This window comes from Benincasa hispida, chromosome 5 (genome assembly GCF_027475165.1).
Source record: "Benincasa hispida cultivar pf3 chromosome 5, pf3_genome.v1.1, whole genome shotgun sequence".
NCBI lineage: Eukaryota > Viridiplantae > Streptophyta > Magnoliopsida > Cucurbitales > Cucurbitaceae > Benincasa > Benincasa hispida.
This window is the reverse complement of record NC_143482.1, coordinates 59,830,977-59,903,065: the sequence shown is the minus strand read 5'-3', so window position 1 is coordinate 59,903,065 and position 72,089 is coordinate 59,830,977. Positions and strand designations below refer to the sequence as shown.

General features: G+C 33.2%; 1 pseudogene; it reads left to right on the top strand.

Moving 5' to 3' along the window:
• The first annotated feature begins 24,371 nt into the window (after positions 1 to 24,371).
• On the top strand, positions 24,372 to 65,256 carry LOC150036293 (uncharacterized; annotated as a pseudogene).
• Positions 65,257 to 72,089: the final 6,833 nt, after the last annotated feature.

The following is a 72,089-nucleotide window of genomic DNA, read 5'->3' as shown; positions in this document are numbered from 1 at the left end:
ACGACAAATGAAGAGTAATATCTACATACACACAAATATATAAGAAAAATGGACAAAAGAGTAAATTGGGGATGCCTTCAACTCGGGAATCTGAAAAATCTATATTTCAAGAGGGCTCCAAAACTCTCGAGATGCTCTCTGTAAGTGCATACCTAGGATGTCTGGGAATCTCTAAATGCCCGGACATCTTACAAATATTGTAAAACAAACGTCGTAATCTAGATATCCACTACATGGAAATTTAAGATGCCCAAAAAAAAAAACAACCCCTTAATATTATACAACTTTGAATATAAAAAGTTTCTTAATTTATTTTAATATTCTAATTATAAAATTTATATCTTTATAGGAATGTACAACTTATTTTGGAATGCCTAAAGTTTTAGAATTCTAAGAGTTGCATGCTATGAAGTATAGATGCTTCATGTGAGGCAAAGAATCAGTATCAGACACGTATCGGATACCGATACTTCCAGATATTTCCTAGATACGTATCTGACACGCAAATTGACGTATCTATACTTTATATATATATATATATAGAGAGAGAGAGAGAGAGAGAGATGATAAATGGGTCAATAAGCATATCAGAGAATCCTAATTAGATTGACACTCTCGTAGCACCCTCATCATACCCCAATTTGATTGGTAGGTACATAATAAAGTACAAAGGAGACTGTCAAATACAAAAGATGTTACAAAGATCATGAGCATCAAAAGCAGGATCAGAGAGAAGCCACAAATGTTGATTGAAATCATGATAGAGCTATAGTTCAAGATCTATGACACCAACTACCAACTAAGGAGAGAGCAACATTTTACACAGCTTTATCATTGAAAATACAGTTGATTCCTCTTTTTCCAAATAACCTAGCTAATAGCCACTACAGTGTTAAAAGTGATCACCTTCATTTGAGTGTTATGTTTATAAAAACAGATCCTCTGGAAAACATAGGTGCCATAAAGAGTATTCGTTGGAGGAATGTCTAGAGTCCTAAGCTTGAATTTCATTTTATATGGCCACAAATCCACGAGACATTATAGTGAATGAAAATATGGTTCGAAGTGTCATTTTTCTTGTTACGAAATCGACAATTAAAGAATACAAAAAGGAACGTAGAGATAGAGAAGATCGATACACAGATATACATGGTTCACTAACGGTGTGTTAGCTACGTCCACAGTCAGAGGGAGAACAGTATTATTAGGGAGAATGTTTTCAGAGAATTACATCAAAACAATGCCTCTAAGGTTAGAGAGTTTATATAGCGCACTACTCTAAACCCTAGGGTCATAATAGTAAATAACTACAAATGAATAAATATGCTAAATACGAATTCTGAATAGGTTTCCCCCGAACTCCACCAGGGTGCACCGCCCCTGGATCCCCGTACTTGGTTGTTCGAAGCGACAACAAACAAATTCAATACATTCCAATATTTCTTTTTGCAAAGAGAGAGCACCATTTCAGCTTTGTAAGTTAGACTTAAATTTGGGTTTGTGCAATTTATTAATTTTACTTTTCTTCGTATAGTTTCCGGTATGGCTCAATTTTGCAATGAAAATTAACAAGGTTCAAGGACAAAGAATACTACATGTTGGAATTTATGTTTCACAATATATGTCTCACTTGGACAACTACTATATGTTGCAATTTCAAGAGGGATCTCAATGAAAATTACAAATTTTTGTTGAATTGAAATGTTGGAAATTTAACAAAAAAATTATGTATAAAGAGATAATGTATTCTTCAAAAGAAAAAAACTTGCATATGCAATGCACGTTTATGTATTCTAGTATTAAAAAAGTAGTTCATCCAATTCAGTTTCTAGTTATCTCTATGCATTTTTCACTCATCACTCACATAAAAAAGAAATTAAAATATTTTAAAGAAGAAATAAGAAGAATTTTTCATCCGAAAAATTATGATTGGACAATTTAGTTGGATGCACAAAGATGGACGTTGTCCTACTCTGATATACCTAAGTATTATTCTTTCAAAAAATCATTTTCCAAAAAGCTGTTTCTGTCTCTCTCTAAAGTCCAAGAACTTTGGTTCGAATCTTAGATGAGACAATTTATATATCAATCATTTATTTCTTTACAAAACACTGTCATATTTATATATGCATATATTTTTGTAATTTTAAATTTTGCAATGTGTATACCATATTATTTAATTTATTTCTTAATTATATGATATGTAAAATATATATTGGTTGAATGATAAATGTTAAATGTATATATATGTATGTGTCATTTAAATTTTTAATTTTATTTGACAATAAGTGAGGTGGAGAAGATTCAATTATTTGACCAGTTGAACTAGCTCATTTTGACATTACTTTTGAATTTAAATTTCGCAATATGTATACTTTGATATTTTCTACACCAAAACATTTACATTGCAATACAATCACAAACAACATCAAAATATACCAACATGACCATCCCAGCCTGGTAACTAAGATAACACTAACATGATCATGTGTTTTTCGAGTAATCCAGCCCAACCCTAAATGCAAGTTCGAGGAAACTATCCCAATATCCAATATAGTCCGACGAATGTACACATTGTTGGGGTTGATGCCCTAAATCCTGTAGGGTCTTATAGTTTGTAATTGTAATGTACAAACATTTTATTTATGTAATAAAATATGTGATGTTTTATTTCATTTATTTAGTTGCATTAACCACAAACCAATAAACTAACATCCAAGGTTATCTTGTAGCTTAAAATATATGTAGAGACATACTGATCATGTTTAAGTGATAAGCTAAATGGTTTGTAGTAAATGGATAAGTCTGGATGTCACACCCCACCCCAGACCACCATTCGCGCCTGAGAAAGGACGTGACTGGCAACAGTTATCAACCCTTTGGTTGACACTTACTGCCTAATAATTCTTGTGGAAATAACTTTGATACCAATGTACAAATTGAATAATCGATTAATTAAGTAGGCCCATTTCATTACAACAATGTGATGTTCTTACAACTCCAGGACTCAAATATAAGTTTACAACAACAACCAACTGTAAAACCCTCCGAAAGTGTAACTGTGGCACGTGGCAGACCTTGACCTTAGCAGCACTCTGAAACTCCTCACCTTCCGCTATCTAGGGAGGGGGGGGAGGGGGGAAGGGAAGGTAAGAAAATATTTGGAAGAGTGTGAGCTACTAAGCCCAGTGAGTGATTCTTTTAGACTAATAATCACTTTGCAAATCATATTTTTGGAAAATGAATCACATAATCACAATTTCAGTATTACTTATGCATGATCATATGTACATTCATTCAATTATCAACCTCCAGTTCCATGCTATACGTGGCATGCTCATATCATGGACACATTATCAATCATAACAACTTTTTATGGAAACTTTCCTATAACCCACTTCTCCCACCAATGTGCACACCAATAATTCTTTATCCCACTAGTCATGCTTAGGTACTTGACTATATTCTCCAGCAGTCGTCACCGACTATTATTTCCCGCCGACCGAGGCCGACTATATTTTTCCCGCCAAGCACTTTTTGTTAAGCATGCTAATTATGTAATCTGGGTATAATCTCAGTTTCCATAGCAATTTCAAAAACAATATCATGACAATCATCATAACATCATAAGCATGTATTTTGTACTTACATATGAATTTATTCACATATCAAAGCATAAAGCTAAGTAAACACTCACATTGATTGCTTAGGAGCTTTTCTAGTAGCTCCCTTTTCTACCTCGGGCTCCCTTTTCACCCTTAGAATCCAAATTCAATTTACAGCTTAGATTAATCATAGTTCTAAACCTTAGTTTGAGATACTTTCTTCTTCAAACATGTTTTAAAATTTCTCGCGAATCTTACTATAAAATCTTAGCTCATAACTTCCCGTGGTTTTTCCGGAATCATCAAAAAATTAAGACTGGCCTAGCTTACCCAACAGCTCGACCCTTCTGTCGTTTCCTCATTCTCCAGCCCGATTCCTCAGAGCTTATTCTCTGGAAGCCCCACCATGAATACTAGACTCTTTTAGCTTTCAGATGGCTTTAGAATCACATCAAACACACGAGTATTCTGGGAGAACTCCTTGTTCTAAATTGATACTACTTTCCAGACTTCACTGTCCAATGCGTCCTCTTTGAACTTCTATGTCCAACGCATGGATTTTGCTCTAACGCAAGGTTTCCTCTACCTTCCCACTCTTCTTAAATGTATTTTGAGTTGTGATCTAAAGAATGAAGTCTTTGGTCCTATTTATAGGCATCCAAGATTGCTCCATGGCCGACACCTTCTATTTGGCCGTATGACCAAGTGTCTCTTCCTTGCACCATCACTGCAGTCTTTGCATCAGCACAACCCAATGTGTCTTCTTCTCCTTTTACCAACGCATGGCCTTTAACTTTGTATGTCTTCTTACGCTGCCACCTTTTTTACTTAAGGCTTAAGAATTCTTCCTAACAAGCCACATGTCCGGATGACATCCTCCATGAGTTCATCATTCATATGCGTCCACAAACTCTTGAATGTTCAACGCATCACTTCCATTTTCCTTCCTTCAGCTACATGCCATCACCAACAACCCTTCCAACGCATCAACACAACTTCTTCCAACGAATTGGTCCCTTCCAACGCATCAACACAACTTCTTCCAATGCTTTGGTCCCTTCCAACGCATCAACACAACCTCTTCCAATGCATTGGTCCCTTCCAACGCATCAACACAACTTTCATACTTAGCCAAATTTCCAAATTTTCCCTCCTTCCAATGCATCCCACACACATTCTATACTTAGCCAAATTTCCAAATTTTCCCTTTGACCAAGTACTCTTTCCAAGATCTTGTGGCCAATGCATAGCAATGCCTAGTCCAACACTTAGTCAATTTTCTGGGATTTAAGCTTAACTCAAAGCTACTCACATAGTAATGCCTAGTCCAACACTTAGTCAATTTTCAGGGATTTAAGCTTAACTCAAAGCTGCTCACATAGCAATGCCTAATCCAACACTTAGACAATTTTCAGGGATTTAAACTTAACTCAAAGCTACTCAAGGAAAATCTATTCAACACTTAGAAATTTCCTTTTCTTTAACATAGGATTTAACTTTCTCCTAGTTAATCCCTTAATCACCTGCTTAAGTAGGAAAAATGGAAATCTGAGTTTCACACTGAATACCTTATCCTGGTGACACTAGGAGGGTGACCCACTTTGTAGATATTACAATTGTTGTAAGGTACTACAAATGATCTGATCCTGATTATTCATGTGAACATATGTGAGCGGGGATATTCTATACAAAGGAGTTTGTATAAGACCGTACCCCGAAATATTTAATCCAATTATATAACGTCGTTCATAATAGAGACTTAAATTTTACTAGGATGACCATATATAACATGACCTAATTCCTTATTGAGTTGTGAACTCCTACCTATGAAGGCGATCCTTTGATTTATATGGGTGACAGAGATCAAATCGTCGACTCAATGAGTCTACCATTTTGGGGTTTTGTCTGATTGAGAAGTTGGGAGCACAGCTACACAAGAAGAAATTTACTCATTCCCCAACGTCAGGACAAGTAGATAAATTGCTCCCTTAAGAGCTCATTCTAGGGCTTGAACAATGTGGTGCCATACCTTCTCTAGGACCAAGAGAGGTTTAGTCATAGTTGGACTATGATTTATGGTTTATTACAGGAATCAGTGATACCTAAGGAGTTAAATTTAACTATAGGGGCAAAACGATAATTTTGGCCTAGCTGTACTTACGATCAATTTGTGAAGGGTCATCGTACTATTGACTGGTTATATTAAATGGACACAGAAATATATATGTAGTACGAAGAGTGCAGTTGTCGGTCTTTGGTGGAGTGCTCAATAGTTAATGAATGGTGAATAATTTAATTAAAGAGTTGAATTAATTATTCACGTACCGTTAGAGCTTCAAGTTACAGGTCCATGAGGTCCCCTCTGAAGCTCAACGAGAATTAATGAGAATCAATTTTTGGATTAATTTGAATTGTTCAAATTAATTGAGAAAATTAATTTTGTGCGATATAATTAAGCTAATATATATATGTTATATAATTATTATAATGCATTCGATACATTATAATATAAAGTTTATTTGAGAGAAAGTAAATATTTGAATATGATTCAAATATTTATTATGTGAATTGGATTCATATAGTTAAATTTAATGTAAATGTGATTTATGTTAAAAGCCTTTGGTGAAAGAGAATTGAAACTGTAGGATATATTGTATATGATACAATATAGAAACTATAGGTTATATGTTATATGTAATATAACATATAGTTATGTATATAAATGTATAATAAATTAGTTATTATATATATTAATTAATCTAAAGTAATTGTTATTTTTCAGTTATTTTAAATTAATTTGGAGGAAAATAACATCTCTCCCCAATTTTCTCTCAACCCACATTTTGTGTGGGTGGTTGACAGAAGGGTAAATTTTCATCGTCTTCTTCCTTGATGCCAGAGAGGAGTGTGTTCTCATTTTTTTATCACTCTCTGATCTCTTCCTCTCTCTCAAGTTTTTCCTCAACCAAAAAAATCACATAGCGCACAACTTCTGTGATTCTCATCCTAGATAATATAGAGGTTTCTTTTGTGGTGGTGCCCATTTAGGTTTTGATTTGTTCATGATTTTACAGAGAAGATGATACCGTGAGGATTTCGTCCATCAAGGGTAAGTCTCCTCTTCCCTTTTCTCTTCTTAATTTCAGGTATGCTGTATATTAATTTAAATGCATAATATTGTGTATATTTGTTGTAAAATTTATATTTTGTAAATTTTGGTTTTGGGTTCTATTCCGTCTTTCACTCAAAGACCGTCATTGGATATTTCAATTGGTATCAAAGCGGAGTTTTGGCCTAATTCTTCCAAATTTCATAATCTTTTTACAGTGCACTGGTGAGATTTAAGCATGCTATCAATTTTTCCATGTGATGATTGTTCTTGATGGATGTTTAAAATTGTTGGATAATTTCAGGATTGACACTGTTTATTTATTGTTTTTATTTACGGTTTGGTATGTAAAGGCCCATTTCATGGGGCATAATATTGCAATAGAGTATGTAAATTAAAGTCCCCAAGTCATTCTTGGGTTTTCTAGTGTCGATTTGGAGAAAACGAGACCAAATTCGACGGAGAAACTATGGAGAATGCGACTGTACAGTAGGGACTGTACCACATCATTGCAACGTTGTGCCCTAGCGTTGCAATTAGGGTTTTCTCATTATATCCTAATTAAATAGGAATAGGCTTCTACCCATTTAATCCATACTCAATTAGAAATCTAAGGTCTTGATTAATTAGATCACATAATAGAGTCCAATCTAATAAAATAATCCAGTGTGATAAATTATTAATCCACATAGCTCATACTTTAATTAAATATATTATTATTTAAATATGTCTAACATGACACGCACAAAGATTTTGGTTTCTCAATAAGGTTGGAAATGTACCCAATTGGTTTTGTTCGAGTTGTTTCAATCTTGCATTTACCTGAAAAAGAGTAAGTATAAGAAAAAAAAAACACAACCATGTAAAAAAAAACTAAATGTGCTATCTTCGTTAACAATATCATACTAAATCTAGAAATTTCTTTAACAAATGAGCACAAATGGGGGTATATAATTAGAGAACACAAACCTATAATTTATTGTAGGAAATAATTTAGACGAGAGCTTTTTATATAGTGCCAGGAGTGGAGATGGCTACATGCAACTCTTAGAATTCTAAAACTTTAGGCATTCCAAAATAAGTTGTACATTAATATAAAGATATAAATTTTATAATTAGATTATTAAAATAAATTAAGAAACTTTTTATATTCAAAGTTGTATAATATAAAGGGGCAGTTTTTTTAGACATCTTAGATTTCTATATGGTGGGCATCTAGATTACGACGTTTGTTTTACAGTATTTGTAAGATGTCCGGGCATCTATAGATTCCCAGACATCCTAGGTATGCACTTACGGAGTGCATCTCGAGAGTTTTGGATCCCTTTTGAAATATGGATTTTTTAGATTTTCGAGTTGAAGACATCCTCAATTTACTCTTTTGTCCTTCCTTTTTTCTTATTTATTTATGTGTAGATATCACTCTCCATTTGTCGTTATATAATTAAAGTAAATACTATCAACCATATATATCACTTTTTTGTTATATCGCAGTTCTTATAATTTTTAAACAAGATATTAAAATTTAATTTTAAATTAATATTTGTTTTATAAAAAAAATCTTAAATTATGATATATTATTTTGTTGAACAAATAAGATTTAAAAATAATGTAAATTGTATTAATTTAGAAATAAATTCAAATAGATAAAAAAAAATATCGTATATGAGTTCAAATTATACTAAGTTGATTATAAATTAATAAATAGCCATAAGGGAATTCTTGAAGTATTATGTAAATTTAAGACATTTTCGAGCATAAATTTTATGAAACAAATATAATTATCAAAAAATTTTTAGATATCTATAAAATATTCCTATAAAATAAATCTAGTAATTTAGAGATGTTAGATTACACATCTATAATTCCATATATCTATAATTTTGAGTATCTAAATATTACCGTTATCTACCTTTCCAACAAGTAAACAACCCCGAAAGAGTTTATTTGGTTAAAGTTGAGTGACAATGAAAAGTTAATATGTGAGATTAAAATTTATGGATGAGTGGAAGAGTGGAAGAGTGGAAGAGATAAATGTGGAATTGAGAGAGATACAAAAATAGTAGAGATCGATTAAGAGACAGAAAATGCTGGAATGCAATAGAATGTGATCAAGAAACTTCTAGTTAGGAAAAATATACCAAATTTAATAAGGGCGTGATGAAGGATAAATTGGATATCTATAAAATGATTATAATTAAAAATTAAAAAAAAAATATTTCATTTTTTTTACTCAATTCTTTGTTAATGTAGAGACAAAGAGTTTTTTTTTTATTTATTTTTCATTTTTATTTTTATTTTTTTAAGAAAGAGAGAGAAAGGAGTTATTGTGATGGTGAGCGTTTTAATGACTTTATTATGTACATTTTTTTTCAAAGGTATTATATAACTCTAAAACATCAATCAATTGGTAAAATTTTAAAATGAGTGAAAATAGTAGAGATAGATTAAGGTGACTAAAACATCAATTAATTGATAAAATTTTAAAATTAGTCTCAAATCCCAATCCTTTTAAAATAGTTGTTCAAACCAATTTAACACTCGTAGCTTAAAAGGAATATGATAATCAAAGTAGAGTGATAGTCATATAGGTTTATAATAATTTTTGAAATAAATGGACAAAACATTCCCGAAATAAATTTTGAAGTGGATAATTTTGAATTTTCTTTTTTAGCGAATAGTAATTTGGTTGTGGAGAAATAATCAAAGGTAAAATATTGAATTAAATGTATAGTTAGAAAGAGGTGTGGAAATAAGAGGGAAAAATATGCTAAAATGAGCTTAGCTCAACTGGCGTAGTGCTCGTACCAATAATCTCTAATTCAATACCTTTAAAAAAAACAAATAAATAAAAAATAAGCGAAAAATAGAGTTAAAAGATAATATTAATTTATGTTTGATCAACGTTTTTTTTTTTTTTTTTAATTCTTTTGCATGTATTAACTAGTTATTAATTTATCTAACTTGTTCCAAATTCAGAATTTTTTTAACTACGACTTCTAACATTTGTCTAAAATACATACCAATTCATTATATATATGAACAAAATATTTACACGTCAAATTCTTTCAAATAATCTTTTAAAAATAAATATAAGGATTCAAAATAGATTTTGATTGAAATTGTGAAATTTATAAACCAATAATAGTAAAAAAAAAATGGATAGTTCCTCATTCATTAAGATATTTGTTTTTGTTGTGGTAGGAGAAGTATTGAGTTCTATTATGAGTGATTTCAATCTTTGTTCTCCTACTAGAAAATATAAAACAATAAAAATTACACTATAACATCTATAAGAAAAATATATGTTGGACGACAAAGAGAAAGAAAGCGAAAAAAAGATTAATAAATTGCCTCAAATGTTTGAAGCTTTCGAATCATGCATTTTCGCTTCTTTACATCTTTACACAAAACAAAGATGAGAAAAAAAGATCTTATTATGTTTCCACTTTCTTAAATGTATCCAAGATCTCCTTTTTCATGTTCATCTTCCTTGACATTAGCCAACCCACTAGAAAAAGGTTGTAAGAGAATAAGAGATGAAAAATATTGAAGGACAATCCATTTTTATCTCATAACTAGTATAAAAATAGCCTTTAATGTCGTTAAAAACTGACATCATAGAGGTATAATAGACAGGTTATCAATATTGAAGAACATGTTATTGTAGGTGTTTAATAACGGCCACTCTTTAATGACGTGTACTAATTAAAGTGTGACCACATTGTTAACCTATAATCTCTGTCCACCTTTGACAACGAGCTTTTAAATCGCATATATTGTTTCCTGGATATGAATATTAAATATATGATATTTAAATGTATAGGTTTTAATTGTCTGCGATAATTACTGTCGGTATTTGGATATGCTGGATATAATTAATAATTGTGAGTTGAATATTTGTGTTTAATTTACTAATTTTGTATATAGAAACCAAAATTAAATAATTATTTAATTAAATCTAAAAGAATACTTAATATAGTCATAAAATAAATATAATATTATTTAATATATTTTTTATATTAGTTTATTATTTAATCACTTAAAATAAAAATAAAAATACTTTTATATTAAACGTTAATTAATCTTCATTAAACTATAAAGTTAATTATCACATAGAATAATAACTTTTATTTTAAATAGTTAAGATAACATAAAATATTAATTTTAAATGTATTATTTTCAATTTATTATGTTTTTAAATTTTATATTTATATTTATTAATTAATAAAACTTAAGGGTTGTTTTCAAATAAAGGAAAATGAGTCAACTTATTTACAAATATAACAAAATATCACTATCTATCAGTGATAAACTGCGTGTTGAGTAATGTGTGAATAAATACAATAAACTAGGACATTAGGTACCTAGTATTTCTCCCACTAGTCCTAGATTTATCTATCTCGTAGTCCTAGTCCTACTAGGTAACCCTCGTACACTTTAGCCGGGAGAGTCTTTATAAATTGATCAACTAAGTTGTCTGTTGAGGCTATTTGCGTGGCGATCACGCTCCTCGATGTACGATCTCCCTAATGAGATAGTACTTACACTCGATGTGTTATCCGTGCTTATGGCTTCTTGGTTCTTTGAAATTTGCAACTGCTCCACTGTTGTCACAATAGAGGGTGATGATAGATGCATATTTGGAACCACTTCCAAATTGGTCAAGAGCTTTCTAAGCCATACTGCTTCCTTAGTTACCTCGCGTGCAGTTACTGTAGGATTGTATCAATAGCAGTGGAAGCACAAAGATCATCTAAGCACTAAAATTCACTAATTTTGGCATAATATAAAGCGCTTCTGTAGAAAAAATGGGTTTCAAGACATACCTCTTGTAGAACTTCTTCAAAGCTCCATCTCCAGCTGCAATCTTCTCCTTATCTTGTTGTAGATCACCTCAAGATCTTCCCCACTATTCTCTTGGTGTTCTAGATTGAGTTGTGGGACTCAAAATAAGGTTGAATCAAGGGATGAAGGAGAAAAGCTCACTGCAGCAACCTTGTTGAAAAACCATTCTTCAAACCAAATTTTCTCTCAAAATTCAGTAGATTACAAGCCCGATTTTCACTCCAATATTTTCATTATATTGTAGATCAACATGAAAAGAGAAGAGCTGCATGAGTTGCAGCTCATGCTTGGAACAAGGCAAATAGTTGCTTCATGTGTGAGCTATTTCAAAGATGGATAATGGAAAAATCCATTTTTCCATTTTGTGTTTTTGTTTTGTTTTCCTTTTTCAATTTTATCTAAAAATCAAAATTTGATTTTAAAAATGAAAAATTAATTAATTTCATAAATTAATTATTAAATAAAACTTAATTAATTTAATATCAAATATTAAATTAATTTTAACACATATCCATTTTTATATATTCAAATCATGTTTAAATATATAAATTCTCCTATTTCGTTTAATTCTAAAATTAAACATAATTATATCTCATATAATTACTAATATCCTTAATTCTAATTTGAACGTTTAAAATTAACTTATCACGCTATTATAGAGCTAGTTCGTTACGAGCTAGTAGGAGGACCTCGCGGACCTACAGATCATGGGCTCCAACGATTCGAGATTAATTGACTAAACTCATTAGACCAAATTAATCCTTATTCGTTAACTAATAGGTCATTCCACTAAAGCCCATAGTTACACTCCCCTCACTGTAGATATATTATGTCCACATGATTTAACCATAATCAGCAAGTCGACCCTTCATAAGTTGTTCCTAATAACGGCTGGGTCAAATATCTGTTTTACCCCCAAGATTACGTCTTATTCCTCAAGTCCCTACTGATCCTCTAATGAACAACTAGTTCATGATCCAATCACCAAACCAAACTCTTTCAGCTCAGTGAGAGGGTAGGGCCCCTGTTCAAGACCTGGATTTAGTACTTGAGAGAACAACCTTTCTTCAATCCCTAAATCGGGTAGGCATGAACTCCATCTTGCACCCTATGTCCCCAGCTATCTATCCGGTCTTACCCCTAAAATGGGAGTCTTATTGAGCCGGTGCTTATTGAGCCGGTGCTATTGAGCTTACCCTCAACTATGTAAATCTAAGGGCAATCCCGAATAAATAGGAGTTCATAGTTAGCTCAGGATTAAGATCAAGCTACCTAGGTCATCTAGGTGAAATAGTCAGTCTTAAATAGTAAACAACGTTATAAAGTAAGAGTGACTTATTTCTTGGTCCTGATCTTATGCAAACTCATTGCATAGGACGCCCACACTCCTCATGTCATAACATGTACGAATTAGGATCACATTGTATGTAGCACTTTACAACTCTTTGTAACAACTACAGAGTAGGTCGCATCCAATGGTGTTACCAGAATAAGGTACCCAATCTTATTCATGTACCATAGATCATTTTGACTATTTACTCGAACCCGATCCACTCTTATGTCTCCACATAAAGTTCAAGTACTCATACAATAATCATGGGTCTTAGTTTATTGGATTTAGACTTTCATACAATTTATAAGATCAATAACAAGTATATTGATAATAGAAAATGTTTATCATTTTACAAATTGCGAGTTTTAGGACATAAAATCCAACAATTACATACTTTGCTTCCATGGTAAAGTCAGCAATACAACTTTGTTTGATACTCTTTCATACTATAACTCCTCTATTCAGAGTGAATACTTATCCCAAAGTTCATTTTCTAAAATCCACACCGGTCTGAAAATCAGAATCAGCATTAGGATCAGACTCTTAACACCATATACGAGCATATAGTCCCTTGTTCTCTAATGATACTTGAGGATATTATTAATGGAAATCCAATGATTATCTCCAAGATTGGACCGAAATCTGCTGACGATTTCAACTTCATAACATATGTCGAGGCGTGTACACAATATGACATACATCAAACTTTCAACTGTTGATGCATTGGGAATTCGTTTCATAACCTCAACCTCTTAAGGTGTCTTAGGACTCTTTTCATTAGAAAAATGAATTCCATACCTGAAAGGTAACATACCTCTCCTGGAATCTTGCATTGTATATCTAGACAACATCTTGTCTATATAAGATGCCTAAGATAATGCTAGCATTTTGTTCTTGCAGTTCGAAACTATTTGGATTCTAAGAACATACTATGCATCTCCCAAATTCTTCATTTGAAATTGTGATGCTAGCCATCTCTTAATGTTAGCTAAGAATTCTACTTCATTGCCAATGAGTAGAATATCATTACCATATAATACCAGAAAAACTACAGTTTTGTTGTTAATCTTTTTGTAAACACAATGTTCGTCAACATTTTGTTCAAAGCCATAAGATTTGATCGTAGTGTCAAATCTCATATTTCATGATCGAGACACTTGTTTCAGCCCATAAATGGATCTTTTAAGCTTTCAATCCTTTTGCTCTTGACCCTGTTCAATAAACCCCTCTGGTTGAGATATATAGATACTCTCTTCAAGATAGCCATTTAGAAAGGTTGTCTTGACATCCATCTACCAAATTACATACTCTTAAAAAGCAGCAATAGACAAGAGTATTCTAATATACTTGATCATGGAAACAAGAGAGAAGATTTCTTCATAATCCACCCTCTCTTATTTGGGTAAACTCTTTTGCCATGAGTCTAGCTTTGAAGGTATCTTACCAGCTGGGTATTGTTTTCTCTCATAGATTCATTTGCAAACAATAGGTTTTACCTCTTCTGGTTAATCTACAAGTTCCTAGACTGAATTGAAGTAAATTGACTCCATTTCGAGGTCCATGGCTTTTATCCATTGGTTTTTATCCACATCTTCCATTGCTTGTTTAAAAGTCAGTGGATCCTCTAAGCTATCATTAGGTATGACGACTTGAGTTCCCATTAAACCCATGTAACGGTCAGGGCGATGAACAATCTTCCTACTACTGGGGTTGGTGTCGTAAATCTTGTAGGGTCCTGTGATTTGTAATTGTATTGTACAAATATTTTATTTATTTAATAAAATATGAGGTATTTTATTTGACATTTAGTAGCATTAAACCTACAAACCAATAAATTAACACCCAAAGTTATCTTCTATTGCTTAAACATGTATGTAGAGATATACTTGTGGATCATGTTTAAGTGATAACATTAACGGTCTGTAGTAGATGGATAAGACTAGATACCTTATCCTTGTGGCACTATGAGTATGACCCACTTTATAGATGTTACAACTGTTGTAAAGTGTTAAAAATGATATGATCCTGATCATTAATGTGGAGACATGTGAGCGGGAGTTTTCTATATAAAAGAGTTTGTATAAGATGGGACCACGAAATGACTAATCTCATTATATAACATCGTTTATAATAAAGGCTCACATTTCAAGGATGGCCATAGGTAACATGACTTGAATCTTGTGTGACTTATGAACTCCTGCTTATGAGGGCAGTCTTTGATTTGTATGGGTGAGAGTGGTCAGATTGCCGACTCAAAAAGCCTATCATTTTGAGGATTCGTCTGATTGAGGTGTTGGGAACACAATTACCTAGGACGAAATTCACTCTTTCCCTAAGGTCGAGGTAAGTAGATAAATTGCTCTCTTAAAAGTTGATTCCAGGGCTTGAACAATGTAGTGCTATACCCTCTCCTGGCTCGAGAGGCGTTTGGTCATAGTTGGACTATGACTTATTGTTCTTTAAAGAGATAGGTGGTACTTAAGGAGTTAGATGTAACTACAGGGATAAAACAGTAATTTTGGCCTCGCTGTACTTACCAGCAATTTGTGAGGGTTATCGCACTATTATCTAGTTATATCCAATGGACAGAGAACTATATATGTAGTGCGAAGAGTACAGCTGTCGATCTTTAGTGGAGTGTCTGACAATTAATGGATGTTGAATAATATAATTAAAGAAGTTTAATTAATTATGCAAGTACCCTTGGAGCTTCAAACTACAGGTTCATGAAGTCCCCTCTGTAGCTCAACGGGGATTAAATGAGAATCGCTTTAGGATTAATTTGAATTGTTCAAATTAATTGAGGGAACTAATTATATGTGATATAATTAATTTAATTTAATTATATATGTTATAATTACTATATTATATTTGTTACATTATAATATAAAGTTTATTTGAGAGGAAATTAATATTTGAATATGATTCAAATATTAATTATGTGAATTGGATTCATATAATTAAATTTAATAAAAATGAGATTTATATTAAATATCGTGGTTGAGAAAATTAAATCTATAGGTTATATTGTATATTATACAATAAACCATAGGTTATATGTTATATATGACAACATATATTATATACAAATATAGATACATGTATTGTGAGTGGGTGGTTGGAAGGTTTTTCTTTTTGTTCGTTTTGAGAGAGGAGAGGAAACACAGAACAGTTTTGAGAAATTTTTTTCCCAATCTCTTTTCTCCTCTCTCTTTTTCCTTTCCTTCTCGAAAAAAAAAATCATAGAGACCACAAACTCATGTGATTCTCGTCCCAGAGAATCCAGAAGACTCTAATTGATTGTATCTAAATTAGGGTTTTGAGGTCATGGCCTTTTGGAAATCATTTTTTATCGTGATTGTTCTAGATCAAAGAGGATTCATTTGAAGAAAGGTTATTCAAAGGTAAGGATTTTTTAATTCCTTTGTTTTCAATTTTAGTTTTAAAAGGCGTGCTATAAACTTTTTAATTCATATAGTTTATGTATTGTTTCTGTAAAATTCTTGATTCTATAAAATTGGGATTTTGGTCTGATCCTCGCTTTCGCTCATGAATCTTAACCGGTTATTTCATCCATTACGTCGAGGCATTCTTAACTCTTTTGAATGATATAAAGTACTAGTTTCATCAACAACTCTTGTTGAAGGATCAGCTTGATCAACAACTCTTGTTGATGTTGATCTATTTGTAGTTTCTTTGGACAACTCACTTAAAACTAGCTTACTGCAAGGTTTATGATTCTTTATATGGTCCTCCTCAAGGAATAATGCATTTGTCAATACAAATACTTTATCATCTTCAGGATCGTAGAATAACCACCTTTTGTCTCTTTAGGATAGCCTACAAATAGGCATATTTTTTTTTAACGGCGTTTCAATTTCATCAAGTTCTGCATTAGTACATGTGCTGGACAATCCCAGATTTTGAAGTGACGTAAACTACCTTTACGTCTTCTCCATAACTTATATGGTGTTTTTGAAACACATTTCAAGAGAACCATGTTCAAAATACACACTACAGTCTATACTGCATATCCCAAAAAAAAAAAAAAATGGCAATTGAGCATAACTCATCATCGAACAAACCATGTCTAACAGGGTTCTATTTCTCCTTTCCGCTACATCATTCTGTTGAGGTGTATTAAGTATTATGAGTTGAGATTGAATTCCGTGTTCTATCAAATAGTCCTAGAATTTTAAATCCATATACTCACCACTTCAATCTTGTCGAAGTGTTTTAACCTTTTTTAATAATTGGTTCTCAACTTCTTCCTTATACTCCTTGAATTTTTCAAGTGTTTTGGACTTATGACACATTAGGTAATTATAGCCATATCTAAAATAATCATCTATAAAGTTGACAAAATATTCATACCCTCCTCTTGTTTTAACATTCATCGGATCACAAAGGTCTAAATGTACCAACTCTAAGGGTTGTTTTGGCTCTATGACCATTTCTTGTAAAAGATCTTTTGGTCATTTTACCCTTAAGACAAGACTCACATGGTGGTAAAGAGTTATCTTCTAACTGATTGAGAAATCCACTCTTAACCAATCTCCTAATCTTATTGAAATTAATGCGACATAGTCTTAAGTGCCAAAGATAGGCATTTGGAGAAATTTTACGTTTCTTCATTTGAGTTTCAGCTGTTTTAAGCATCTATATATTTAAAACAACATTTACCTCAGTTGGTTTTAACACATACAAGTTATTTTCCAGTTTTGCAGAACATATTTTGATACCTTTTAAAATAATGAACACTTCATTATTTTCAAAAGAGACTTTATAATTTTATTCTAGCAAACATGAGATAGATATTAAATTCCTTTTCATAAAAGGAATGTAATAAATAATTTTCAAGTTAAATGTATCTATCTTCAATAAATAACTTCATGTCTCCCACTGCTTTAGCTGAAACAACCTCCACAATCCCTATCTTAAAAGTTGTTTCACCTTGTGTAAGCTGTCTTAAGGAACTAGTTTCCTAAGCAAAGGCATGGATATGATTAGTGGCACCTGGATCTATTATCCAGGTTATTTTTCACTAAACATGTCTCAATGACAAGTAAATCATATTTATTTATTGTGTTTATTACTTCTAACACATCAAGAACATGTTCATTAAAAGAGGTTCTATCCTTTATGTCATAGTTATAAAATGTTTTGAGAATATCATTCCCGACTGATTGTCCAAACAATGTCTGTAACGAATTCATGATTTCTTTAGCAGAAGTCTTGTTCTCGAATTTCATAGCTAGTATATCAGATATATTTTTTAAGATAAGGATTCAAGCCTTTTCATTTGCTTTAATCCATCTGTCATATGTATTTCAAACCTTTTGGTTTGTTGATGAACTGGGAGACTGAGAACATTCCTCTGTTAAAATAGATTTTAAATCACTGCTAGTATTATATCTATGTTCGTTTTCTATACTGAATAATTAAAACCGTTAAAAATGTCGGAAGTGAATAATTTTAAAGAATTCAATATGTTGAAAATATAAACAAATTCTAATAAGTAAATTGCTTTTAAATCTAATTAAAATTTATCAAACGTAATAATGTAACTAAATTTCATTATTTATTTGCAACGATACTTTAGCGAGTCAGAATAGATGAGACCGAGGGGCAGTTAGATACTTCTTCATTGAAGCAAGACATTCTTGACTAAATACTATATCCAGAATAACTCTCATTCCTATAGTCATTTAGTTACCATTTTTAGTCAAGAATTTACTAACATTTAATAACTCTTGTAAGTGTAACCCTCCATTTTCAAGCATTCGAGGTCTGCCCTAACAATGCTACCAAATTGGAAAGTCAATGTTGGGATTCGATCTAAGAAATTTTATCTATTTCTAGAGTCTAAGTTGTTCCAAATCCCATGTTACAACCCTCCGAGGGGATAGCCACCATAAAACGAATAGCTTATGTCACATAAAAACGACAAACAGACACAACATAGGAATCTCGCTGTAATGACCCAACCCCCTAGGACTTAGGTAAGGTCGTTACTAAAATAAATGCATGCAAAGAATTTAAAACGACGCTTAGTTATTTGAAATAAATGGTAATTAAAACAAGAGAAGTTTAAAAGACATTTATTAAATGCAACAATAATAGGGTACCCATAAATCATAAAGGTCAATAAATACATATGAAAAAAAGATTCTTAATAATAAGTTTCAAACATCAAAACTAAACATTAAGAGAAACATGAAAAGAACTCTAAATCTCATGATGCAGAAGCGTAAAAACTAGTCCCAGTAACACGATCACGAATTCCGCTGCGCCATCGCCGGTACATCTCTACCCTTACCTGAAACATCAACATAAGAAAGAATGAGTATGAAATACTCAGTAAGTAGCCCCACCACTGGGGTCAGACTAGGCATCTATGTCCTCTAGATACCCGCATATGGCACATAAATACATGTAATAGATGAGAGACTGAGTCCTATCCTATTGTAGTTAAGTATGCTCACAGAATCAGTGAATCCCAAAGGAAACACAAAACTAGTGAATCCCGAAGGAAACACAAATTGGTGAATCCTGAAGGAAACACAAACTAGTGAGCATCTAACTAATCAATGAGGATATTCACACAGTCTTAACGTGCTATGATTAAAACATACATAAAAATCCTTGATACCATGGCTTCATCACATACACATAATTCTTAATAACATATTATACATAACTTATATCATAAATCCATGTATAACTTATATCATAAATCCACAACATGCAAGTATGCCTCAACACCAGCAAATCAGACATCAACATATGAAAACACATACTATCACATACTAATGATCAAACATTTAGGTGTGTATGTAAACAAATCAAAATTTGTGCCAGAACATACTTTGATTCAGGTCATACTGTCAATCAACATGCTAACATTTACCATAACACACACTTATCATGCTAGCATACAACTAAAGCCTGGCCCGTGGGCAGTTCCAGTGGTAAGATTACTTACCCAAAATTATGTCTAAGCGACGAGCAAAATAATCTTCCTCCTAGCCTAGATGAATCTTGAATCAGGACCAAAGTATGTTGGTCCGAATGCACCCCATGCTATAAAATCAATACAATCCAACAAATCTAGTCACAAATCCAACCTGAACATAATTTGAATCCAAAATTAATAACTTTATTTTTCACAAGTACTCTTAACCCAAAAGACAACCAACCAAACTACTCACCCAAAAACTTACCAAATCTGAACAATTTCTATCAAAAATATTCTCAAACTCCAAAGAAATGTCTAAAAATCTCCAATCCTTGAATCTATAGTCCAAACCTAAAGAGATTAACAATTTTAACCCAAAACCAAATGGGATAATCAAACCCCTCAAAGAAAAAGCCAAAACTCAACTCTTACCCAAATTATTCAAGAATCCAACGAGACCCAAATGACAGTGGTGGCGACGGTCGTGACTGAAAGAAAGAAAACAACATAACTGAACGGATGAAGCTGGTCGGACCGCTGCAAATAGTGTAGACGTAGGCGGTACCTTGGCTACAGTAGTGGTGAAACAGAGATAGGGCTTGAGTCGACGGTTGTAGCAGTAGCTACGTTTCGATTGACAGCTAGGCGAGCGTGGAGGGGCAACCGAAAGCTAAAGTCAGAAACGACGACTGAAGCGTATATCGGGTCTTGGCAAGAGTGGCGTGCTGCTGAAGGGAAATGACGACTGAGTGGGTTTCGGTTGGGAAAAAATGGCGAGGGACTGAGCTTCTGTGGCGACATGACGAGAGTGGGCTGGGTCAGCTGAAGAGGCGAGGCGGCTGGCTCACAGAGGATGAGTGACGGAGAGTGGTGGCTGGGCGACAGCTCGAATCAGGGAAGAGGGCTTAGGGTTGCTGCACGTGAAAGGAGCGGGGAAGGGAAAGGGAAAGAAAAAGAAAAAGAAAAGAAAAGAAAAGAATTGAATAAAATAAAATAAAAAAATAAAATAGTAGAATTTATTTTATTTTATTTTATTCTTTTCTTAATCCACATTATTTCTTTAAAATTCCTTCCTTTCCAAAATGGAATTAATTCCTGCCATCAATTTCCAACATCAATAATTAAATTCTCGCAATTACACTTAAAGTCCAAAATTCCAAAAATGCCCTCCAACTAAGCAATTATTGAATTACTAAGGATAACGTTACTGAACTCCAAAGTTAAGTGTGCTTAGCTTGGAGCAATCCTATGTTGGATGACCTCCTGAGAATTTTCCCAAGATGCATGTGAGTGAGGACAAAGCATGCTGAAAGGACCCATGTTGGTTTATAGGGACAACTTTCACTTCTAAAGCATTCAAGGCAAGACTCGTGTTGGTTTATGGGGACAACTTTCACTTCTAAAGCATTCAAGGCAAAGGAAGAAGGGAGGATGGCATAGCCAGGTCGTAGAGGATGTAGGGAAATGCCAGGGCCATTAGGGGCCGAATCCGGATTTCAAATCCTGGGTCTGGGGCGTTACACTCGTGGTCCAAACTAATGGAAGAAACCTCGTTCACCTGGTCCACTCGATTTAGTGATTGGATCACGAACCAATTGTTCATTAGAGGATCAGTGGGACTTAAGGAGCAAGATATAATCTCGGGGATAAAACATCATTTGACCCATTCATTATTACAAACAACATGTGAAGGGTCGACTTACGGATTACGGTTAAATCAAGTGGACAAAAATATATCTACAGTGAGGGGAGTACAATTACTAAGCTTTAGTGGAGTAACCCGGTAGTTAAAGAATATTGATTAATTCGGATTAAAGTGTTTAGTCAATTAATCTCGGATCGTTGGAGCCCATGATCTGTAGATCTATTAGGTCCCCTGCTAGCTCACAAACGGATTAAGCCTTAGAATAGAGTGATGAATAAATTTGAAGTGTTCAAGTTGGAATTAAGAGAATTAGTAATTATATATGATATAATTATATGTTTAATTATTGTATTAAACAAAATTGGAGAATTGGATAATATTTAAATTCGATTTAAATATTAATTTTAATTTCATGAATAGAGATTCATGATTGTGAGATTGATGTTTTATTAATTTAATATTAATATTAAATTATATTAATTAATTAAATTATTTAATTCATTAAAAATATTTTATTTAAAATTAAATGTTTGGATTAATTTTATTTAAAATAAAAAATTTGAGTTTTTTTGAAAATTCAAATAATAAAGTCAATTTTATTTTAATTTATGTTTGAGAAATTTAAATTAAATTTGAGAATTTATTTTAAATAAAAAAATTTGATTTTGATAAAATTGATTTTTGAGAAAATTAATTTTTAAAATCAAATTTCAATTGAGTGGGTTTTTCCCACATTGAAGTCACAATTCCACTTAATCTCTTAAGGAGGTGTTGTCACCTTTTGATGCAATCAGATTGCATGAGATAGATGATCAAAACAAGTTCAAGTTGCTAAGATTTCATAGCCATGCAAATTTGATTTTTTGGTTTTTGTGAAGAAATGTTCTTCATCTCTTGCTAAAAAACTAGTAGAATTCTCCTAAAATCTCCCTTGAATTCAAGCTCATTTTAAATACCACAATCCGATCTAAGGTTGAAGAAAATAGTAAAAAAAAATCAAATGGTGGTCTACATCCATTTGGAGTGAAGAATCAAGTTGGAATTTGAAGCTTTTGAAGTCTTCAAAGGTATGGTTTTAGAAACCCTATTACTTGTTCTTAAGCATGTTGTCTTAATTTCTAAAATTTATGAATTGGAGTGCTTAATGATCCTAATTTCTTCCGCTAATTGCATGCTAACTCCATCAATGCGATAGACTTTTATCACTTAGAATTCTATCAATGTGTGATAGAATTCTATCATGGTCTATCGCTTAGTGCAAGAAGTCTATCACGGTCTATCGAAATTTATCATTGATAGACAGTGACGTTTTACTATATTTGAAAATATTTTCAACAGTTTTACCATTTAACATAATTACACTACAATAAATAATATTGGTTAGTTGATATTAATTAAGTTATATTGTTATTGTTAATCCCCATGTCTAAAAATCTCATCTTTACGGTGTTAGACATTTAAATAATAATATGTTTAATTAAAGTATGGGTTAAGGCCCTAAATTCTTAATTGAGTATGGACTTAATGGGTAGAAGCTTATTCCTAGTTAATTAGAGTTTAATGGAAACTCTAATTGAACTAGTATATAAAGAGACCTTTGCTATGGTTCTCAATATACCAAAGCAATAAGCACTCAGTCTTTCATCTAGAGAGAGATCCCACTTAGGGCATTTGGAACTTTGGTTGAGGAAGACAATAGCCGCCACTTAGTCATCATCAATCTTTCAATGGAATCCGGTATGCTGACAGTTTGACATGAATGATTCTAAGATTTATCTATTCAATATAGATATAAAGTATTTATGCTAACAAGTGGTATCAAAGCATGATTTTCATGTTATATCGTTGGTTTACATTCGATTACCATTCATCTTTATCCAATTTTTCGTAAAGAAATTTAAAGAATTTAAGGTTTTTTAAAACAAAGAAGAGTGTACTGCATCGATTTCCCAACCTCCTCCGGTGATACTCATGTGAAAGTTGAATCCACGGTGGTTTTGTGGGTTTCAGCCAAAAAAAGAAAACAATGGAATTCGAATCATCACACAGGAACTTCTAGCTTGTTTTTAATCACGTTGACACTCGAAGGTGCAGTTTCCAAATTTCCACTCACAATTTGACTCGAATCATTTTTTTTTGGAGGGTCTAATGTTCTTGTCGTTGGTTCTTAGTTCTTGATTATTGACAATTGAGTGAATTTAAATCTAGCTTTTAAATTAATAAGTTTTAGTAATTTGAATAAAAAACTTTATTGATGATTCAAGTTTAAATTTGATTAATCATGTTGTGGATTTAAATTTTATTGATGATATTTGGTGATATTCACATGTTTATATTGTTTTAATTGTATTATGTGTATGCAATTATTAAGTGAATATTGGTAAAAATTATTTGGTGTTCTTCCTCTTTTATTTTTGTATAATAATATTATTATATTATTGCGTCTTATATTTTAGATTGAGTTGGTCAAAATAATATGTTACCAAAGTAGTCTTTGTTATCTAGATTAATTTAATTATAAAAATATAAGATGTGCATATTCATGAATTTATGCGGATAATTATCGGCCTAAAAGAAGATAATTATTTAGCCAAATTGTGGGTATACATGTGGTAATGAGTATGTGGCAATTATAAGGATTGCTCATGTGAAAAATAGTCGGTACAAAGAAAGGCTATTTTTTGAATTAATTGTTAGTACTTCGATTACTATATTGAGAGTACCATTTACAGTTGGTGTTTTTGCCCAAAGGCTGGACATCAATATTGTGTTAGGTATCTTGTTAAAGAGGCCCACCATATATGTGAAATTATTTTGTTATATTTTAATTGTGAGCATATGTTTTGTTTATTATTTCAGTTGGTCTTACTTAAATATCTGGAAATTTGAGTTCAATCCCTAAGTTGAATGGATCGAACTTCAAGATTTGGAAGAAAAACCTAGAAATATTTCTTGAGTGTATGGATTTGGAGCTTGCATTAAGAACCGATAAACATACTTCTACTGAGGACCAGTCAAATATGACTAATATAGAGAAGTGGGAATGGTCAAATCGCATGTGTCTGATGATCATTAGGTACTATATTCCAGATTTTTTTCAAGGCTCTATCACGGAAAGTGAAAATGCAATTAAGTTCCTTGCTCAAATTGAGAAATATTTTGCTAAAAATGAGAAAGGGGAAGCAAGTAGTCTTTTGACTTCTTTATCTTCTATGAGGTACAAGGGCAGTGGAAATATAAGGGAATACATTATGGAAATGTCCAATCTCGCAGGTAAATTAAAGGCACTTGATATCGAGATAAATGAAAATTTACTCATGCATCTGGTACTTATCTCTCTTCCTACACAATTCACCCAGTTTAAGATAAGCTATAATACTCAGAAGGATAAATGAAGTATTAATGAGCTTATCTCACAATGTGAGCAAGAAGAAGATAGGATTAAGAGAGAAAGGACAGAAAGCGCTCATTTGGCAACATGCTCTCGTGATAAGAAGAAAAGGAAATTTGTGGATGTTGCAGAAGGGACATCTCAGCAGAGTAAAAAGAAGAAACAAGCTACTGAAAATCCTTGTTTTTTCTGCAAAAGGAAAGATCACTTCAAGAAAGATTGTCCCAAGTACGCCAAGTGGCATGTAAAGAAGGGTAAACTTCTTACTTTGGTATGTTCTAAAGTAAATTTAGCTTCTGTACCTATAGATACTTGGTGGGTAGATTCTGGTGCTACTACTCACAAAAGTATATCAATGCAGGGTTGCCTGTGGAGCCGATTGCCAAGTGATGCTGAAAGATTCATCTATGTGAGCGATGGCAAAGCAGTTCTAGTTGAAGCTATTGGAAATTTTAGATTACTTTTAAAAACTGATTGTTATTTGGATTTGAATGAGACTTTTGTTGTACCGTCATTTAGACGAAATTTAGTTTCTATTTCCAGTTTGGACAAATTTGGTTTTTCTTGTTCTTTTGGAAATAATAAAGTTAATCTTTTTCAAGATTCTAAGCTTATTGGTACCGGTTCTTTAATTGAAATCTATATATGTTTGATTATTTTGCTTCATTTAACAAGATCCTGTTATCTAATTCATGTGGTACAAAGCGTAAATTAAATGAGAATTCTGCTACGTTATGGCACAAGCGTTTAGGTCACATCTCTAAACAGAGAATTCAGAGACTTGTGTCAGATGAAATTCTTGATTCCCTTGATTTAAGTAACATCAATGTTTGTATGGAATGTATTAAGGGAAAACAGACAAACATAAGAAAATTTGGTGCCAACAGATGCTCAGACTTCTTAGAACTAATACATACAAACATTTGTGGTCCATTCCCTACGGCCTCTTGGAATGGACAACAATATTTTATTACGTTCTTAGACGACTATTCAAGATATGGTTGCCTATATTTAATTCATGAGACGTCTCAATCCTTGGACATTATCAAGTCTTTCAAAGCTGAAGTCGATCTTCAACTTGGAAAGAAAATTAAGGCTGTCAAATCTGATTATGGTGGTGAATATTACGGTAGATATGATGGATCAGGTGAACAACGTCCAGGTCCCTTTGCCAAATATCTAGAGGAATGTGGAATCGTCCTCCAACACATTATGTCGGGCAAACCCAACATGAATGGTGTAGTGGAGAGGCGAAATAGAACACTTAAAGATATGGTAAGAAGTATGATTAGTCATTTTTCTCTACCAGAATCCCTCTGGGGTGAGGCACTAAAGACTACAACATATATCCTTAATAGGGTACCTAGTAAAGCAGTAGTTAAAACCTCTTATGAGTGGTGGATAGAAAAGAAGTCTAGTATTAGGCATCTTCATATCTGAGGTTGTCCAGCTGAGGCTAGGCCTTATAGGCCTACTGAAAGAAAATTGGACTCGAGAACTATTAGCTACTATTTTGTTGGGTAATCTGAGCACTCTCGAGGTTTCAAGTTTTATGATCCCACTTCTAGATCATTGTTTGAGACAGGAAATGCTAGATTCCTTGAAGATGTTGAGTTTGGGGGGGAAGATAACATAAGGAAAGTTGTCTTTGAAGAGGAATTGGTTTCTTTTCCTCATGTGATTATAAATGATGTTCAGGCTTCAATTCCTGACTTCATTATTGAACCAATAATAGAACAAAACAACATTGAAGTCCCCATTGTTGAACCTGAAGTTCAAACTCAACAACCTCAAGAAGTGCCATTAAGAAGATCTACTAGAGAGAGAAGAAGTGCAATTCCAGATGATTATATTGTGTTTCTTCAAGAACATTAGGATGATGTAGGCGTAATGGAAGATGATCCAATCAACTTCCAACAAGCTTTACAAAGTTCTAACTCTCAAAAGTGGATAAGTGCCATGGAAGAGGAAATAAAATCCATGAAAGACAATGATGTTTGGGAACTTGTCGAACTGCCATCAGGAGTGAAATCCATAGGTTGTAAATGGATATTTAAAACCAAAAGGGATTCACATGGCAATATCGAAAGATATAAGGCTCGTCTTGTTGCAAAGGGTTTTACTCAAAAGGAAGGCATTGATTACAAAGGGACTTTCTCTCCGATTTCATCAAAAGACTCTTTTAGGATAATCATGGCACTGGTAACTCACTTTGATTTAGAGATACACCAGATGGATGTAAAAACTGCGTTTCTCAATGGGAACATTGATGAGACGATTTATATGGTGCAACCGAAATACTTTGTGTCTAGTAATTCAAAGTCTATGGTATGAAAATTAAAGAAATCCATCTAAGGTCTCAAGCAAGCCTCTCGTCAATGGTATCACAAATTCCAAGTGATAACCTCATTTGGTTTTGAGGTAAACATTGTGAAACATTGTGTATATCACAAGTTCAGTGGGAATAAATGAATCTTTCTGGTGTTATATGTCGATGACATACTCATAACTAATGATGATGTAGGTTTATTGCATGACAATAAGATATTTCTCAAAAGAAATTTTGAGATGAAGGATCTTGGTGATGCTTCTTTTGTATTAGGAATTGAAATAATGCGAGATTGTTCTCAAGGTATTTTGAAATTGTCACAAAAGAACTACATTGAAAAGATCTTGAGTAGATTTGCCATGAAACATCCGAAGGTGATAAATTTCATTTAGGTCAATGCCCCAAGACCACACCCGAGACTAAGGAGATGCAGAAGGTTCTCTATGCATCGGCCATTGGAAGTCTAATGTATGCCCAAGTATGTACGCGTCCAAATATTGCGTTCATAGTTGGAGTGTTAGGCAGATATTTGAGTAACCTGGGGATGGATCATTGGAAAGCAGTCAAACGGGTTATGAGGTATTTATAGAGAACAAAAGATTATATGCTCACTTATCGGAGATTAGAAGTTTTGGAGATTATTGGGTATTCTGATTCTGATTATGCTGGATGTCAAGAAACTTTGCGATCCACTTCAAGCTATATCTTCATGTTGGCTAGAGGAGCTGTATCCTAGAAAAGTGTTAAACAAATACTTATGGCTTCTTCTACCATGGCTGTGGAGTTTATAGCATGTTATGAGGCATCCAATCATGGAATATGGTTGCGAAATTTTGTCACTAGGCTGCGGATAGTTGTTGGCATAGAAAGACCATTAAAATTATTTTGTGACAATAAGTCGGCAGTGATGTATTCCAACAACAACAGAAGCAATACAAAGTCAAAGTATGTAGACTTGAAGTTTTTGGTTGTTAAAGAAAGAGTTCAGAATGGTCAAATTTTGATAGAATACATAGGAACAAACTCTATGGTGGCAGATCCATTGACTAAAGGTTTACCACCTAAAGTTTTTTATGAGCATGTTGCTCACATGGGAGTTAGTCACTTTTCTGATTCCATGGTTTAGTGGAAGTTTGTTATTGAGGATGTTCATTGACTATATTTTGATTATTTTCTATATAGAATAAAGTTGATGGTTTATGTTTTATTATCTGAACTCGTTTATCATGCATGCAGTTTAGCATAAAGTTTTTTTAGCATGATCTCATTAAGAAATTTGGACCAGTTGGAAACATGCATGATTTAGATCACTTTGCATGTAGTTTCCATGCTATCCATCCATACTTGATCTATGTCATTGAATGTATTTGAATTGGTGATCCAGGAAGGTTTAAGTATAAGGGTAGTGACAAAAGCCGCCTTGATTCCGTGCTAATACAAGAGATGAACCAGATTGAACTAAAGGGGAATTCTATTATTGAAATAATTTGTTTATGCGCGCTTAAGATTTATGTGAATTAATTATATCAGGTACACAGACATAGTCCAAGTGAGAGATTGTTAGATATATTTAAATAATAATATGTTTAATTAAAGTATGGGTTATGTATGTGGATTAATAATTTATGTTATTTTATTATATTGGGCCCTATTATGTGATCTAATTAATCAAGGCCCTAGATTCCTAATTGAGTATGGAGTTAGGGTTTAATGGGAACTCTAATTGAACTAGTATATAAAGAGACCTTTAGGGTTATGGTCCCCAATATACCAAGCACTCAGTCTTTTTTGAATCTCATCTAGAGAGATCCCACTTAGGGCATTTGGAGCTTTGGTTGAGAAAGACAATAACTGCCACTTAGTCATCATCAATCTTTCAATGGAATCGGTATGTATATATTCTTGACAGTTTGATATGAATGATTCTAGGGTTTATCTATTCAATATAGATATAAAGTATTTATGTAATTATTAAAAATTCATGTCATATGGATTTTAAAATTTCCTAGATAATAAAATCTTAGGTTTAAAAAAAGGGAAATCGTTTGTTTGTGACAGGCAATACCTCATTGTTTGTTTGTTGAATATATATATATGTATGTATGTGTATATATATATACACACATTCTGTCGCTTGCCAACATGGCGAAACCAAAAATGTTTAACTTCTCTTCCATCGGTTTATGCACAAAAAAAAGTTCAATTGTTTTTGTATACACAACCAAATTTATAATAAACATAAAAATTAAGATCTCATTTGACAACATTTAAATTTTGGTGTTCAATCTTTGAAAATTAAGTCTAGAAATACCTATTCCATCTCTAAATTTTTTTTTTGTTATTTATTTTTTAACCATGTTTTAAAAAACAACCCATGTCTAAAAAAAAGCCAAGATTTGAAAACTTAAAAAAAAAAAATTGTAAATAAAAATTGTTTTGTTTTTAACCTTGGTTAAGAATTCAACTAATTTATACTTAAAGAAATATGCAAATATTTATGCTATCTAAATCTAAAATCTAAAAGTGGATAAACAAAAAATTAAAAAACAAAATAAAACTCTATTAAAAGAAAAAAAATCACCTAAATCACTTTAAAAAGATAAACAAATAAAAAACTTATTTACTATCTGAATCTAATCGTTAAAATCTAAAAAAGGGCTATGAAAAAACATCTAGCTATTTAATATTAAAAATCATTAAGAATAATTTTTTCTTTTTATAAAAATCTAGATTTAGATTTTATCTAAGAAGCACAGATATATGATATAGATAAACGATGATACGTTAATTTTTAAAAAACTAAGATACAGATACGTTGAAGATACGTTATATATATAATGTCTAATTAATTGCTATAATACTTATTTTAAGTTAGATTAAAATAGATTCAAGAAGAAAGTGAAAACTTGAAAAAAATCCAGTAACATCGAGTCATTGTTGAGCGACTAGAGTAGATGGTAGAAAATAAGTAGAAGATGAAGATTGAAGAATGAAGTTGAAGATGAAGGGAGTATGAATCATGATTTAAATAGTAAGAGAAAATGGAAGAATTAAGATTTAATTATGTTTCGGGTATTTTTTTTTTAAATCTTTTTATGTTTTTATCATTTTTAATTTATTCTGTTTTGGATTGCTCAATTTAAGTTGACTTTTATGTTTGGAAGTGATTTTAAAATGGTTGAAATCACTTTTGTCATTTTCAAAATCACCATGAAACATGTTTAATCCTTCAAAACTAATTTTGATGATATGAAAATTGTATTTAAAAGTGTAAATTTGAAAACTAACTTAATTTTGAGTAATTAAAAGTGTGTTTTCGAATGATTTAAAAAAAAAAAATGATTTTTGATTATTTTAAAATCACTCCTAAACATGCACTAAAATAAAATGGGTTGTGGATTGGGCCTTTTAAGTGGTTGGACTTAAATTTAAAAAAAGAAAATCATATATGAGACACATATCTACCATATACCTGACATATTCTTATCGTATCCTGATTTTCTGCTCTGTGTTTTCTAAGATTTTATCTATAATCGCATGTTTTCTTAAAAAATCATGGATGAAAATATTATTTTAACAAAAGTTAATAATAATTGACGTTAAAGAAATTTTCAACAAAAGAAACCTATATACTATCTAATTCTATAATCTAAACGGGGTCATATATATACACATATATTCTATCTCGAGTAATTTCACATTAATTAAGTACAAATTTTCTCTCTTTTTGTTTTTTTTTTTTTTTTTTGGCATTCATGTTGAAGTGAGAACGTTGGAGTGATGATAATTTTTTTTTAAATTGATTTTATCTATAATTCAAGTTAAATAATATTTTTTTATTAAAAAAATCTAGATTTAGATTTTATCTATAATCTCATTTTATTTAAAAAAGTCATGGATAAAAAAATCTCACTTTATTTGAAAATAATATTAATTGACGTTAAAGTTTTTTTTTTTTTTTAAAAAAAAATTGATAATGTTTGATCTAAAACAAATAATTTCCAATAGTTTTTTAATTTGTAAGTATATTTATTTTGATTGAAAATAAAATATATTCACCGTTTGAAATCTAAATTTTCCTAGAAATAGCTAAATTAAATCGGTTTCGATCAGGTAACTCCTCATTTTCTTCTTCATCATTTTTTTTTTTAATTTAATTTTTTTTAACTCGCTCTCTTTAAACTTATTTTTTTCTTTCATTTTTATAGAAACTTTATTTGTAGCAAGGTGGTTTTTTTTTTTTTTTTTTTTTTTCTTTTTTTTAATTTTTTTGAACACAACATTGTCCCCAACATTTTTTTTTCATCTTTAAGCTTATTTTTTTAGTAGGCATCAACTAGAGATTTTTGGCTTCAAGTATTTATGTTCTAGGTCTAGAGGAGATATCAGATTTGTCTCTCTCTTTTTGTTTATCATAGGTCCTTTTCTTGTTTTTTTGTCTGGTATATGTCATCTTTCTCAAGGATGATTTAATATTACTCTTTTTTTTATATGATTTTGTAGCTCTTTTTTCTTTTTTCTATACACATATTCATCTATTCTTCCTCACATATTAAAGAAATGGAAAAGAGGATCTTGCTTTTAAGGTTCAAGAAATTTGTTAAATGTTCAAGGAATTTAGAGATCAGTATAGTGACAAAGAAGAGATTTATGCTTTTGTAGTTTTTTCTCTTTTTAGTTTTTGAAAATTCACACCACTGAGTGGGCTTTAAAAAAATTATTACTTTTACATATTTTTGTACTTTTTTTTTCTCTTCTTAAATTTATTGTAAATATGTATAATTTTGAAATAAATATAATATGAATAGGTTTTTATTTCTAATAAAAGTGATGAGTTTTTGTTTTAAAGTTTCTTATAATAAATGCAACTATTATTTGTTTGTTCTCTTACTATCAAACATTTAAACTAAGAGATAAAAAAATCAATTCGAAAATTAAAAAATATACATTAATTCAAATTTATTATGAGTAATAAGAATTTTTTTTAAAATATAAAAAAAATGAGTATTAAGTAGAAGAATTTTTATTTCAACTTATACAGGTATAGTTTTTTTCAACGTTATGAAACAAGTGCAACATACGTAGTTTCGACTAGTTTTCCTTAAATGATCTCGAGTCAATATTATATTGACAAGTAAATATTGTGGTAGAAAATATTAAAATATACATAGTGTAAAATTTAAATTGAAAATTAAAAGTAAAAATGAGCATAGATTAATTGTCATCTAAAGCATGTATTATCAATCTAGAACTTAAAAGTTCGAATCTTCTCATGTATTATCAACCTAGAACTTAAAAGTTCGAATCTTCTCCACCTACCTATTCATATATATAAATTAAAAAATTTTCATTCAAATAATATACTATATTGTAAAATTAAGACATAAATTAAAAATATTTAAATATACATAATGAAAAATTAAAAATAAAAACATATGTAAATAAAATATGGCAATGTAGAGATAAATAAATTAAAATAACATGTAAAGAAATAAAATAAAATATAGCTTGCCTCACCTAGGATTCAATCCCTAGTTTTTGAATTCTAGTGAGAGGTAGAGACACTACTTTGGCAAATAAATAGTGAAAATGTTTCTTCATAAGTCATTTTGGAAAAAAAAATCAAGTGTTTGACAACCTCTCAAAATGGATTTAAAAGCAAATGAGTTCATAAAATAAGTTGGTTTAAGATAAACACTTGAAACCAACTTTTATAAAAATGAATTTTGAGTGTTTAATGGTTAATCTCTTCGAAATTCCTCACTGCGTTGTCCTAGCTACCCATCGCCTTCCGCCAGCCAACTCCAGCAACCATCACCGTCAACTTACTCTAGTAGCCATTTTCTAGGAACCACCACCAACGACCACCTTCAATCAACTTAGGCTACCGCCGTCAGTGGCCACTCTAGCCACAACCTCCAACCACCACCTCTGAGAAACCTCCCTCGAAAATCTCCAGCCAACACCTTCGATTACAATTACCAGGCACTTCAACCACCACCTCCAATGAAAGTTGTCAACTACCTCTGGCCATCACCTCTGATGGTAGTGTTGTCAGTTGTTTGCCTTGTGATTCGTACTTAAAGCGCTTATGAATGAAGGTGAAAAATGATAACTTAGGTGAATGGTTGAATGATGATGAATGGTGAATTACTTCTCTATGTGAGAAGAATAGGCAATGCGTTGAGGTGGTTGTGGTTTACATATAATGCGTACAAGCTTTCCTAGATCAAACCCAAGTATAAATCTAACTCAGGCTTCTTGGTAAGTCCAGGGTCAAACATAGAAGTCTAACACAGTCCTTGTGTTGTCTCAATTGTAGATGGGTTCCAAATTAATGAGAGTGAAGATTATTTATACTAACCTCAATGCACGCATGCAAGAAAACATAGGAGTTCAAGGGAGAAAAGGAAATCTATGGGTAGACGATGCTAAGTGTTTGGGGGGTTATGTGTTGATCCCAAGTTAGATGAACAAGTGCATGACGACGTGAGAGAGGAGTGAAGATGATATGGATGCATGTTTACAAACAAGTGTGTGTGTGTATGCATTAAGTCTCTGTCCTAAGCCATGTTGTTCAATATTTCTCAATGCGAATGTCACATGTATTCCTACATCCCGAGTGCATGCGTTGGAGAAAAAGAATAGTAAAAATAATCATAAGTAGTTTGATCTCTAAACCTACTATGCGTCTAACTCAAAGCGCTCTGTAGTTAACCTACTCTCTCGAACAGTTTAACTAAGAAATAACTTCAATCAAGTAATCAAGATGATTAAAGTATGAAATTCAAGTATGCAATGACTCAGATTGCCACCACAATTTTGAATAAAAATGGAGAAATAAGAGTGGATGGATCAAATATAAGAATCAATTTTAAGATAGCAAATATGTTTGCAACAATCTCAATTTAATCGAGTGGCTGGTAGATGAAATGAAAAGTAAAAGAAGAGAAAGAAATCAAGCTACAGAGTTCAATCTCTTGTCCTTTTTGGCTTGATCTAAGTGATTGTTGCAACCAACTTGGTGAAGATGTGATGAAGGATTCTCTCTCGAGCTTGGTCTCCAACACTCTTCTTGATCAACGATGGCAATGGACCATTTCTTCTTCTTGCAACGGCAGAGTTCCTAACTATTTGAATTCTCTAAACTTTCTAATATGTCTCACTCTTTTATCTTGGCAACAAGTCTCTTATTTATAGGTGTTTCCTTCAGTAACTTGTGACAAGACTCACATTAAATTTCATGTCCTGGTCAGTCACCTGCAATTTCGAAGCTTTTCAGACGTCGCCAGTCATGTGCCCATACTTGCATTATTTTACCTCAAAATTTAATTGATGTAAGTTTTGTTTTGTTTTGTTTTTTTTTTTACCATCCAAAGCTTTCATTTCCAAGAAACCAAAATTAAGAAAAATAACATATTATCAAGATTCTGGATTAGATGCTCTAAAGTCATCTTTTTGATATTAGATATATACATTTCATAATAAATAATTTACATTTATTTTGTATGCAAACATTTCATGTCTTTTAATTTATCAATTAATTACCAATATTTGATATTATTATGTAATTATTTTCCATTTATTTTTTAAATTTCTCCTCTCGCACCGATATTTACACAAATATTTACACTATATGTCTAAATGTTGTGTTACTTTATAGAAATGATGATTTAAAATGGACCAATATAGTCTAATTAGATCACAATAAAAATTTCATTAACTAATTATAACATTTTTCACCAATTTCAAACAATTTTCATAAAGTTTCTCGAAATTTCGATTGATACTTCCATTAAATGAGGACCTCAATACTTTCATTCATATTTCCAACATTGGTGTAGACTTGGTATCATTTGTTAAATGATGCTTACATGACAACCAATAAATAAAAGAAAAAATGCTATTCATTTATAATTCATTATCATCTTAAAAGGACAAATTCTTTTGTGCAACTTTGGACCCTTTTTTATTTTTTGTCACTTTGTTAAGATTCTCTATAACTTCCACTCCTAAAACTAGCCTAGCTTAGTTTTTGTTTTCCTCTTTTTATTGACATTTTTTTTTTCTTTTGAGACGTATAATTATCATCTCTTAAACTCTATTTGCTTCTATTTCTTTATTAAAAACTACATTTTACCATGAACTTCAAAGGTTAAGAATTAAAATTCCGTCAGGTAACCATTTGTTTTTTAATTTTTATTTTTTAAAAATCATTCTTTTTATCTCTAAATTTCTTGTTTTATTAATATTTAAAAAAATATTTTAAAATTTAGCTAAGAGTTTAGCTCTTTTACATAAGAAAGATACAAACCATTTTAAGAAATGGATAGAAAATAGAATTAATTTTCAAAAATGAAAAACAAAAAACTAAGGTTCTGTTTGGTAACCATTTCGTTTTTTATAATTAAGCTTATTTTCTCTCATTTTTGTACAATAGTTTGCATCTTCTTTAAGTAGAATAGTTTAATTGTTTAGCCAAATTCTAAAAACGAAAATAAGTTTTTTTAAAACTTGGTTTTTTTTTCTACTTTTTAAATTTGCTTGGTTTAGAAAATATGGATAAAAATGATAACAAATCAAGAAATTTAGATGTGAAATAAATGTTTATAGACTTAGTTTTAAAAAAACTAAGAATAAAAAATAAAATAATTACAGTGTGCCTAAACAATTACACTAAATGAAAACTAAACTTTCCAGAGCTGCGTAGGCAAAACTCTTAACTCCTACCAAATAACTGCAAAATAATAATAAATAAAATAACATAATAATATTATTAATATTATAATAAAAAATAGATGTCTATTACTTAGTGTCCCAAAGGTCATGTGTCAGTATTTATGTTGTCCATGTATCTTGTAGTAATACGTGTTTGGCGTCTATGTAAGTCTATATCCTATTTGCCACTTTGCCTATAAATAGTGGCATTTGATGGATTTTAAAATGATATACCCATTGGTGAGAAATCCACACCAAATTCAATTAAAATTTTTTATTGTCCAATTTTATAATGTTAGTTTTTATTTATTTATTATTATATAAAAATATTATATATTATATTTTCTCTATATCCATGTTCCTATTTTGCTCTTCAAATTCACAACTTGTTATCAACACGAGCTCTTGTCGTTTTCTCCGCTAAAGGTAGGTCCTACAAGTATGTTGGTTTTTTTCCCTTCGTTATAATTAATAAATTAAATGATATTTTGTATATTTAGTACATATTAAATTTCAAATATAAATATAATATTTTGTGATAGTGTTGTCATGACAAAGCTTACAAAATTAGAATTCACAACCCTTGACATTAATGACAATAATTATTTGTCATGGATGTTCGATGTCGAAATTCACCTAGATGCTATAAACTTGGGAGAAACAATTAAAGAAGGGAATACGACATCCAGTTAGGACAAAGCAAAAACAATGATTTTCCTTCGGCATCATCTCCACGAGGGATTGAAAATGGAATATCTTATAATAAAAGACCCCGTATCTTGTGGAAAAATTTGAAAGAGAGGTATGATCATAAAAAAAACAGTTATTCTTCTTAAAGCTTGTTATGAGTTGATGCACTTGAGGCTACAAGATTTCAAATCAGTAAGTGATTACAACTCCACATTATTTAAAATCAGTTCATAATTGTTGTTATGCGGAGAAAAAATTGCTGATGCTGATATGTTAGAGAAGACATTTTTTACATTTCATGTCACAAATATGCTTCTGCAGCAGCAATATCAAGAGAAAGATTTTAAATAGTATTCTGAATTAATTTCATGTCTTCTCGTGGCCGAACAAAATAAAGAGTTATTGATGAAAAATCATGAATCTCACCCAATCGGAACAACACCATTCCCTGAAGTGAATTTTAATAATAATCGTGGTTGAGGTCGTGGCCGAGGCAGAGGAAGAAATAATTATTATTTTCGTAGTGGTCGTTCTAATCATTTAAATTTCAAAAGAACCATACAAAATGATGATCACAAAGGAAAAGCTCCACAAGATAAAAGTTCAAACAGTGTTCAAAATAAATGCTCTCGATACGAAATGACTCGACATTGGTCACGTACCTATCATACGTCAAAACACGTAGTTGACCTCTATTAAGCCTTCCTGAAGGAAAAAGAGAAGAATGAGAAAATTGCTACATACCAGGATAATGACATATTTGACCCATCCCACATGGCAAATTTGGATGTGGCAGACTTCTTTGAATCTTCTAAAGAGAAGTTTGACACAGTTGGTGGCACATCAAATGTTTCTTTTGAAATTGAGAATATCTAGACTTAATGTTGTTGGTTTTATTTATCTATCTTCATATATTTTTTTAGTAACCTTTGTATATTTTAAGTATTGTTTTTCTTATTGTAATTATTTTCTTTTAATAAAGAAACATGGATCATTTTCATATATTGGGTGTTTAAAAAATGAGCAAATAAGATTTATGTCTGGCGGAGAGTGCAACTACACACAATACTTACAAGTAAAAAATATTTTTCCAAATTGACAATGCTGAAAGCAAAAGTAAATACAATATAAGGTTCTGCAAACTTGATCGAAGGTTTTGGAAAAGCAAATATTATTTTCCCTAGAGAAACAAAATTAAAAATTGACAATGCATAGTTCTCTAGTCAATCAAAGAGAAATCTTCTAAGTTTTAAAGATATACGTTGCAATGGTTATCATATTGAGACTGATAGTAAGAATAATGTGAAATATCTATATATCATATTCATTGTCTCAAATGAAAAACATATATTAAAAGAGTTGTCTATTTTATCTTCTGGATTGTATTATACTCATATATAAGTAATTGAAACATATGCAACAATGAACCTGAAGTTCATGAATCCAGACATATTTTCAATTTGACATGGTCGATTGGTCATCCAGTATCTATAATGATGAGGAGAATTGTTGAGAATTCAAATAGACAACAATTGAAGAACCAGAAGATTCTTCAATCTAATGAGTTATCATGTGATGCTTGCTCTTAAGGAAAATTGATAATTAAACCATCACCAACTGAAGTGGGGACTTAATCATCTACATTTTTAGAACGAATTCATGGTGATATATGTGGACCCATTAACCTACCAAGTGGACAATTTAGATATTTTGTGGTATTAACAGATGCATTCAGCAGATGGTCACACGTGTGCTTATTATCAAGTCGAAATCTTGCATTTGCAAGATTACTTGCTCAAATATTTAAGTTAAGAGCACAATTTCCTGATTATATAATTAAAATCATTCGTCTTAATAATGCTGGTGAATTTACATCCCAAATTTTTGATAATTATTGTACGTCAATTGGTATAAGTGTTGAACATGATGTAGCTAATGTTTATACACAAAATGGTTTAGCAGATTAATTTATAAAACATCTACAATTAATTGCAAGACCATTACTTATGAGAGCTAAGCTTCCTTCATCTATATGGGGACATGCTATTTTGCATACAATGTCACTTGTATGTATTAGGCCAGTAGTTTATCATAAGTAGTCGCCATTACAATTAACTTATGGTCATGAGCCAAATATTTCCCATCTGAGAATTTTTTATGCGTAGTATATGTTCCAATTGCTCCACCACAACGTACTAAGATGGATCCTCAAAGGAGGTTAGGCATATATGTTGGATATGATTCTCCATCAATTATTAAATATCTTAAGCCCCTAACGGGTGATGTATTTAGTACATGATTTGCTGATTGTCATTTTAATGAGACAAATTTTCCAATATTAGGGAGAGGGATTAAGAAGTTGGAAAAAGTAATTACATGGAATGCACCGTTATTGTCTAATTTAGATCTTCGTATAGATCAATGTGAATTGGAAGTTCAAAAAATAATTCATTTGCAAAATATAGTGAAAATAATTCATTTATAGATGCAAAGAAAGTAACTAAGTCACATATACTAGCTATAAATATTCCATAAAAAATTGATATCCCAACAAAACAAGTTGTCACTAATGAGGTTGGAACATGCCAGAAGCGTAGTACCAGTGGGTTCCAAAGATAAAAATCCTCGAAAACGAAAAATAATTAATAGTGAAAAATAATTGGTTGAGGATGTAAATATCCATTAAAAAAACCCTTGACATGACTAGTGAGGAAGGTGAAATACCTAAAGATAATAATGAAATTTCAATAAACTATGTCATGATAGGGGCAAGATGGAATCAAACTAATGTAATTATTGACAACATTTTTACGCATAATGTTGCTCTTGAAATTATATCCGAAAATGAGGATCCTGAATAAAAATATGTTGAAGAGTGTTGACATAGAAAAGATTGGCTTCAGTGGAAAAAAAAACAATCGATGTAGAATTAAACTCACTTTCAAAGTGTTAGGTTTTTGGACCAGTAATCCAAACACCAGATGGTGTTAAACCTATGGGATAAAAATGGGTATTTATGAGGAAAAGAAATGAAAATAATGAGGTCACAAGATATAAAACAAGACTAATTGCACAACGTTTTTCACAAAGACCTGGTATTGATCTTGAGAAAACATATTCTCCGGTGGTGGATGTAATTACATTATGATATTTAATTCCCTTGACTATGTATAAAAGTCTGAATTTGCATCTTATGGATGTAGTCACAGAATATTTATATGGATCTCTTGATAATGATATTTATATGAGAATCCCAAAAGAATTTAAGGTACCTGAAACATATACTTGAAATTCCCGGAAATTGTATTCAATAAAGGTACAAAGATCACTATATGGATTGAAACAATCATGACAAATGTGGTACAATCGCTTGAGTGGATATTTATTGAAAGAAGGATATCAAAATAATCCAATATGTTCGTGTATTTTTATAAATAAATCACAATCAGGATTTGCTATTATATCTATATATGTTGATGACTTGAATATAATTAGAACTTTTGAAGAGCTTTCAAAGGCAATAGAATATCTTAAGAAAGAATTTGAGATGAAAGATCTCAGAAAAACAAAATTATTAAATTTAGCATTTAGTAGCTGAAATATTCTTTTATTAGTCAACTTATACAGGAAAATTTTTGAAAAGAATTTATATGGACAAAACACATCTATTAAATATTCCAATGAAAATTCGTTCATTGGATATAAAGAAAGATATATTTCGACCTCAAGAAGATAATGAAGAACATCTTGGTCCTGAAGTATCATATCTTAGTGCAATTGGTGCACTTATGTATCATACTAATAATACAAGATCAGATATTGTATTTTTAGTTAATTTATTAGCTAGACATTGGAACAGAATTAAATATATACTCCGTTATCTCCGAGGAACAATCAATATGGGTTAGTTTTATTCAAATAAATCAAATTTTGATCTAGTTGGTTATGCAGATTCTGGATATTTATCTGATCCACACAAAGCTAGATCTAAAAAAGTTATCTGTTCACATGTGGAGAAACTGCTATATCATGGCAATTAGTGAAATAGACTATAACGACCACTTCCTCAAATCATGCTGAAATTTTTGCAATTCACGAGGCTAGTCGAGAATGTGTATGGCTAAGGTCAATAACTCAACACATTCGTGAAACATGTGGCTTGTCTTGTAATAAAAGTCATCCAACAATATTATACGAAGACAACACAGCTTGCATAGCCCAAATCAAAGGAGGATATATTAAAGGAGATAGAAAAAAACATATTTCATTGAAGTTTTTCTACACTCATGATATTGAAGAAAATGATGACATCACTGCACAACAAATTTGTTCGAAGAATAACCTGGTAGACTTATTTACAAAGGCATTACCAACCGCAACTTTTGAAAAATTGGTATACAACATTGGAATGCAGCGATTCAGAGGTCTAAGTGATGTTTCCATGAGGGGGAGTAAATATATTGTATTCTTTTAGGAGTATGTACTATATGAAATATGTACTCTTTTTCCTTCACTAGGGTTTTTTTCCCACTGGGTTTTTCCTGGTAAAGTTTTAATGAGACATATTTTATATATCTATATGGGCATCTAAGGGGGAGTATTATGAATATTATAATAAAAATAGATGTCAATTGCTTAGTGTCCCATAGGCCATGTGTCACCATACAGGTTGTCCATTTGACTTGTAGTAATTCATGCTTGGTGTCCATGTAAGTCCACATTCTACTTGCCACTTTGACTATAAATAGTGGCTTTTGGGGATCTTAAAATGATATACCCATTGGTGAGAAATCCACACCAAATTCCACTCAAATTTTCCATCGTCCAATTTTATAATTTTAGTTTTTATTTATTTATTATTATATCAAAATATTATTATATTATATATTCTCCATATTTGTGTTCTCGTTTTACTCCTCAAATTCACAACAAATATAAATTAAAAAATCATAGAAAATGGATGTAATTGCGACTTTCTCAACACAATTAACTTTTTTTCCTCGGTCAAGAGCATAGACTATATATGCATATCTTCAATTAAAAGATCATGTGTTGAAATCTCTTCTTACTAGTCAAAGCGAGCGTAACATAGTTGACATCCAAGTATTAGTGACCGTGAAATTTGTGGTCTAAATCTATTAGACTTCAATTATACTAAAAAAAAATCCCTTCCTATATTCTCTTTTAAAAAAAAATAATATCTTCTTACTATTATGCATATTCGTGATGAAGTTTATTAGTGTCCCTTACCTATTATTTATTAGTTAAATTTTCACATATAGAAAAAATGCCAAATTATTTACATAAATAGCAAAAAAAAAGAAAAAAAAAACTCATATAGACACTAATAAACTTCTATCAACATCTACTAGTGATAGACTTTTATCAGTATCTATCAGGGATAGACATCTACAGTTTCTATCACTGATTGACTTCTATCAATCTCTATCAAAGAAGATTAAAATTTTGTTATTTTGTGTAAATAGTTTTCCTTATTTTTCTATTTCTGAAAATCTTCCTTATTATTATTGCTAGTATATAACACACAATTTAAAAAGATTTATTAATGCATTGTCTTATTTAATTAAATTTTTAAGTATATCAATATGCAGAACAAAAAATAAATCATTGTATAATTTAGAAAATTAAGTCATTAAAACTAAACAAAAACCAAAAATTTCCAACCATCTTTGGAATAATTGAAAGACTTTGTGGTTATGAATACCTAACCATGTTAATTAATGTGTGGTTAGTTCCAAATTCACTATAAACAAACAGAACAAGACAAATTATTGAAATCTTTATTTGCCAAAAAAAAAATTGTTTGAAATTTTTAACTAAATTTAAGAACTATAGATATACTTGGGAAGAAAAAGATTTAGTGATCATATGCAAAGCTTTACAGGCTAAATCTTTCTTATTTTAGGAGAAAAAGTTGATTAATATTTATTTAATATCCCCACTTCTCGTTGTCAAGAAAAAGACAAGCAAAATGAATATGTCAAAATGATGCAAGGATATCTTTCTTTTTATTTCATTTGTTTTTTTTTTCAAAAAAAAAAAAAAAAAGCCATAAGGTTCCTACCATTTTATCGATGGCTAATTTTGTTATTTAATTATATCAAGTTCAATTATTCAATTTTTTTTCCTCCTATATATTTAACAACTTTTTAAAAGAAATGGTTCTATTTAACAACTTTTTAAAAGAAATGATTCAACTAAAATTAATCACTAGAAGCCTTTCTTTCACTAAAATTAACAAAAAAACGTTTGTTTTCTTTTTTCAAAAATTATTATAGTAGTGTTGTTTGTCACGATACAATAAAAATTAAATTTTAATTATAAATGAAAAAAAAAATGCTATAAGAATCTGACCTCTCACAGGTTTTACTCATTTCCAAGAAACAAAACTATCTTGCGATTTTATACGTTTACATAATGTGAATCACATAGTTATTGCAATAATTAGTAAATTCATAATACTTAGACACATAAAACTCAACCCGTTGATCATCTTTTGAGTATCTAGCATTGAAGAAAATCACGGTCCTTATAATATTTATAAGATAGATAGATTATTTCTCTTAAGATAGATGGATTTTTTTTTTTTACGTTGTATTATATCGGCTAATACAGACCTGGTTGCTATATTTGAAAGACTTTATCTAATACTCTTTGAACTTTTCAAAAGTTTCGGACTTATGAGACATTAGGTAAACATAGCATATCTTGAATAGTCATCAATAAAACTGATGAAATACTCATATCCTCCACGACCTCTAACATTCATCAGACCATAAAGATCTGAATGTATAAGCTTTAGAAGTTCTTCAGCTTTAGGACTTTTTCTTAAAAAAGATTTTTTAGTCATTTTTCCCTTAAGATATGACTCGCATGGAGGTAGAGAATTGTCTTCTAATTGATTTAGAAGTCCATTCTTTACTAATCTCTCAATTCTATTGAGTTTTATGTGTCCAAGTCTTAAGTGCCAAAGAAAGGTGTTATGAGAAATTTTTTGTTTCTTATTTTGAGTTTCAGTTATTTTAAACATATCTATATTTAGAATAGTTTTTGCCTCAATTGGTTTTAACACATATAAGTTATTTGCAAGTTTAGCATAATATATTTGAACACCTTTTGAACTAATGAACACTTCATTTATATCAAAAGCAACTTTGTACATATGTTCTAATAAACAAAAGATAGAGATGAAGTTCCTTTTCATATTAGGTACATAGTATACATTTTCCAACAAAATGTAAGCATCTCCAAAAAATAATTTAAGATCTCCCACAGCTTGAGCCGAAATGACTTCACCTATTCCCACCTTGAAAGTTATCTCATTCTCCGTCAGCTTCCTCCAGGAACTAGTTTCTTGAATGAAAGTGCAAATATGATTAGCAGTGCTTGAATCCAATATCCAAGTGAAATGAGAATTTTCCACTAAACATGTTTCGATTACAAGTAAATCACATTTACTTTGGTTTTCCTTTCCGGCCTTTTTTTTCGCAAGATGTCTAGGGCAATTCATTTTTAATACCCATTCTCGTTGCAGTGGAAATACTTTCCTTTTGAAACTTTTGTCTTGCTCTTTTTAGCAATAGCTTTCTTCTTCCATTTTCCTTTTTTTATTCATTTGGATAATCTTATTCATTGAAGTATTAGACTTCTTTTCAGAAGGCTTTATTGCAGATGTTGATCCCTTCTGAAATTTCTTTCAAGTAATAACATTTGCTTCCCCTTCTTGATTTTTATTTTTCATCAATGGTTGGTAAGTCGAGAGTTCATTTAAAAGAGTTGTCAAATTGTATTCGATCTTATTCACCACAACATTTGTGTGAAAAGTTAGGAAACTCTTCGATAGAGATTCCAAGATCATACTGACTTGACTTTTTTTGTCTATGACTGCACCGTTCGCTTCCGCTATATTGAAATGGACCATCATATTCAATATGTGTTCTCTAACAAAGGTCCATTCCTTGATACAGAATTGTAAACATATTTAATAGCATCATATCCTATTGATGAGGACAGCTATCAAAACATCGCTTGTAAAGACTCCATGATCTCCTTAGCGGTGACCTGGTTTCATACTTTTTAGTAAGCACATAAGATATGCTCGCTAAAATGTATGCTCATGCCTTTTTATTAGTCCTCACCTCCTGGGTCGACGTGTGGAGTTTGCTGGTGAAGTTCCTGGGTTGGTTTGGCCTGTCCCTGCGGGAACTCCGGCGGAAGTCTAAGGCTCTTCTCGGCTATCAGGGCAGTTAAAACCCCCTACTCTGGTAGCTCCTCGGAACCCAAACCCTTCTTCAACTTGCCCCTATGATGTAAGGTTTGTGCTTTCTTGGTTTGCTAATATAGTTAGTCTATTGTTTGTTTATGTCATAGGCATCTCGAACACTTCAGTTTGCATTTGAACTAGGAAGAGAAGGATATTCCTCTATTAAAATAAACCTCAGATCATCTACAACTAGTATTGTATTAATGTTTGATTTCCAGTTCAAGTAACCCTTGCCATTGAATTTATCAGAAGCTAATAGTCAGATAATCGATTTCAACATGTTGAAACATAAACAAATTCTATTAGAAAACTGCATCTAAATCCAAATTCATTTGAGCAAATGTAATAATGTATCTAGATTTCATTATTTATTTGCAACGATACATTAGTGAGCCAGAATAGATGCTAACGAGGGGTAGTCAAATAATCTTTCATTAAAGCAAGACATTCTTGACTAAATACTAATTCCAGAATAACTCTTTATTTTATTGGTTATTTAGTTACCATTTTCGGTCAAGAACTTACTAACACTTATTAACTCTTGTAAGTGTTACTCTCCATTTTCAGTTTTTATAGAACGGTATCAACAAGCCCCCGAAGTGGAAGACAATGTTAAAGACAAAACTAAGAAAACTTTATTCATTTATGAAGTTCGAGTTGTTTCAAATCCTATATTACAACCCTCCAAGGGGATAACCGTAAAAAAACGACAGCAGACACAATATAAGAATCTTGCGGTTAAAACTAATTGAAGAGACCATAGGATATGCTAACACATTTCTTGCATCCACTTATTATAAACTACTTCTCCTATTCACCTTATTATTGTCCCAAGCAAACACTTTCAGAATGCAGTAGTCGTGGTAAAAGGAACACAAAGCTGAACATGGATCTCACGGTGTGAACTCTTAGGGACGTGAGAGCTAAAAACAATATATCATATATATTATTAATCTCCCACTGACATGTTTTGATTGTTTGGTGTTATTCTTTTGCTTAGGTATATTCTGGCTAGAAAAACATTCTAAGTCTAGGTGGTTTATCCAAGTATAACAATTATATTTGGATTTTAACCTACAATGTGTAAGTGATAAAACCATTTTATTACCTTATACCGCTCACGCATGTTCATGAAATCGGGTTAACAATGCTCAATAATTCGGCTACAATCCCCAGGTAGTAGGTGTTCCGTAAACCGTCAACTTAAATACTACAAGCCTTAGACATGACTATAGTTCGATTTGAGTTTATAACCAAAATTTTACAAGATAACGACATATTGTAACTATTAAAACAAGTTGTTATTTGTTAACCCTAAGTAGGCATGCTTTTTATCTTTGTTATAGATTTTAAATGTCTAACCCAATCTATAATACTTTATAAAACTAAAGACATACTATAACATACATCAAGCATTCCACATTTTAATATAAAAATTATATTAAATGCATGAAACCCTAAATCATGCATATATTATAACATACTTTTAATGCATAAAACATGCTTCCAATAGTGGGATTTTAAATCTACATGGCATACTTTATGCACATACAAGATTTAGTTTAATTAAACATACATTCATAATGCATAAATAATTAAACATACACTGAAATGGACTGGTTTTGGCATCCTAAGCAAGCAAACAAGCTAATTATTACATTAATAATTGAAAATCAGCTTAAAAAAAAACTCTAGACCATTTGAACTGACCTGAACCGGACCCGAATCGCCTGACTGGACCTCCAGGGCTTCAAAATGGGCTGAGTTGGTTAAAACCATGCTGAACCAAACCTCTAAGACCTGAACTAGTCAAACCTATTCAGTTGAACCACTGGACGTTTAGCGCATGCGCGAACTCAGTTGGGATGAATAGTGTCACAGTGCTTCATCCCATCGTTGCAACGCCATAGGAAATCACCTTCATTTTAGGCTGGTTGAAAAATAGCGTTGCAACGTTGCGAGGGTAGCGGTTGCAACGCTGTCTGACAGAATTTTCAATTTTGAAATTCTGCAGCTAAGCATGCTTCGAATTTTCTTCAATTACAACCTAATAGAAACTCTATTGATTCTAACAAATTTATAGGCTCTTAATCACACATTAATGCCCATAAACAAAGAGCTAATTACAATAAGTACTTGCAAATTGAAGAGAAATTTTGATGCCAAAGCCATAGTATATCCATTTATGCAACCATTTCATGCAACTCATGAAAAATACCCAACATGCTAAAATTAACGCAAACTGAGTTCTTAAAACATGCTTTGATACCAATTGATAAAGTTGACATTCAACATACGGAAGCAATAAAGATCTAAGTACTCTAACTACATCAATTTTAGGCAATTAGCAAGCATTTTCATAGTTTTCAACATATTAGGGTCTCATAATCATAGCTTTGATGAATTCTTCCAATTGCTTGAAACCACCACAAAATTCTTCTTCTATCCTTGAAGTAAACAACCATAGAAACCTTCTATACTATCCTCAGGCCTTAGATATATCATACTCTCTCCCCATTTGATTTTTATTTTTTTTTGCTTGCTCTCTTCAACTTCATTCTTCTCTCTTTTATTCCCATTATCATAGATTTCCATTTCTTCTTCTTTATATATATATATATATATATAAAAGCAAAAACTCAACACCCAACTGAGGTATATGCACCCTTTTCAGTGAATCGAAATACAAGAATAAATAAGAGAACCATAGATATATCAAGAAAAGAAAAGGAAAGAAAAGAAGAAAAGAAAGAAAACTATATAATCACTACTATAAAAACAGTATTACTTGATGTTTTTCTACAGTCGAGTATCAGTGTTATTTGATGTTTTTAAAAATGTCAAGTAAGCCCATGTCAAGAATAAAATATATTTTTTTACTAACTAGAAGCGTTAAGCTGTAATTTACTTCATATGTTATAACTGTCAAGTATATAAGACCTATTGACTTATTTTAAGTGTCAAGTACCTGATTCTTGACATTTTTTATTATGGATCAAGTTTTTTCATAACATGACAGTTTTTACGCGCCAGATGTAATTTCTTCTTGACACCAAAAAACTGATAACTTAAGAAATACTTGGTATGTTTTGCTTGCCAAGCTTTTTTTTTTTTTTTAATATTTACTATTAGAAATTACCTGTGTAATTTTTTGTTTTGAAGTCCAATAATGATATAGAGGATGATCATTTTTATTAACCAAGTAAAAAAAAATAACACATATATTGAACCCTTTAAAGTTGTTCAATCATTCGAAACTTTCCACCAACCTAGCTAACAAAAGTGCATATATATCCTTGAACATAGTTGTCATCATATATTTACTTACAACATAAACTGTTTACAAAATTCATAATAAAGTCCATACATGAATAATCTAGCTAATTTGTAAGTTATATAGAAGACTATCAACTCGACCATGCATATGAACAATTTAAAGAAGAATGTTCAATCCCAATATAAACTAAAATCCCACGCATCTAATACCACTATTTTGTCAGGAGTTTGAGAAATGGATTAAAGGGGCGTTTGGATCGAGGAAATTGGGATGGAATAAGAGTGGGAATGGATAAGGTATACACATCCTCTTGTTTGGTACAAGTTTTGAAGCTTTAGGCATGAGAACAGACTATTTCCAGACATTCTTTATACTCATGGATGATACCCACCCAAAAGTGAGGGTTTTCTTGATGCCCACTCTCTCTCCTTATAATACATGAACTTATTCTTTTATTTTATATTATTAAAATTAATTAATATATGAATATTAAATTTATAATTAGAAAATTATATTAAATTTTAAATTTAATATTTGAATTGATTCATAAATTAATTAATTAATTATATAATAAAGCGTAAAGAACCGATGCATTAATAGTATTAATTCATTAATAAATTATATATGTAGTTAATTAATTATCATTTGTGATTAATATTTTATGAGAATATTTTTTAATAATTATAATTAGTTTATCATTGATTATGTATAATTTCTTATTTTTTAATCACAAAATATTATATTTATTTTTTAAAACTGGTTTTGATTGTTTTACTAGTTAATACATCATATTTATATAAATTCCCCAAATTGATACATCAAATTAGGTAATCAAGTAACTTTAATTATAGATTACTCATTTTACAAATATTTGTAATTAATAATTTAATTAATATTATTACTTATAGTTAAATAATTAATTTTGCTCAAAACTTTGAATTGAATTTATTGTTTTATCAATTAGTCTATCAAATTTTTATAGAGGTACCCAAGATCAATTTTATAAATAAAATTAAAAGCTAATTTGTTAGCATAAAATTCTGATAACATTTTCATGTACAACCAAACACAATCATCATTGATTCCCAGTAATCTTATTCCCAGGCTTTTATTCCTAGACATACTTAATTCTTGGGCATCTCTAAAATCTTAAACCAAACAACCCCTGAAAGGCTTTTTCTTTTTTCTTTTTTCTTTTTTTTTTTGTGTTAAAGAATTTTGATTTGGGAAAGGGTTTTGTTTTAGTTTAGTTCAATAATATGGAGTTTCAAACACTTGATCTTTTAATCAAAGCTAAATGTTTTATTAGGAGTTAACAAAAAACTAAAAAATCGAAAAATTAGACCAATTCACTGGTTTGGTTTTGTTTTTTAGTATAAAATTGGACATTTTGGTTTGTATTTGGAGAAAAAATTATTCGTTTATGATCGACTTTTTATTGAAAAAATCAATCAGATCCGAACCTTATCGAGAGTATACATACCTTTAAAAATAAACGCTAACTTTTATTATTTTAATTATTATAATGCATGTATAGCTTGTTCTTTAGAAAGAAAAAACCAATTATTATGCTGCGTGTATGTTTGTTGTTTAGAACATATTTCAGAAAAAAAAAATATAAATCTCTAATTTTAATCTATAAAAAAGAAATAAGCCTAGCTAATTTTAATTTGAAAACAGAAAAAGAATTCATTCAAAAAAAAAAAAAAAATAGAAATAAAAATAGAAAATTGTAAGAAAAAAAGACTACAAATCAAGAATCAAACCGGTAATAAACTGAATCGAACAAAAAAATCAATTTATTGGTTTGTTCTATATTGGAAAATGGTTTGGATTACCCATTCTTCATAAACGGGATCAGTTTTGTTTGATTCTTGATGGTTACTACAATGTGATTGGTTGATATTATCATAAGACTGTAGTGTGGTTGGCCGATTTTATTACATGCAAAACTCGAGCAACATGTTTTGTAACATGTCAAGACATTGTTATTAAAATATTTATTCACTCCTAAAAGATATTCTCAAAGCTAGTTTTATTTATATTGTACTCTTGTTCAATTTTGGATTTAGCCACCTTATTAGAATATTATATATTGAGAGTTTTGAGCTTAGGGTTTGTCTAACCCTTAACCTCCATGTATTATTATTGAAAATCCTTGTATTTTTCGTTGGGTTTTTGGTTCGGTAGCCATTGTAGAACTCTGGAGGAGTTTGATTCGATATAGTATTTAGGGAGAGCCTAAGTACGTTGAAGATAATGAAAGCCCATATTTAAGGGGGAGCCTAAATTTGATGAATGTGAAAGGATCTCACTCTTAAGGAGAGCCTAAGTATGTTGTAATGAGGGGATCTCATACGAAGCTTAGAGGAGCTTTTTTGTGGAAGTGTAGAGAGCTCAAACTTGGGAGAAGCAGAAGTTAAAACTGAAGAGATATATGTGAGTCACTGAAGAGGGATTCTATTAGATAAGTACTTTCGTTGTAATTGCTAAATCTTGATATAGAGAAGTTTCGTTCCACAAAGCCCACATCCTCCTAAACATAGGTGAATTTGCATCGAACTGGGTTATCAATATCTATGTCTTTATATTTCTGTTTGTTTTCATGTTGCCAACTTGTCATATATATTGTTTGCGATATCGTACTTGACATTGTATCCTCAGTTAGATCTACCCTATTTTCTTTTTCAATTGGCATCAGAGTAGGTTGACTATTGTTCATTGAGTATTCAATGGAGTCGATCAGGGAAGGTAGATCAACTACTCGCCCCCCTGTGCTTAATGGAACTAACTACTCCTATTAGAAAGCCAAAATGATAGCTTTCCTTAAGTCCATTAAAAGTAAGATTTGGAAGGCAGTTGTCTCTGGATGGACACATCCCCAAGTTACTAACAAAGATTGCAAGATCTCTCCCAAGCTTGAAAAGGACTAGATTGAAGTTGAGGATGGGGCTTCCCTTTGAAATTCTCGTGCTCTAAATATTATTGTCAACGAAGTTGACAAGAACATTTTTTTTTTAGTTATAAATACTTGTGTTTCTGCTAAGGAAGCATGGGAAATCCTTGTTGTGGTGCATGAAGGCACCTCTAGAGTATAGTTGTCTTATCTGCATATTCTAACTTCAAAATTCAAATCTCTTGAGATGTTAGAAGATGAAAGTATTTGTCGAGCTCAATGCTCGCATCCTGGATATTGCAAATGAGTCCTTTACTCTGGTGAAAAAATGTCTAAAGAAGTACTTGTTCGAAAGATTCTACGTTCATTACCAAAAAGATTTGATATGAAAGTTACAGCTATTGAAGTGGCTCATGATATTGCTGCCATGAAGGTGAATGAGTTGTTTGGATCTTTGTGAACCTTTGAATTTATCTTTAAAGGTAAAGGTATAACTTTACAGTCAGTTTCTAATAAAGATCAAACTCGATATAAAGGCAATGATACAGAAGAAATATTGCTGATACTCTATCCCTATTAATTAAACAATTCAAAAATGTTATAAAACACTTGGATAGGGTGTCTGATAACTTTCATACTTCACATGTCAAAGACACCAGTAGTAACAGCAACTCTATTATGCACAAAAAAATTAAACCATCTAGAACAAAAATAGAAAGTGAATGTGATTGAAGCAATGCTTAAGGTAGCAAAGATCAAAACTTCAAGTGTAGAGAATACGAAGGGTTTAGCCACTTTTAAGCTGAGTATCCAAATTATTTGAGAAGACAAAAAAAAAAGGATATTAAGTGACTTTGTTAGATGATGAGTCTAATTCAAGTAGTGAATATGATGAGGAAATTTGTGCCTTGACTATTTGTGCTGCATCTAACAATATTGAAGAGTCTGAAGTATCTAACAAAATTTAGAGTAAACACTCAAAGGTACCCGATCATGCTTCAATCCATATTGATAAAATATCACTAGAAGAGGTCTATGAAAAATGGGACGAAGACTTACAAGCACAGAAGTCTAGGCAGAAAGAATGGATAGAAAAAATAATTTAGACGTTAAGTACCATTTCTAAGCTGAAGAAAGAGTCGTGGGCATTAAAAGTATATTCGCATGCTTAATTCAAGCACAGATGATCTTAATGAAGGAAATCAAATTTGCGATTTTCATGAGTAGCGGAAGAACGATAATTCCAAATCACAATCATAAATGAACATACCATTTACAATCGACTTCAAACAAGCAGTTATACAATTCACAGAGAAATTACAGCATGAAAAACTACAAATGCTCAAAGGGAAAACTATATAAACATTTGTAGATGAGTCCATGCTCCGTTGTGCACGTTCGCTTGAGCAACAACGACCACGAACGCTTGATCTACACGACCGCAACACAGCAGCATAAACACCACGCTCGTCCTGAGCAATCGACTTGGTCACGAACTCCTCAGTAACACGAACGGCCTTCACAGCATCACAAACGACCTCCAGAAAACCTCAACGGTGTTGAATTGAGTCTGACACCACCAATAAGGCTACCTTGGTATTCTCGGTGTGAGAATCCAGAGGGTTGGCTCTGTTCGGACTTGTTATGAGGCAGACGAAAGAGGAAACAATGATCGCGTACACGACTGGGCAAGTAGGAGATGGCGGAGACCTATCGTATAGGTCGATGCCCAATTGTTTAGATAAAGCTAAGCGATCGTCTAGAAAAAGCTATGTGATCGTTTAGCTCATCATTTAGCTCAGTCTGTCACCTACAGATTCTACACGGTCGTTTAATTAAGGGAAGCGATCGTCTAGCAAAACTATGCGATCGTTTAGCTTGCCCAGCCGTCGTTTAGTAAATTCGTATTTACTTGACGACTCCATGAGTTTCTTTTTTGCCGAGAGAAATCTCAAAAACTTTTTTCAACCTTTTGTTAAAACTTCTTTTCAAAATAAGAAAACCACTTTCCTTTTAAACTCATGGTTACCATGAATTTAATAAACACCCACTACTTTGGTTATTAAGGAAAAAGAATTAATGATCCAATAATTAATATTATTATAAATATAAATGATAACCAACTTATCATACTATATTTATAACCTATAGATTTAATATTTCATCTCATGAAACATATAAACCATTGTTCTTTTTCTATTCCATGGTAGTTAATGTAAATCTCATTTATACCAATCCTCTACTAGTTGTATCCCATACATCATATTGATTATATCATATATAATTAAAATACCTCTTGTCAATTTAAACATTTCAAATCAACACCAAGAACTGATCCTCAGCTGAATCCATTGAGCTACTAAGGAGACCTCATAGACCTGTAGCTCGAAGCTTCAACGGTACGTGAATAACTGACTAAACTTTTTAGTCACGGGATCCACCATCGGTTAACTGTCAGACACTCCACTAAAGACTGACAGCTGAACTCTTCTTACCACAGATATATTATGTATCCATCTTATCAAATGAGCAGTGCAACAACCCTTCACAGATCGCTCGTAAGTATAGCTGGGCCAATAACCGTTATGCCCCTGTAGTTACATCTGTCTCCTTAAGTACCATTGATCCCTCTAATGAATATAAGTCATAGTCCTACTATGACTGAGTCTTCTCTTCCAAAGAGAAGCTGTGGCCACTATGTTTAAGCCTCGGAATCAACCCTTAAGGGAGTAATCTCTCTACTATCCCTGCTTCGGGAAAAGAGTGAATTCCATCTTGTGGATTGAGTTCCCAGCTCCCAGATCAAACAAGTCCCCAAAAAGGAAGGCATGTTGAGTTGGCAATTTGGCCACTCTCACCCATGCTAATCAAAGAACCGCCCTCAAAGGTAGGAGTTCCCAAAACACTCAGGATTGAAGTCGTGGCACCTATGGTCATTTAGGTGAGATGCAAGTCTTTAGTATCAACGACGTTATATACAGAGTCAAGTCATCTCATGGTTCAGGTCTCATACAAACTCTTTGTATAGAACACCCCTGCTCGCACGTTTCCACGTGAATGGTTAGGATCTACCATTTATAGTAGTTTACAACATTTGCAAACCTCTACAAAGCGGGTCGTATCCGTAGTGTCACTAGGATTAGGTATCCACCTTAATCCTTTTACTACAGATATATTTAGGTTATCACTTAAGGCATGATTCACTTATATATCACATATACATGCTTAAGTTCACATAAGATAACTAAAGAGCTTTGTTTATTGGATATGAGTAAATGCCAGAATTAAATAACACTTATTTTATTCGTTGAATAATGTGTATATTTACAAAACAACGAGACTCCGGGAGAATTAGGACACCAATCATAACACTTAACATGATCTAACCTTTGATAAACGATCATTTGATAAGCGTGACATTGGATTCAATCAGCATAGAAAACACTTTTACAAAGGTGAATCATCATCTCTAAGTTACTTTGTTCTAGTCTAGGATTCACCAATGTTGACCTATATGTCTAAGACAAGATGAATGTCTCCAACTCAAGGAAATCATAATGAAAGGAAGAAATATTATAGAACCAAAGAGCCCTTATAGCTCATACATTCAAATTTTTATGGTCCAATGAATGTAAAAGCTTCAGGAGGGTACGAATACTTCATCTCTTTCATAGATGATTTTTTGAGGTATGGTTACTTATACCTAATGGAACATAAGTTTGAAGCCCTTGAAAAGTTCAAGGAGTATAAGGTTGAAGTTGAAAACCTGTTAGGTAAAGCGATTAAAACACTTCGATTAGATCTGGGTGGAGAGTACATGGATTTAACATTCCAAGACTATATGATAGAATATGGAATCCAATCCCAACTTTCACCACCTAGTACACCTCAGCAGAATGGTGTATTAGAAAGGAGAAATAGAACCTTATTAGATATGGTTCATTCTATGATGAGCTATGCTCAATTGCCTAGTTCGTTTTGGGGGTATGTGATGCGTTATTTTATGCGATGAAATAATGGTAAAGAATGCGATGGTGAAAAATGAGTTGTGCATGCAAGTTTTCTCAGCAAGATCCAAGTATAAATCCTACTGAGTTGCCTGGTAAGCCCAGGGTCGAACACAGGGACTAAGTAAAACAGTATGCAATGGTAATTTTAGCTCACTTTGCGGTAACAAATAAATCAAGGGGTTGGTTGGTTTATTGTTTACAGTATAAAGTGTATGCGGCGGAATTGAGAAAAGAGTTAATAATACGAAAGATGCGATGAGTATGCGAGGGAACGGGTTGAGAAGGGGTTTAGCTAACATTTCCTAGAAATGCGTTCATGTTATGCGATCATACTACATACATACAACAGCAAGTCATCTCTCAATACAAATGCTACAACTTCTAATTTTAGAACGCATGCGATGTATGCGATGATGTCTATAGGACTTACACCTAAGCCTCTATTCTTGTCTATGCGATGACGAATGACTTACACATACACAAGGTGACTGCATACTACCATAACCTATCTCTAGGGTGCATGCGATGCATGTTGGCAAACAGAGATGATCTCTAAGTCTCTATCTCTTGCTTATGCAGATCTAATCTTGCTCTCTCAAGTCTAGATTCTAACCTAGCTCTCTTAAGCCTTAGGTTCTTTCTTTAGACTCTCTCTCGAGTAGCTCTAAAGGGTGATGGGCGCAACATAAGACAAGATGATCGCATGCAATGAATATCCTAGGTCATGTTAGCTAAGTACTTCTCAACCCATTCGACAATTTTAGCTACTCATACGTATTATAAAGAGAATGAGCAGATGTAGAAATGCAAGTTCCATTCTATATATGAAATCAAAGTACAGAACGACAATGTGAAATAAAGATAAGGAGCCTGGTAGTAATTTCCTGCTTCCCAAGGCTTTTACACTGTTCTTCTCTACTCTGCTCAAAAGATATTCTTGCTCTCACAAGAGTCGACCCTCTCTCTATTTTCCACACTCCCTGGCACTCGCTCGAGCTGACCAGGACGATCTTTCGGCGTCTTATCCCTTCTCTCGCTTTCGCCTTCTAAGTATAAGAAAACTAAGAACAAAATTAACTATCGTCTATATGGGGAACTTTCTAAACTCGGCGAACTCCTTCAATGAAGGTGGCCTTCGGGTATTTATAGAGCTTTAAGGTGAAAAGCTTTTTCTCTCATATGATTGCACTGATGGGATGGCATTAATTCTCTGTCTGATGCGCCGAATAATTGTCACTAAAAAGTTGAGTGTATTTGCTACAGTGTCGTTAACGGCTTTTCAACTTAATTCAGAGTCGACCGTCATCAGCTCTCTATCCCATCATGATTTATTACGCTTTCACCTTGATGCGTTGGCTTTATGCGGCCACCTTATTGAGCATATTTTTGCAAGCGCAAATGATCGCATAGCCTTGCATTCACAATTTCTTAATGCACTTGGACGTTAATTTCTTTGGATTGCAATTTTTCCTTGTGCCAATACATTTTCTGCACAAAATACATAAGTTAACTGTTTTTAATGTGATGAACATATGTGATCGCAATGTTATAAACTTAATGCTTTTGGACGCAATTTCATATATTTTACCATCGCAATCCTTCATTGTTTTATAGCTTTGCGTTGTAATAACGTGCACGTCTACCCGTTACCAGTATGCAGTGGAGACTGCAGTTTAGATCTTCAATAATATTCCTTCGAAGAGTGTTTCTAAAACACCTTTCGAGTTATGGGGGGCGTAAACCTAGTTTACATTACTTCATAATCTGGGATTGTCTTGCACACATGCTACTGACGAATCCTAAGAATCTAGAACCTCGTTCAAAGTTATAGCAATTTGTTGGTTACCCTAAGGAAAGAGTTGGTCTATTATATGACTTTCACAAAAATAATTTGTATGTATCAACAAACGCTACATTCCTGAAGGAAGAGCACATGAAAGACCATAAACCACGGAGAAAATTAGTATTAAATGAAGTTATTGAAGAATCAACAAGGGTTGTTGATGCAGCTGGTCTTTCATCAATAATTAATGAAGAAGCCAACACTTTAGGTTAGTCTCGTCCTTCTCAATCATTGAGAGTGCCTCGACGTAGTGGGAGGATTATCTCACAACCTGACCATTACTTGGGTTTAACTAAAACTCAAGTTTTCCTACAAGATGATACAGTTGAGGATCTATTGTCCTGTAAATAGGCAATGAATTACATAGATAAGGACCAATGAGTCAAAGCCATGGACCTTGAAATGGAGCCTATGTACTTCAATTCAATATGAGAACTTGTAGATCCACTAAAGGGGTTAAACCCGTAGGGTGTAGATGGATCTATAAAAGAAATAAAGATGTACCTGGAAAGGTATAGACATTCAAAGTTAGAATCGTAGCAAAGCCTTATTGATAACTGGTAGAAATCCCAGTTATTATAAGCCTTTTACTTAGAATCATGAGGGCTAATAAGTAGAAAATGCGGTGATAATACCTAGAATTTGCAAAAAATTGAGTTTTGCTTTAATTAGTACCTAAATCCTCACTGACCCCAATATTATGCGTTACTCAATTTCAAAGTGTCTATTTTTGTAGCTATCGCAGGAATCAAATGCATGCGTTTGAAATAAGCAAGTAAAGACAAACGCATATGCTAAAGTCAGACGATTGCAAAGACAAACGCATACGCTGAAGCCAGACAATTGCAAAGACAAATGCATGCGCTGAAGCCAGGCAATCGCAAAGACTAACGCATGCGTTGGAAGTTGCGGTGATCGTATGCATCCATCGCATGGAAGTTGCGGTAATCGAATGCGTCCATCGCATGGAAGTTGCGGTGATCAAACGAATGCGGTGATCAATTAGAAATTGCGGCCACGGAGTAACAACCATAATAGAAGGACGACCGCAAGTTGGGTAGAACGCATTGATGCTTCAGTTGAATCAAGCTCGGACGCATACCTTGGGAGTATCAATAAGATAAGGCGATGTGACATTGCCCATACCGTGACAAAAGCATCAGTGAGCCATAATGCAATCAAGATAGCTGTCGGCGTTTAAACTCTTTAAATAACCTTTTGGACCTTCATTTCAATACATCTGAATTTCTACCTCAAGGTAGAGGTTTGTGATCACAGATGAGAGCTTGGATGAGATTTTCAGTGAGAATTCTTCATCTCCACAAACCAGATCGAGTGACGACCGGAGCTTTCGCCGGAGATAGAGCTCGAGAGAGACATCTCTACCATTCATCCATGGCACCACCGGCAGCCTTGACGTAGAGTCCTTCGTTTCTCTTTTAATCTCTGTGCTGTATTACATTTTAGCTTAAGATTTTAAGATATTTTCTGATAAATGCAAATCTTAACTCCTTCATTGTCGTATTCTTCATCATTTTCATCTCTATCATAGTTTATCTTCAGCGTTTATTTATCAAAGACAATCGCATGCTTAATTGTGTATCCTAGAGATAGGACGCATGAAGCAACCCACTGAGAGGTGTGCGTTAACGAGTATGGTGAGTCAACCCTCTTTTCTTGGTGAAAGAAAGTAGCAACGCCTGTTTATGGGATGTTGCATTGCTTGTCTATAAGTTAAATAGCCACGTCTAACTGCCTGAGAAGGTAAGAGATGGAACGCACTAAAGAAAAGTTCACATTGTTCCTAGAGATAGGCACAATCTTATGCTCGATGCAACCATGCACTATAGAGATATAGTCATACAGCTGACCACTGAGAGATGTACGACGCGTTAGTGCAATGAGCTGGGATTACTTGGGCGATTTAAGATAATAAACATTACTATGCGTTAATGGTTGTTGTGTCTCTACTTATTCTCATTGCAAGTCTTCTATTGCTCAATCTGTTTAGTTAGGAGTAGGAAGAGTGTGAATCCATTAAACTTCTTTTTATTTTTCTTTTCATTGCCTCAAACGCATTGCTTCACAAGAATTATTGAGTGACAAGTCCCTGTGTTCGACCTCAGATTACCCGAGAAACTTGCATTTGCGTTATACTTGGCGCGAGCGTAAGCAAACTTGTGATAGGAATGCATGGTCATTGCATCCTAGATTAGTGCATCTTCCTTCTGACGCATGACCTCAGACGCATGAGTGCAAACACATAAGCCATGTCTAACGCATGAATTCATGTACAGCCCCATCCATCCATAATAAATAATAAACAATCTTTTCCTAATCCAATAGTAAACTTTTCCCCCTGTTGCTATGCTTAAGTCTATAAAAATTCTCTTATCCATTGCCACATATTATGACTATGAGATATTGTAAATGGATGTCAAAACTACCTTTCTGAATGAAAATATTAAAAAGAACATCTTTATGTCTCATCCCGAGGGTTCATAGCCGGTCAGGAGCAAAAAGTTTACGAGTTGAATCGATCCATTTATGGGTTGAAGCAGACATCCAGATCTTGGAACATTATATTTCATACTATGATCAAATTTTTTAGTTTTGACCAAAACATTGATGAAACTTGTGTCTACAAGAAAATCATCAATAGTAAAGTAGCTTTCTTGGTACTTTATGTGGACGATATCCTACTCATTGGGAATGATGTAGGGTACCTTACTGATAATAAAAAAGGCTAACAGTTGAAATCCAACTGAAATATTTCGGAGAAGCACAGTATGTACTTTTGACCCAAATTATTAGGAATCGCAAGAATAGAACACTAACTATGTCTCAAGCAACTTGTATCAACAAAGTGTTGACTCATATTTGATTCAGAACTCTAAGAAGGGTTTATTATCTTTTAGGCATGAGGTTTACTTGTGTAATGAACAGTGTCCTAAGACACCTCAAGACGTTGAGGATATGAGACGTATTCTCTATGCCTCATCTATGGGAAGCTTAATGTATATTATACTCTGCACTAGGCCAGACATTTTTTATATAGTAGGCATAGTCAGTACGTACTAGTCCAATCCAGGGTTAGACCACTAAACTTCGGTTAAGAACATCCTCAAGTATCTTAGGAGAACGAGGGATTACAAGCTGGTGTATGGATCTAAGTATTTGATCCTTACGGGATAGACCGACTCTGATTTCAAAATTGACAAGGATTCTAGGAAATCCACAATAGAATCAGTGTTTACCCTGAACGGGGGAGCTGTAGTATGGCGTAGCATCAAGTAAGGATGCATTGCAGACCCTACAATGGAGGTTGAATATGTAGCTGCTTGTCAAGCAGCAAAGGAAGCAGTTTGGCTCAGGAAGTTCCTAAGAGATTTGGATGTGGTTCCAAACATGGACTTACTTATCACCTTATATTATGACAACAGTGGGGTAATAGCCAATTCTAAAGAGCCTCGCAACGACAAATGGGGAAAACATATAGAGAGAAAGTATCATCTGATACGGGAGATTGTGCAACAAGGTGATGTGATCGCCACAAAGATCACTTCGAAGCACAACATTGCTATTCCATTTATGAAGGCTCTCTCGACTATATTGTTCACGAGTCATCCAAAGAATCTAGGTCTATGAGACATGTACATTATATAGTCAAGGGCAAGTGGGAGAAGTGTAATGGGTATATGGATGCTATAATATATTTTATTTATTTACCACTCCTGCTATTTTAGGTTTTGATATTATGTACATCCCACTAACTAGAGTTTTAGTACAAGTGGGAGTTTGTTGGGTTTTATGCCCTAAACCTCGTAGATAGTAAATGTAAATAATTGACTATCATCAATAAAGAGTTCTCAACATTATTTCAATACGTGTTATTGATTTTAATGTATTCATTTTGTCGTAATAATCCTAAATCCAATAAACTAACATCTTATGTTGTCTTATGAGTCTTGAGCTGTATGTAGAGACATACAATGATCAATGTTTAGGACACAACAAAGGGTCTATAGTATTGGGATAAGATTGGGTACCTTATCCTAGTGACACTATAGATACGACCCACTTTCTATTTGATACAAATGCAATGACCCAACGTGTTCGTGTAGGGCCATGCGAGTGAAAGTATCTTATGCAATGAGTTTGCATATGACCGGACCGTGAAATAGTAACCAATAGATGTAACATATTGACTAGTTATGTTTCTATTTCAATAGGATAACCTAGGCAACTTAGTCTTAATCCTGAGTGTATTATGAACTCTATTCACGAGGGACTATCCTTTGATTTGTATGGGTGAGAATGGCCAGTTCGCCGACTCAATATGCCTACCATTTTGGGGACAAGACCAAGTGGGGAGCTATGAACATAATAATAGAAGATGGATTTTAGTTCCTCCCGATCTTAGGGTAAGTAGATGAGTTTTCCCTTAAGTAGTGTTTTTAGGACTTGAACAAAGGTCCCTACCCTCTCACTTTCCCAAGAAGGGTTTCTGTTTAATGGTTGGACCATAAACAGGTTGTTCATTAGAGAAGCACTGATATTTAAGGATACTGAGGTAACCAAGGGGTAAAATGATAATTTTACTCAATCAATGTTACGAACACTCATGAAGGTCTAACTTACTGTTATTAGTCTATACCCGTCGACACAAAAATATATATGTAGTGAGAAGAGTGCAATTGTGGGTCTTTATTGGAATGTACCCACAGTTAATGAATATTGATTAATTTGGTTAATGAGATAAACCAATTAATCTTATATTGGTGGAGCTTCACAACTCACTCAGAATTAAGATCAAGTCACCTATAGTAATCCTAGTGAAATATAAGTCTCTTCTAGTAACGTCTTAGAAAGAGAGACTAATCATTTCGTGGTCTGGCCTTATACAAACTCCTTATATAGGATACCCACACTCATATGTCTTCATATGAATGATTAAGATCATATCATTTGTAACACTTTACAACAATTGTGACAATTACCAAGCGGGTTGTATCTATTAGTATCACTAGTATAAGGTAACCAGCCTTATCTATCTACTACAGACCGTTCAGGTTATTACTTAAACATGATCCACCTATATGTTTCCACATACTTGTTTAAGTTACATAAAATAACATAGGATCACAATTTATTGGATTGAGTTAGTGCACATAAAATAACAATATTTTATTAACAACAATTTTTTTATACAAGTTTACTAACTATGAGAATATAAGAGAGATATAGAACACCAATCCCAACAGTAACATGGTTGCATGGCTCCAAAATGTGAGCAAGCAAGAATACTTGAGATAATGTGTTATGTCTCGTGCATACTCTCCAGTGAAATAACACATTATTTAGTGTGATAGTAAGTGGTATTCCCCTGATACCATTAAGAGTGTCTTGGTAAAAGCCGAATTGTCTGCCAAATTGATAAAGACTATACGATTCTGTACTCCAAATATTCCCACATTGGGAAGATAGGTAGCATGATCGCATACTGGAGAAATACCAAGACTTTAGAAATGACGAATCTCGACCATCGGTCATACGCTCATGCCTACTCCTGTTCTAGATATTCACGTGTCATTGAATATTTGCACCACCATGGATCAATTCCCATGCCTCATACTTTCCAAACTAGATTGAGCCATCTTCACCATAAAAGTTGGCCATTTTTAAACCCTGAATGGCTAAAGAAATGGGGTATTGTGTGTTAAAATAATGCGCAAGACAACCGTGGACGTAATACATGGGAAAGTGGAAGTCCATACGTCCAGTTGGGTTTGAAGGCTACGTTATCACCCCTAAGCCGTGATATATATTGGCTAAAACTGGAATAGTAAAGCTACAAACAACACCGTTAGACATTAAAATAACGATTCTAAAGACTCCAAGGCAAAGATAGCCTCCCTTTTGTGCAAATACGAAAAGGCACAACCAACAGGATAGAAAAGAAAACAAATACATTTTTTTTCTTCAAGTTTCCTTTTATCCTGAGTTTTGCAAGTAACATATTTTCCCTACTCAACAATTCTCGAGACTCGTTCCTTGTACCGGCAGGATTTTTAGTGGATAGAGAGCGAAAGGATTTCTTTTGCTTCCGTGTAGTAGGCTCATTATATATTCGAGCCTCTAAGAACCAGAATTAAATCCAAGAGCTAATGGTCACTAGGGAATCATTGTTAGAAGGTGTCGTACGATTTTCTCTCCACCTAGAAAAGTTGTTCACGTGTCTTTGGAAGATATCTCTCCTTGTCTCAATAGCCAGTTAATTCTTCAAGGGAAGGCATCACCTTGATAGCACTAGAGATGTGCTATCTTCTTCCACTTAACTCTAGGTTGTTTAGCTACTTAATTTTTTTAAATTGATCAATTTGCAGGAATCGAGTGTACAAGTAGTCGGATCAACCGTTCAGGACAAAAAGGTGCTAAAATGATTAAGTTACAAGCTAAATTGATTAAATGACGAAGGAGTGAAGACTTCTACCCCGCCAAGCGTTGCAACGCTCCCAATAAGCTTAACTTCAATGCAAGCTCAACAATAGAAGGAAGAATGCTCGAGTGCAGGGTAGCGTTGCAACGCTGTGGAGATACCCCAACGCCATCGTCACACTGCTCTCAAACGCTGCCCTCCAATGCTCTAAGATAGAATAGGCAGCGTTGCAATGTCCCTGGCGAGCGTTGCAACACTACGTAGTTTGACAGACGTATAGCCTAGCACGAGCGTGACACAACATCATTATCAACATCATCCCAAGTACAAAAATTCTTGAACACCACTGCTCTGTCCAGCATAGCTTTAGCTTCTTTTTTACACCAAAATTCTGTAAATATTCTTCCTCTTTTTCCAATTTTATTGAATTCGAGCATGATCAGAGGCTAAAGGATAAGAACATAACTTGGGTTTGTTAATTCAGTTAGGTTCCAATTCAATTCTTGAGACTCATATTGTAATTCTGTGAGTTTTTGTTACGAATATATGAATATTTATCTTGAACTTATTCTTCAACTTTCATGTATGAGATAATTTGACAAATTAGCTGTGCATGTTTAATTGATTGCTTTGATTGGCCCTAATTTGTAAGCGTGAGGTACTCAACACCTAGAAGCAAGAGTTAAATTGGTTTTTTGTGTTAATTTGGGATTCCAATTAGCAAGCATTTACATTATAACTTAGATACATCTCACGCAATTAATTAGTTGGACGATGGAAATCAATTAATTTTCCTAGTTTTGCCCTTAATCTTAATGTCTATTGATTGATTGATTAGTTGAGGATTCTCACTTTTTTGTTGATTAACTTGATTTTATGGACTATCGGTTAGGATTTTAATTGAGTAGGCTATGTTATAATTCAAATATTCTCACGCATCTTTAGAATAGTTTGTGATAGAATTGATGAGGAATGAACTAAACTATAATTACCCAAGTTAAGTATTTATTCATTTGATAAATTATCACATTCTTTTACTTGTGCACTTTTGTTCTTTAACAATTTTAATTCAAACCCCCCCTTTTTTTTTGGTTACTTCCTACAAGTTCCAATTCTGGAGGAATCCATATTCGGTTCCCTGTGGTTCAACCTCAGACTTACTACTTGTACTACTATTTAGTATAAGGGGTTAGTTCAGAGCATACAAATTTTTATTTGCGTTCGGTGCGGGTTTACGAACAATGATGAATCCACCGACCAACTAAATTGGCATCATTGCCAAGAAGTCAAACAGAATCCTTGATCTTTGAAACTTGTAGGTTTTGTCCTTGCTAATAAATTTTCCCTTTGGGTGCTTCACCCACACTCCCAAAGGTGCTAAAAAATTGTATTTTGCAGAGATTTCCAGGGAGAAGAGGAGAATCAGAAGAGAAAGGAGATAACAAGTTGCACTTAACAGAGGAACTCGTGTTGAAGACACATCAGGAGAAGAAGGCATTCTTGAAGATTTTCCCGTGATGGCAGAATGAGAAAAGTCCCTCATGGAGCTTGCAAAACCTGACTTCACTCAGCAACCCTTGTGCATTACCTATCCTAAAAAACAATAGGTAACTTGAGCTTAAATCTAACTTAATCCACTTACATCCTGCTTTTTCTAGTCTATAGGGCGAGGATCCGCACAAACACTTGAAGGAATTCTATGAGGTGTGCAATGGGATGAAACCTAATGGGGTGACCCAGAAGCAGGTTAACATGAGAGCATTCCCCTTTTCATTGAAGGGAGATGCCAAGGAAGGACTCTACATTCTTCCACCAAGAAGCATCACATCCTGGGAGGAGTCGCATAGGCAGTCCTTGGAGAAATTCTTTCCAATATCCTGAGCTGCTAGTGTCAAAAAGGAAATTTATAGCATTATGTAGTTCGATGGGGAGACCCTTCATGAGTATTGAGAATGATTAAAAAAGACCTGTGTCAAGTTCCCTCGTCATCAGATCTCGGACCAACTCAAGATTCAATACTTCTACGAGGGATTGATATGGATTGATAAAAACAGTATAGATGTAGCTGCAAGAGGTGCCTTAGTCGATAAAACCTCGACTGAGGCCATGAACCTAATAGCTACCATGGCTGCAAATTCTTAACAATAGAAACTAGAGCAGTAGTTAGTGTTAAATTCACCAATGAGGTAAGTGGGCTTAAGAAAGAAATATCTGACTTAGTTTCTGTTGTTAAGCAGTTGGCAAATGTGGAAATTGGACAGCCTGCTTCTGTTTGTTAAGTATGTCATGGGATTGTTCATTCAACTGACGTTTGCCCAAATGTTCCAAAAGGAGAATTTCTTGAGGTAAATGTCATTTGAGGCTACAATTATAATAGACAAAACAAAAGGCGGGACCCATTCAGTCAGACCTACAATCCTAGGTGGAGAGATCACCCCAACTTTAAATGGGGAGGGCAGAATAAGCAGACTCAGCCTCATCATAGAGCTTTGTCTGGTTCAGGTATGTCCTTGGAAGACATCATTAAAAGTTTTGCTGACAACTCTTTTAAATTTCAATAGGATACACTGAATTTTTAGTAGGAGACAAAGAAAGCCATTGAAGCTTTAGGGACCCAAGTCTCACAGCTAGCCAACCTCTATGAGCAGATTGGAGAGAGTTTAGCAAACTCCCATCCCAATATGAGTCAATTCTTAGAGAAAATGTTAATGCAATCACATTGACAAGAGGCAAGGAGTTGGAGCCACTCGTTGAGTCAGTGAAAGAGCCAGAATTGGAGAATCCAAAAATTTCTTCTTCAGATCAAATCGTTTTGCCACCATAAAACAAACAGGGAATATCTTCTCACCCTTATCCTTCTTTAGATGCGTATGTGCCTAAAGCACCTTTTCCTACCAGTCTTGCAGGGCCAAAGGAACCGGCTGTAGATAAGGATAAGGAGCTTTTAGAGATGTTTAGAAGGGTGGAGATAAACATTCCTCTTCTAGATGCAGTCAAGAAAATTCCCAAATATGCCAAGTTCCTGAAGAAGCTTTGCATGAGGAAGAGGCAGGCCAAAGAAAAGGAGAGAATGGTGGTAAGTCAATCTGTGTCTGCGATCCTTTAGAAAAACTTGCCAAAAAAACAAAAGGATCCAAGTATGTTTTCTCTCCCTTGAATTATAAGTAATAAGAAAATTGATAGGGCCATGCTAGATCTGGGTGCATCAATAAATGTCATGCCTCATTCAATTTATCAAGAATTAAAATTAAAGAACCTAACTAAAATTGGAGTTGTGATTCAATTAGCGGATAGGTCTTTTATACACCCATTAGGACTCATAGAGGATGTCCTAGTTCAGGTCAATGAATTCATTTTTCTTGTTGATTTCTATGTTCTTAAAATGGAGGAGCCCACATCTATCTCATATGCATCCATCTTACTTGGCCGACCTTTTATGAAGAAAGCCAAGACTAAGATAAATGTGGATGACGAAACTTTGTCTGTGGAATTCGATGGTGAGTTTGTTAAATCTAATATTTCCGATGCCATGAAAACTTCAACCATAGGGAAAATACATTCTTTGTGCCAAATTGATGTGTTTGACTCTCTTGAGCAAGAGATTATATGGGGGCGTCTATGACGATGATGAGGATGATTGATGGGAGTTGATCCCACTTGGAGAGCTTGCCACTTTGTCCATGACAAAGCCGGTAGGTTTGCCCTCATATTTTGATGATGAATCTTTTGAAAAAATGCTTCCTTCTATTTTGCAGGCACCTATGAGCTGAAGAAGCTTCCAGACTACCTGAAGTACGCCTATCCGGGGCAAGCTGAGACCTTACCTATCATAATTTCAAAGGGACTTGACTGAGGAACAAGAAAAGCAGTTGGTGGAGGTATTGCAGAAGCACAAGCTAACCATTGGATGGACAATGGCTAATATAAAAGGTATTAGCCCTGTGGTATGTATGCATAAGATTACCTTGGAGGATGGAGCTAAGCCTTGTCGATAGCCCTAATGATGTCTGAATCTTGTCTTGAAGGAGGTAGTCATCGAAAGAGGTCTTCAAACTTTTAGATAAAGGTATTAACTATCCTATCCCTGATAGTGAGTGCGTTAGCCCTATATTGCGGTAAAAAATGATGAGGGTAGTTTAATTCCTGTTAGGCTTCAGAATGGGTGGAGAATGTGTATAGATTGCAGGAAATTGAATGTTGTAACTAGAAAGGACCACTTCCCCATTCCCTTCATTGATCAGATGCTTGAAAGGCTAGCTGGAAGCCCCTTCTTCTGTTTCCTCGATGGTTTTTCGGGTTTCTATCAGATCCCGATTAGCCAGGAGGATGAATAGAAGACGACCTTTACATGTCCCTATGGCACCTTCCCCTTCAGAAGAATGCCATTTGGACTGTGTAATTCTCATGGCACCTTTCAGCATTGTATGATGTCCATATTTTTTGAGTTTATTGAAAAATGCATGGAGGTTTTTATGGATGACTTTATTGCATATGGAGATTCATTTGTTGATTGTTTTTCTAATTTGTCTAGGGTGCTAGAAAGATGCATTGAGTCTAACCTGGTTCTTAACTTTGAAAAATGTCATTTCATGGCCTCACGTAGCATTGTATTAAGACACATAGTATCTGAGCATGGCATAGAAGTAGATCCTGCTAAGATTGATGTCATTGCTAAGCTCTCTTACCCCACAAATATGAGGGAGGTTCGTTCATTTCTTGGTCATGCAGGTTTCTATCGTGGATTCATTAAAGATTTTAGTAAGATTGCTCAGTTGATGACCTCTCTCCTCCAAAAGGATGTGGCTTTTGATTTCAATGATGATTGCATGAGAAGTGTTGATGTGCTAAAGAATTCCTTGTCGTGCACTCCAGTTATTCAGGCTTCTTGTTGGGATCTTCCCTTTGAGAGCATGTACGATGCGAGTGACCATGCTGTAGGAGCAGTGTTGGGGCAGAAGGTGGAAAAGAGACATCACGTGATATACTATGGTTCAAAGACCCTCAACTTGTCTCAATGCAGCTACACTATGATGAAGAAAGAGTTTTTAGATGTTATTTTTGCTTTAGAAAAATTTCGCCCCTATATTATAAGATCTAAAGTTATTGTTTTTTCTGATCATGCAGCTCTATGCTACCTGATGTCAAAGAAGAAGTCCAAGCCCAGATTCCTGAGGTGGGTTCTTCTCCTCCAGAAGTTTAACCGGAGACTTTAGGACAAGAAGGGACGTGAAAATGTCGTTGTCGATCACCTGAGCAGGATAGTAGCTGATGGAGGATACCTTAGTTCTGATGGAGACTTCCCTCATCATACTTTGATGCAGACATATGGTATTTCTATGACTTTATAGTTTTGCTGATATTGTAAACTACTTGACCACTAGTTAGTTCCCTCATTACATGAATAAGCATAGGCATGATAAAATTAAGAGTGAGTCAAATTATTATGTATGGGAGGACCTTATGCTGTGGAATTTTTGTTTATATCAGGTAGTTAGGAGGTGTGTCCCTAATGATGAGTTCTTTTCTGTCCTTGAATTTTGTCATAAGCATGCATGTGGAGGACACTTCAGTCCTAAAAGATCTGCCAAGAAAGTCTTAGATTCTAGTTTATATTGGGACATATTATTTAGGGATGCATAATTTGTCTATAAAACTTGTGAGCGATGTCAGAAATCAGGTGGACTATCTCGTAGGAATGAGATGCCACAATTACCTATCTTATTTTGTGAGATATTTGATGTTTGGGGGATTCACTTTATCAAACCTTTCCCTTATTCTTGTGGGTATAAGTACATTTTGCTAGCAATGGACTATGTTTCCAAATGGGTAGAAGCAAAGGCCACAGTTATATATGATGCTAAAGTGGTTACAGGTTTCTTGAAGACTAACATTCTATGCAAGTTTGGAATCCTTAAAGCAATCATCAGCGACCAAGGATCACACTTTTGCAATCGGATCATTGCATCCTTGTTGAAGAAGTACGGTGTTCAACATCATATTGCCACCTTGTACCACCCTCAAACGAATGTGCAAACGAAGGTGTCCAATAAGGAAGTAAAGACCATTTTGGAAAAGGTGGTCAACCAAGGAAGAAAGGATTGGAGCCTTCGACTAGATGACGCTCTGTGGTCTTATAGGACAACTTTCAAAACTTCTATCGGGATGTCCCCCTACCGGATTGTTTATGGTAAGGCTTGCCATGTTCCAGTTGAAATCTAGCACAAGGCTTATTGGGCAATCAAGAAGTGCAACTGGAAATTAGAGGCAGTTAGGGAGGCTAGACTTCTACAACTTCAGGAGCTAGAAAAGCTGAGGTTAGAATGTTTTGATAATTCCTTGATTTATAAGAAAAGAGCGAAGGACCTTCATGAAAAAATGCTTGCACCGAAGAAGTTTCAAGTAGGATAAAAGGTACTTCTTTATAATTCTTGATTGAAATTTATGCCTGGTAAACTCCGATCCAAGTGGTTTGGACCCTTTGGTGTTTCTCACGTTTATCCTTATGGTGCAGTAGACATTGTTAATCTTGAGATAGGAAAGTTTATTAAGGTCAATGGGCACAGGTTGAAGGTCTTTCATGATGGCGAGTCATTGGACTATTTTGACATTGCTTACCGGTTGAACTCGTCAGTCTACATCTCAGATTGACCCATCACAGTCGAGTAACGGACCATAAATATTTGCGCTACCTGGAGGCAGTCAGGTTTCAAATTTACTTGATTAGATTTCAATTAAGTACTTTCTCTTTCTATTTCTCATTTATGTTGTTGAGCCTATTTCTTTCCATTATTCTTGTTTACTAGGATTTTTGGAGAAAATGAGCTGATCCCTCGTAATTCATTTTGATCACATTAGGGACGATGTGTGTTTTAAAAGTTGGGGGTGGGATGGTTAGACTTTTGAGCTATTTTTGGGCTGAATATTTTTTTTAATGATAATTTGAGGTCCTAGGGCATTGTGCTTGAACAATGCTTGCTTGATTGAGTTTGTTGTGCTATTTTATTCTTTACTATTACTAGCCTATGACACACTCATATGATTTTTTTTTTTTTTTTGCATTAGAATAGGTTAGATGAAATGATTCATAATTTTCATGATGTTGTTGAAAAATTCTGCTTAATATTTTTTTTCTACATCTCCAAGCCCTTCGCATATCTATCTTGACCTGTTTCCTTACTTAGAATTGAATTATGAGACCGTAAGTTTGTTGTCACTCCGATAGACCTTGGTAAGAGATATTAGTCTCTTCGCAGTTCAATTTAGTAATGCATGTTTGAGATATAGTCAATTGATATCACTGTCGCCTAGTTAAAAAATATATATAATAGAAGAAATAATTTTATTTTATGCATGTTCCGGAGTCTACTCCTCTTCTTCAAGGGTATGATTAACCTGGGGCGGCCATGACGCCCGTGATTTCCCTCTGAGCTAAAGTATCCTAGAGGAATGAATACCTTTAGGTACTTTTGAAAGGAAATTGACCCGTAGTTGGATGACTCACATGACACTCGTGTGGACAAGCCAAAACGAATGTTGGTTTCCTGGATTAAGTTTCCCTTTGAGCTTTGAAGAAAAGAGATAATAACATAAACAAGAAAAAAAAAGCATGCAGTAAGGCATTGGATGAATAGAAGCAAGAGTTAAGTTGATTGCTTTGATTGGACCTACTTTGTAAATTAGTTGTGGATGTTTAATTGATTGCTTTGATTGGCCCTAATCTGTAATCATTAGGTAGTCGTCACCTAGAAGCAAGAGTTAAGTTGGTTGTTGTGTTAATTTAGGATTCCAATTAGCAAGCATTACTTTCTAACTTAGATAAATCTTGCTCAATTAATTGATTAGACGATGGAAATCAATTAATTGGCTTAGCTTTGCCCTTAATCTTAATGCATGTTGATTGATTGATTGGTTGAGGATTCTTACTTTTCTATGGATTAACTTGATTTTATGGACAATCGGTTAGGATTCTAATTGAGTAGGCTAAGTTTTAATTTGAATATTCTCATGCATCTTTAGAATAGTCTGTGATAGAATTGTTGAGGAATGAACTAAACTAAAATTACCCAAGCTAAGTATATATTCATTTGATAAATTTTCACATTCTTTTATTTCCGCACTTTTGTTCTTTAACAATTTTAATTTAGAATTTCTCACAATAAAACCCCTTCTTTTTTTTTTGGTTACTTCCTACAAGTTCCAATTCTTGAGGAATCCATATTCGGCTCCCTATGGTTCAAGCTCGGACGTACTACTTGTACTACTAATTAGTATATGAGGTTAGTTCAAAGCATACAAATTTTTATTTGCGTTTGGCGTGGGTATACGAACGACGGTGAATCCGCCGACCGACCACACCTCTTCGTGGAAATATCCCCTGATTGTAAGACCCCCAAATGACCATAGGTCCCACAATGAAATTGTTAATTTTCCTGCCTTAGTGTGAAGAGTGTTAGTTGAAAGACACCAAGCTTCACAAAAGGCTCGAACTAAATAACTGTTATTATCATATGTGTACAGAGAAGTCATCACTGCATCAAATAATCTAACATCATAAAGGAATCGCTCGTTTCGGCTGACTACGAGTTCAAGCTACTCCCAGTAGTAATAAGTAAAGCTAAATTCTCCATGGACCTTCATTATGACGTTCCAGCGAGTTTGACCCTCAATTATATGACGTCCGAGAGTTAACACTTGGTCAGTGTTGGAGGCCTCGT